The sequence below is a fragment of the Sturnira hondurensis genome, unplaced genomic scaffold (genome assembly GCF_014824575.4).
Source record: "Sturnira hondurensis isolate 20B ecotype Veracruz unplaced genomic scaffold, ASM1482457v3 Scaffold0006437, whole genome shotgun sequence".
Classification (NCBI taxonomy): Eukaryota; Metazoa; Chordata; class Mammalia; order Chiroptera; family Phyllostomidae; genus Sturnira; species Sturnira hondurensis.
Genome location: NW_028079068.1, coordinates 2198320 through 2251298, shown reverse-complemented (window position 1 = coordinate 2251298; position 52979 = coordinate 2198320). Strand labels below are relative to the sequence as shown.

Sequence of the window (52979 nt, the reverse complement as noted above, 5' to 3'; positions counted from 1 at the left end):
TTATTCAAGCAGCTACAGGGAGATTTTTGTATTTCTTTGCTTGTGCATTCCTGTTTTCATGGGACATCCGGGCATGTGTGAAAACTTCAAAGAGCTAAGTCTGGGGAGAGTGCAAAGCTGCAGTTTCTAGGGCACAATAGTATGCTATCAGGCCACAGGAGTCTGTTGAACCACCAGCCATGAAAAAGGGAAGCAAGCCCTGGCTGGGTAGCTCTGTTGGTTAACACCAAGGTGGTGAGTTTGATCCCTGGTCAGGGCACATATGAGAGTCAATCAGTGAGTGTATAAATGGGTGGAAAAACAAGTTGATGTTTCTCTTTTCCTCTTTTTTCCCTCTCTCTCCCCCTTCCTCTCTCTTTAAAATGAATAAATAAAAATATTTTTTCAAAAAATGAAGCAAAATGAGTCAGCTACGAGCTTAGTCGTAGAAATTAGAAGTATGTAAATGTCAGAGGGCTGAGTCAGATGTAATGTCTGAAGTCCACGGTAAACAGATGTTCGCCAGGAGATAAGGGAGTCTGGGAGGCAGTCATTAGCCAGACAGAGGAGGGAGGAGGGAGGGCTCAGAGGGGTTTTCCCTAGATCAGAACTGCCTAGCAGCTACGCTCCCTCAGAAGCACTGAACTGGGAAGAGAAGGAGCTATAGGAGTACTGGAGGGGTTAAATTTAGAGAGAGAAGGGTAGTTCCCCTCTGTGAGAACACATTTAGACTTTGCTTTGGTGGTGTTAAAATGAGGAACTTCAGGCTGCGAACCTTCTTCTCGAAACACTTGTCTGAAAGCAGAGGCAACAAGCAAGTCGTCTCTGCTCAAGGAGCAAGTCTCAGCTCGTCGATGAGATGGTCTAATGCAGTAGTCACCTAGCCCCCAGCGCGTCTCACCTCCTGATATTTGCGCCCCTCGTGCAGGTCCTTCCCACTCTGAGCAGGACCGACCCGCGTGCTCCACAGGACTTCATAGAAACAACAGTATGAGCCCCAAGACTAGGTCATAAAAACCACTGTGACTGTCATCTCGTTCGCTCTCTCAACACGCGCTCTGGGGAAGCCGGTTGTTATGTTGTGTGGACTTTCCAGCAGCCGGATGGAGAGGTCCACGTGGCATGTAACGAAGACCTACTGCCAACCGCAGACACTAGCCTGCCTGGTGTGTGGGGGGCGGGGAGCCATCTGCAGTGGCTGGAGCTAAAGAAGCTCCGCCCAAACTGTCTGGTGACCGCAGCCCCAGCTGACAGCGTCAGAAGGGACTTGACTCCAAGCCGGAACCACCCAGCTGAGCTGCTCCGCAGACCCTAGGAGAGATAACAATATTGATTGCTTTAAGCTATTAACTTTTGTGCTACATTGTGATGCAGCAATGAGTGATTAATACAGTCTGTTCAGACTCGCAAAGACACCAAAGTCCCCACACACAAAGCAATGTGGACTCTTGAAGACAACTGGGTGTGTAACCAGGCCCGGAGGAAGACAGAAAGAATGGATTAAGAGAAGAGAGCAGATGAGAGGGAGTGGGAATTACAACAGGTCACCAGGTTGTGTGGCTGGAGAAGGATCTCAGGAAACGGGAGATATCCGAGACCCGCACAGGGAAGGTCAAGGCAGGACTGGGCTTGGCTGGCAGTGAGAGGCTTAGCAGCTGGCTGCATCTGGGTGGCGGTGCACAGTTTGGGCGTCTTCCTTGACTACTGTACCACCGGGGATGGGATAGAATTAAGACTGTGCCCTGAACGCCGAGGCACCGGATCAGATGCTGACAAGACCACCAGGCCCTGAGCATTTACTATGTTGGATGTACTCAGGAAGAGTCTGAAGGCATTGGCATCGTGTTTTTGCTTGGTGGGACAAAGCCCAACCAACTGAGCCACCTGGCCAGGGCTAAGGTTATTTTTTTTTCTTCTTTTTTAAAATTAGTATTTTTACATTTTCATTTATTTATTTATTTAAAAATATTTGGTTTATTTATTTTTAGAGAGAGGGGAAGGGAAGGAGAAAGAGAGGGAGGGAAACATCAATGTGTGGCTGTCTCTGGAACGCCCCCTACTGGGGGCCTGGCCCACCACCCAGGCATGTGCCCGGACTGGGAATTGAAATGGTGACCCTTGGGTTCACAGGCCAGTTCTCAAACCCCTGAGCCGCGCTGGCCAGGGCCAGGCTGGTTATTTTTAAGAAACAAAAGATGCAGGCCCTGATGGGTAGCTCTGTTGGTTACAGTGTTGCCTGATATACTGATGCTTTTCTCTCTGTTTCTCTTTCTCTCTCTCTGAAATCAGTACATACATACATACATTCATACATAAAGTGACTTTTTAAAAAAGACTGATGGAGAAGCTTTGCCCTCCCCCAGACTGCCAAAAAGAAATGAGATAGAAGACCCGCCCCAGGAAGGGAGATAACTACAGATCACAGATAACTGCAGTTTAGTCTGAACGAAGCCTAACAGACAACAGACAGGGAGGAACCTTGCAAAGCCTGTTTGATCAAAGTCCTCTTTCTGGGCCCGTTGTGGAAGACAGCCCAACAGACACTTGTTTACCAAACACTCAGTTTTCCGTGTGCATGTGAACGGCCCTTCCCTCCCCTTTAAGGTTCCAACCCACAACCCCCCTTTCTCTATATGGTTCAAGACAGCAACTATGCCTCAACTGCCTGATTTGTCCTCAGGCCCAGGATTCTTCTGGAACCCCCCTATGTGCCTCATGCCAATTTGATTGTTACACCAGCCAGAAGAACTTGGGTAGAAGAAGAGTTTTTCCTCTCCTACTCAGGCATGTACCACGACTAGGTATCAAACCCTTTCATGACCAATGGACCTGGGAGGTAGGTACAATTACTGTCATCATCCGGTGAGAAAACTGAGACTCAGAGAGGTTAAGTGACTTGCCTGGGTCACACAGCTAAAGAGAGGTAGAGCCGAGAACTGAGCCCAGGCGGTCTGTCTGCAGGGGCTGCACACTAAACCACTGTTTGGTACTGCCTCTTGCTCATCGGTGAGCTCAGATGAATCGTAAGCATATCAGTCAGATGGGTTTTCTTACCTCGGGTTAGGTAACCTGCTCAAGGTCACAGAGGTAGGAAGCATGGAGAGAAACATCTCCATGCTTTCTGCCCCTGGGGGAAGTCCTGGGGGGCTGGGGGCAGGCAGGGTTCTAACCCAGGTCTTGCTGACTCTGAAGCACTCAACCCTACATCCCCTTCAGCTCTTGCTAGAGGTCGGGGGATGGGCTGAACCAGGCTTCCCCAGGATCCTTCATCTCAGCAGCTGGTTGATACAGGGAGTTCCTCCTCTCAGAGCTCATAGATTCCAATGCTTGGTATTTTTCCTGTTTACATTCTATCGTGGTAATACTGCTTTCTGATTCTCCAATGATCTTTCCACCAAAGAAATAATTACATAAGCAACCAGAAGTTGCAAATTCTTTTTCTCAGTAGACAAATTCACTTAATTTTAACTGGTATGTGTGAAAGTTACTTTTTATATTTAAATAAATATTCACCCCCATATCTTTGGCTCACTTCAGTGGAAAATTTGGCCATGAAGAAGAACTTTGGAGCCCTGGCTGGTGTAGTTCAGTGGGTTGAGCATGGGCCTGCGAACCAAGGGATCAAGGTTTGATTCCCAGTCAGGGCACATGCCTAGGTTGCAGGCCAGTTCCCAGCAGCGGACACAGGAGAGGCAACCATACATTGATATTTCTCTCCTTCCCTTCCCCTCTAAAGATAAACAAATAAAATCTTTAAAAAAAAGAACTTTGGAGGTTTTTTGTTTTGGGGGCAGGGGGTTTTAGAAAAACGGGAGGGGAGGGACAAAAACATCGATTGGTTGCCTCTCATGAGAGATAGAGACCCAACCCACAACCTAGGCACATGCCCTCACTGGGAAAGGAACCAGAGACTTTCACTTTGCGGGACGATGCCCGACCAACTGAGCCACACCAGCCAGGGCAAACTCAAGGGGTTTTTAAATAGAAGCCTTGGTTTTATCTGGGATTACGGAAAATTTTGATTCAAAAGTAAAACAAACTCACAGGTGTTCATCACCTAGCTTCGACAATTATAATCTATAGATCTCTTAGCTAGGTCTCTTAGTAGTAGTTCAGCCATGATGATATTATCCTTTAGTACAGGTTCAATCACTTTTTAAAAAGCAAATTGTTTCCCTGGCTGGTGTGCCCCAGTGGATTGAGCACTGGCCTGCGAACCAAAGGATCGCTGGTTTGATTCCCAGTCAGGGCACATGCCTGGGTTGCAGGCCAGGTCCCCAGTGGGGGGCATGCGAGAGACAACCACACATTGATGTTTCTCTTTCCCCCTCCCTTCCCCTCTCTCTAAAAACAAATAAATAAAATATTTAATAATAAAAATAAAAAGCAAAATGTTAATAGGTGTAGTTTCTTGCTCATAAACTTATAGATAATTTACATTTTATTCATTTTAATTATCAGTATCATCCAAAATTCTCATGGTGACTATGTAGTACTTTCTTAATTTAAGAATAAGTCATTTTGAAATGATGGAAAAACATATTTGTTGAAGGACTATATTTTCAAATGTTTAATCCTGAAGTCATTCTTGCTGTTTCTTAGAACTGTCAAAAACGGGGTCCTCTCCCTATGAGCCCACATAACTCACGGGGTGGCAGTGCAATAAAATTTGGTTTCTAAAATATTATTTTTTTAAGATTTCATTTATTTATGTTTAGAGAGAGAGGAAGGAAGGGACAGAAATATCAATGTGTGGTTGCCTCTCATGCGTCCCCTGCTGGGATCTGGCCCACAACCCAGGCATGTGCCCTGATAGGAACTGAACCAGCGACCCTTTGGTTCACAGGCCCGCGCACAATCCACTGAGTCGCACCAGCCAGGGCTAAAATATTCTTTTTGATGGTAAGGTAGAATATTCACGAAACTAGTGAACAAAAAAATGAAAAAACTAACAACACCTAACAGAGCTGATAAAATTACAAAAGTAAAGTTACTATGGTTCTGTCATGGAAATGCTGAAGTTCCTTCCTTTCATGAGACATTTTCCTTAAGGAGAATCCACCCTAGCAAGAAATGCCCAAACTTCTTTTTTTTTTTTGGTTTTATTATTTTTAAAAGTCATTTAATTATTTTTCAAGTACAGTTTTCTATTACTCCCATCCCATCCCACCCCCCGTGCTCCTCCCTCCCTCCCATTTCCACCCTTCTCACTTGTTGTCCATGTATCCTTTATATATGTTCCTCTAAATCCCTCCCCTATTTCCCCTGAAATTCTCTCCCTTCTGGTCACTGTCAGCCTGTTCTCTATTTCAGTGTCTTTGGTTATATTTTGCTTGCTTGTTTGTTTTGTTGTTTAGCTTCCTGTTCAAGGTGAGATCATATGGTATTTTTCCTTCAACCCCTGGCTTACTTCACTCAGTGTAATGCTTTCCAGAAATGCCCAAACTTCTTACTGTCTTTCACATTCCTTCAGCAACTCATGGCCCTGAAGAATAACAGGGACATGAGTCCATCATCACCACCTGGATTATTTTTTTACAATCACTCAGAAACTGCTCTTCTACGGCAACGGCAATAAAGCGGCTAGCTCCAACGATGCCTCTTACTTGGCTGGTGTGTGTGTGTGTTATTGTGTGTTTCATGACACCGGGTGAAGCTTAGAGCTGTAGTTGCGAGTAACTGCCTTTTTTCAAGTGCACTCAGTGGAGGCCATATTCTGCCCTTTGTAATTACAGCCACAGTTCAAACATCCTCTACACGGAAGTAGAAGCTTAAAGCTGTATCTCGAACTGCTGAAAATCAGATGTCATTTTAATAGATTTAGCAAGTTCAATAGGGTTGTTTGCAGCCTTATCAGCAATACTTCCCTGAGACCCTGGTGTCAGGGGATTCTGTTTGGGGCCCTGGGCACAGACTGCACCCTACACCAGGGGCAAAGAAGCTGTGGAGCCAAGGAGCTGTTAAATAGAATATAACTAACTTCCATGGCTGAAAGTCTTTTAAGAGAAACGATTTAGTAGGCAATAGTTAGCAAAAGAGAGAGAGAGAGAGAGAGAGAGAGAGAGAGAGAGGGAGAGACTGGTCTTTGGGCATGGAGTCTAAACCACCAACAGTATGGTTAGGTAAGAATGAAAACATGGCCATTGTCCTGGAGTTTTGCAAGCGTTTTTATACATCAAGTGGGGGCAGTAAGATATAAGCTGGTCTAAAAGGATTCACACTAGCTATAAACAAAGGGAATGGGAGAAGGTGAAGCAGGGCTAATTGCAAGGATGAACTGTCCACTTCTGTGGGTTAGCTGAGGACAGCAGATTGGAAAGTCCGTGTGCAAATAAGTGGAGTCTCCTAGGGGTCAGTGGCGCCTGGTTATTATCTCTTTGGGATAATCAGAGAAATAGCCACCTGGAAATTAATCTTAAATCCCAACAGATATATAGGGATTTGAGCACTTTTGTCAGAGCTGGCCCGTACCTATTAACAGCCTGTTTTGTTTCTTTTTCTCACACTCCAGCTGCTGTACTCTTAATTTACAATATCTCTATTTTTTTATTGCCAGGGTTCTTGCAACCCTCCTCACTATGCTATGGTACCAGACTCTGAATTTCCTGCCTCTTTCCACCCTTGAGTGGGTCTCTTCCTTAAGTCTCACCTCCTTTCCAGGGGGTGACAGCTCACAGGTGACTGGGTGACTACAACTAGCTTTTGTGGCCTGGGTGCCCACACAGCACTCATGAAGCCCCCCATCATGCAGGATGGAGCCTGGGCTGAGAAGAGAAGGGCCTGGGCTGAGGGCTGGACTTGGCTCTCCCTGCTTCGTCCATCACGAGCAGCACAGAATTCTGAGAAGTCTGAGAATTCTAAATCGGAGCCTGACCTTCATGATAAAGCAAGATGATAACCCACTTAACAGTTTGGTAGACTAAACGATTTTCAATATTTAGACACATGGGTGTGGATGTCTCTTTGTATTATTTCATTTATATGGAATGTCCAGAATAGGTAAATCCATAGAGACAGAAAATAGATTTGTGGTTGCCAGAGGCTGGGGGGAGAGGAGGGAGGAGTATAATGCTGGTGAATTTGTACATCTCTGAAGTCTTATGCCTTGCCTGTCTGTATGTGTCTGTGTATCGATGATTGTGTGTACACATAAGGGTATATCAGTGAATTAAGAAAAGTAGTTATTTACTCTCCAAGTGATTGCAGGGCAGGGGGTGGTGTCGTGGGTAGGCAGGGGCTGGCGTGCAAGGAGGATGCAAAAAAAAAGCCTAAGAAATCATATCCACCTTCCAGAAGCTTAGGGTGTAGGGCTAATTATTCAGAGTGGTATGTAACATAATTCAACTATGCCACAATTACCTATACATTTGGGAGAATTGCTTCATTTCTCCAGATGCTAGTTCCTTAGTCTGTTAATCCTGAGGGTTGAACTAGATGTCCAAGGTCCCTTCCAGCTCTAACAGTACGCAAGTCGGTGATCGTAGACTACCCTTGCAGCCCTGTTAATTGGGTTCAGGAGTAAGGTTAAGTCGTCCAATCAACACATTTATTACAGGACCTCATTATATTAGGGTGTGTCTATGGAAACAAGAAACTGTCTTTTCATGAACTTCCGCCTCAAAACGTCAGCTTTTTAGGTTCAGCAGAAAAATTTTTTTCTGATCTTCCGGCAGCTGCCCCAGATCCAGCCGCGCAGCACCTGGGGCGGGGCCGGGGGTTGCTACGGAGTCCGACGCGGTGGAAATCGGAAATGGTCCTTGAAAATCACTTTCCCAGGAAACATGTATAGGAGAAACAATACCATTCTAATTTTCTTTTTCCTAAACTCGTAAATAAAGATACAGTCCAACTCTAGCTCTCAGCACAGAAAACAACGCTCCGTAAGGAACAAAATGAATTAGCAAGCAAAATAGAGACAAGCTCATAGGTAAAGAGCAGGCTGACAGCCGTTGGGGGCGGGTGTTGGGGGACTAGGGGAGTGGAAAGTTGAGCGGAAAAAGAAAAATGAGAAAAAAAAATCATGAGCTCGGAAAAGTGTGACGATCGTCGGGGATGGGGGTGGGAGGAGAGTGGCGTAGGGGCGATAAATGATAGACGGAGACTTGACTTGGGGTAGTGAACACACAATACGGTGTACAGATGAGTGTTGTGGTATTGTGCACATGAAACCTGTTAACCAGTGTCACCCCAATCAATTCAATGAAAAAGAAAAAGAAAGAAAACGACGCTCTCCTCCAGAAACTTCCAATTCTGCAGCGGCGGAAGCGCAGCGGAACCAAGAGGCCAAACGCACTGGTTTTCCCGCGAGCGCTTATAGGGATGGACAAGCCCCAGCCCCGCCCCCGACTCCCTCGAGGTTGCCGTGGAAACAGAGAGAGCTGTGGTTGAGGAGAAGCTCGGAGGCCTGGCCTTTTGCTGTCTGCGGAGGGGACTCACAGGACAGCTGCCAATATGGTCAGTGGTTCCGAACAGTGAGGGAGAACTATGAGTATGTCTCGGGACTGGAGGTTAGAGGCCCCCAGCACACTGCTGGGTAAAGTCTAGGAGAGTCAACGGAGGATGAGCTCCCTGCCCTCCCCGTGGGAACACGGGGGACAGGGATGCAACCGTAAATGCCTCGGTGATTTCTTCCCTCCTACTTCTTTATTTCCCCGCACCCGAGCTGCGCGTGGGGTGGAAAGCAGACCAAGGGGAGGAAGGCTAAGATGACCGCAGCTGCAGAAAGCATCTCTTGCCTCACTCTAATTGGAGAAGATAAAGAAGTTGGGAGTAGCTATTTGGTTCCATTCTTTTGGTAATAATACCTGTTACCAAGAGTTTCATAAGCTTCCCTGGGGAGCTGTCCCTCTGCTTAAAACTGACCATCATAACCGGATCGTCTTTGTTGTTTCTTCCACAGATGCTATCAAGGGCCAAACCTGCTGTAGGCGGGGATCTACCTCACACTGACAAAAGGAAGAAGAAAGGCAGGAAGATGCCAAAGCTAGAGGAGCTACTTTCACAAAGAGATTTCACTGGAGCTATTACCCTGTTGGAGGTAATGTCCAAAGAAGGTTGCTCCTTAGGAGGTGAATAGCAGAAGTATGGATGGGTGCTTGGCTGAGTGCCGGTCGCAGTGCTGCTGGAGCAAGTGAGTGCATTCTGCGGCTTCCTGTCAATCTAGTCAGGCACAGAGTCCAGTTCCCAAGGTAGCTATAAATCTGATTCAAGATGAACTAATAAGATAGACGTATTTCTTTTTTAAAAGATTTTATTTTATTTTACTTTTTAGAGAGAAGGGAAGAGGAAAAAGAGAGGGAAAGAAACATCAATGTGTGGCTTCCATACACCCGCCACTGGGGACTTGGCCTGCAAGTCCCAGGCATGTGCCCTGGGTTGCTGGTTTGATTCCCAGGCATGTGCCCTGACTGGGAATCAAACCAGCAACCCTTTGGTTTGCAGGCCCTCACTCAATCCACTGAGCTACACCAGCCAAGAGACATATTTCTCTTTTTTTTAAATAAAGGTTTTATTTATTTATTTTTAGAGAGTGGGGAAGGGAGGGAGAAAGAAGGAGGGAAATATCAACATGAGAGAAACATCGATCCTTTGCCTCTTGTACAGGCTCCGACTCCAGACCAAACCTGCAACCCAGGTACATTCTCTGACCAGGAATCAAACCAGTGACCTTTCACGTGGCAGGATAATGCCCAACCAACTGAGCCACATGGATCAGGACTAAATATATTTTTGAGGGACACTTTTAATTATGTCTAGTCCCACTGATGGCAAATCCAGCCTAGAAAATATGGACGGTCATTTAATAAATACAGTGTGAGTTCACACATTGTTTATCCCAAAATAAATAGTGTCAGTTTCACACATGTGTATCCCAACCCCTGGCCATTTTATGATTTATACCTATTATATATTAAGATTTGTTTATTAAATGTATGTTTGTTTCTATGTTTCATGCTTATTGTCTAAAATACTAAATCATCTGAAAATACTTTAATCTCTACTCTTGTAGTTCTTAAATTTAATATGCGTCAGAATCACCTAGGGTGCTTATTAAAATGTATTCCTGGGCTCCTGTTGTAGGGATTCCAATTCTTTTTATTTATTTATCTATCTATCTTTAGAGAGGAAGGGAAGGAGAGAAGGAGAGAAATACCAATGTATGGTTGCCTCTCATGAGTCCCCTGCTGGGAACTGGCCTGCAACCCAGGCATGTGCCCTGACTGGGAATCGAACCGAGATTGTGTGGTTCGCAGGCCCACGTTCAATCCACTGAGCTACACCTGCCAGGGTTGGGATTCCAGTTCTTTAGAGTCAGGAACCTACATTTTAGGCAAGTATCCTGCGTGCCTCTGACAGGGATGGTCTGAGGACAGTGCACTTTGAGAAACTGCTGTGCGGGAAGCATATGCCATAGAAGGATGAAGGCAGCACCGAAGACTGTAGAGATGATGACCGACCGCAAGCCTGGTCATGCTGTCCCCCAGTCATTTCTCCACAGCATGATTCCACACTTATTGCTCATAGCCTGTCAACAGTAATTGTTTTAATTAGCTTTGTATGTCTTTCTCAGCCTTCCATGTATAGTCCTACATTGTTCCCTAGTGTTCTGGTGTTGAGCATGTTGTTTAACCTTTTTGTATCAGCCCTCTCATCTTCAAAGTGGGGGAGACGATGTAGAAGGACCGTCTAGCTCTGTACAGCAGTGGGCTGAGTGGTGGGTGTATGTCTAATTTTTGTCAGTCTCTGTTTAAAGGCACATGCCACATTTTCCTTACCATGTAATCCCACACTGCCTTTAAGTAGAAGTGCCATGCTGTATGGGAATGGGAACTTCCACAGCAAGGGTGACGAAGTGTCATGAACAGGTCTCCCTGCTGGGACATATGCAAGGAGACCTCAAATAAGAATTTCTTCAATCCTGGCTGGTATGGCTCAGTGGCTTGAGCGTGGGCCTGTGAACCAAACAGCTGCAGTTTGATCCCTAGTCGAGACACATGCCTGGGTTGCAGGCCAGTTCCCAGCGGGGGACACACGGGAGGCAACCGTACATAGATGTTTCTCTCTCCTTCCCTTCCCTTCTAAAGATAAATAAATAAAATCTTTAAAAAATAATCACATTAAAAAAAAAGAATTTCTGGCCCTGGCTGGTGTAGCTCAGTGGATTGAGCTCGGGCCTGCGAACCAGACGATCGCGGTTCGACTCCCAGTCCGGGCACATGCCTGGGTTGCCAGTTCCCGGCAGGGGCCAGTTCCCAGCAGGGGATGCACAAGAAGCAACCATACATTGATGTTTCTCTTCCTCTCTCCTTCCTTTCCCCTCTAAAGATAAATAAATAAAATATTTAAAAAAAATAATTCCCTCCTTTAAAAAAAAAAAAAGAATTTCTTCAGACCTAAGACACGGAACTTAAATTCACAACATTTGGTGAGAGGAGGACTTCCAATTTAGCTACAGGTGTAAGGTCTTAGCCCAGACAAGAAAGTCTGAGAGAATGCCTTCATCTCATTATGCCCAAGGCACCCAAAGTTCTGTAGCAATGATCTCTAAATACGTGTTTCACTATTTAACTTTTCACCCATGGTTTTTATTTATCACCCTGTAGAGGGCAAAGCTCTCGCCTTACCAAAGTAGTTCAGACCATCCCTTCAGGGTTCAGTCTTTTCCTCCAAACAGGAGTTTTCTTTTGTTCATTGAGGCATTCACCAATATTTGTTCATAATTGACATACGATGCTAGCCTTCTGAACGTCCTCAACAGGTTCCAGTAAGCCTGGTCAGGGGTCAGAGAGTGACTTAGTGGCTTGTCCTCAGTAAACAGTTATGACCTATGAGTAGATAGTCATGTATGTACGTGTATAGTGGGGCAGGTTCGGAGTGTGCCGTTGAGTGCAGTAGAGCATGGAGGGTGAGCACGCGGGAGGCAGAGCCAAACCCTATGTTCCTGCCTCCACACCTACTGGCCGTGTGGCCTGGAATTTATTGTTTCACCTCTCTGTCTTCAGGTACTTGGGACTAGAAAATATTTTACATAATTCTTATGTTTTTATGTATCACCCAGAATTATTATAAAGCTAATGCTTAAATACTTTCTGGGGTGAGGTGACAGTAAATAAAGAAACGAAATATGGAGTATTTGAAAATACAGATTTCTGTGATAATCAGAAGGCAATTGTGCTGAGTTCTGTATCTTTGTCATTACACTGGTGGGGGTATTGACTTACTGCTATTACCTGTATGTGATTTTTAAATTATTTGTCAGTAACTTAATAGAGCATTTTTTTAAATGGAGGCTTACATTTAAAACCTTTTCATGATTTTCTTTAAATGAAATTTTAACCATAAGTTCAAACGTCATGTTGGGGAACAAGAAGAGGATACTAACCTGTGGATTGGATACTGTGCTTTTCACCTGGGTGACTACAAGAGAGCTTTGGAGGTTAGTAAAAAAAGAAAGACAATTTATAACTGAAGGACTTTGAAAATGTTATTAACCTTTGTATTATAGTAATACATGCTTATGATAAAATTCAAACAATATAGAAGGGGATGACGTAAAACCAAAAAAACCACCCTGTCTGCTGTCCCTACTTCTACTTCATTGTTTTGTTTTGTTTTCTACTTAATATTTTATTTTATTTCTTTTTTTAAAGATTTTATTTATCTCTTGAGAGGAAGGGAAGGAGAGAAACATCAATGTATGGTTGCCTCTCGTGAGTCCCCTGCTGGGAACTGGCCTGCAACCCAGGCATGTGCCCTGACCGGGAATCGAACCACGATTGTGTGGTTCGCAGACCCGCACTCAATCCACTGAGCTACACCAGCCAGGGCTATATTTTATTTCTATAGATATTTTATTGATTATACTAATAAAGTTGTCCCATTTCCCCCCCTTTATTTCCCTCCACCCTGCACATCCCTCCCACCCGTATTCCCCCCCTTTAGTTCATGTCCATGGGTCATATAAATAAGTTCTTTGGTTTCTATATTTCCTACACTATTCTTAACCTCCCCTTGTCTATCTTCTACCTACCATTTATGCTACTTATTCTCTGTACCTTTTCCCCACATTCTCCTTGCTCTCCCTCCCCACTGATAACCCTCCCCGTGATTTCTGTTTCTGTGATTCTATTCCTGTTCCAATTGTTTGCTTAGTTTGTTTTTATTTTTGTTTTTTTAGGTTTGGTTGTTGATAGTTGTGAGTTTGATGTCATTTTACTATTCATATTTACTGATCTAGTTCTTAGATAAGGCCCTTTAACATTTCATATAATAAGGACTTGGTGATGATGAACTTCCTTTAACTTGACCTTGTCTGGGAAGCACTTTATCTGCCCTTCCATTCTAAATGATAGCTTTGCTGGAAAGAGGAATCTTGGATGTAGGTCCTTGTCTTTCATGACTTTGAATACTTCTTTCCAGACCCTTCTTGCCTGCAAGGTTTCTTTTGAGAATCAGCAGGTAGTCTACTAGGAACTCCTTTGTAGGTGACTGTCCCCTTTTCTCTCGCTGCTTTTAATTTTCTCTCCTTATCTACAATCTTGTCTAATGTAATTATGGTGTGCCTTGGTGTGTGCTTCCTTGGGGCCAACTTCTTTGGGACTCTCTGAGCTTCCTGGACTTCCTGGAATTCTATTTCCTTTGCCAGATTGGGGAAGTTCTCTTTGGGAGCAACTTTCCTTGCAAGTCCCCCCAGCTGCCACGGATGAGAGTAAATATGACTGAGACATGATGTGATCTGCTTAGGGAGGAGAAGTGGCCATTTTCCCAGAGGAAAAAGGCCATGAGCAGTGGCCATTTTCTCAGGGGAAAAAGGCCAGCAGCGGCCAGTTTCTCTGAGGAGAAAAGGCCTCGAGCCCCCTCCTCCAGGGCCTTTTATTGGGTTGTAATACACAGGAATACAGGGTGGCAAGGATCAAACAGTAGATAACATTTCAAAGAAATCTGAGGGCTTAGTATGAGTCAGAGTCTGTCAGGAACAGAGTTTTAGGGTTTCCTACTCGAACCCTTAACATATGAATGAAAATACTCTTAGCAGAGCAGATTTCACAAGTTTATCAGAAAATCTTTGTGATGCCAGATTTTTCCCCAGGACACACTCTAGCGAGGCAAAGAGCTGCACCTCTCCCATCAGGTATTTAGGCTTAAGGGGATTAGAGCCAGGAAGCACTTCTCCCAGAGGACGTGGGGACTCAGGCTATGTCAAAGCGGGGAGGGCAAGAGTCCATTGCTCTCTCTTTGTTGCAGCCCCCCCAGTCCTTCATTGAGTCTGGCTTAGGTTGCTCCCCGCTGTGAGGGGTCTTACCCGTCACTGACTTCCGACCAAGCTTTGGGGACAGGGAGAGGAAACTGAGGCAGCGTTTGCTACCAGAGATAAGCTTTGTCTTCTGCTGCTCGAATTCCAAACGTCATCCCTCACCCTTAGCCACGAGGGGTCGAGATACAATTCCTAGAACCAGGCAGAGCGGTCTACAACAGTTCTCCTTCATTATTAGTTCAAATAAGTTTTCAATTTCTTGTTCTTCCTCTTCTCCTTCTGGCACCCCTATGATTCAGACTCCTGGCACCCCTACCCCCACGGGTGTTTTCAATCAGAGGTTTTGAGGCTTTATTTCCCCGTTGGAACCCTGGGTTGCTCAGGCTGTCTTGCTCCCCAGTTGCTCCTCCTGGTTTATCTGCATGCAAATGTGGGACCGCCTACTCCGCCTGCTCCACCAGCTGCCGCCTTGTCTTGAGTCCCCTCTGTCTGGCTGCTTGTGTCCACCCCTCCTACCAGTCTGGATGAATGTTTCTTCTTTAACTCCTTGGTTGTCGGACTTCCATACAGTTCAGTTTTCTAGGATTTCTGGTTGTTTTTTTTTTGTTTGTTTTTAAATTTGTTGTTGTGCAAGGAGGCACAGTGTGTCTACGTATGTCTCCATCTTGGCCAGAAGTCCTCCAATTCTACTTTGTTAATGGAAGCAACCATTGGCTCTTTTTTGATGTATTGCCTCAGAAGTCTTCTTTATATGTTCAAATATGTATATATATCTTATTTACTTTTTGCTTTTAGATGTAAATGAATGAGATTGTACAATATATGAACATTAGTATTTCTTAATTCTTTAGGAGAGGAAAAATGAACCATTTTGATAGAAAAGTTTTCATGAATCTTTTCTCAAGAGAAGTTCATTTTTTTTGGTTTGGTTATTTTTATGTATTCATTTAATTTATTTTTTAAGGATTTCATTTCTTTATTTTTAGAGAGAGGGGAAGGGAGGGAGAGAAACATCGATGTGTAAGAGAAACAACACTTGGTTGTATCCCGCACGCCCTCAACTAGGTACCTGGCCTGAAACCCAGGATGTGCCCCGACTGGAATTGAACCCTCGACCTCGGTTTGGGTGATGGTGCCCAGCCAACTGAGCCAGACCAGCCAGGGCTTGTTTGGTTATTTTTAGACATAGGAAAGATTACATTATCTTTATATTTTTGCAAGTATAGTTTTGGGAGTTGTTTTTCTGGGTCATTGTAAACCCTCCCTATCTAATGAACAGTCTGTAGGACTATGGATCTCCATATGGACATAGAGAGGCCTCATGTCAAGCTATTTTCAGCTTACAAATGAAACTTCTAAAACATAAGTTTCTACATATCCCTATTCCCAAAATGTAATCTAAGGATATTTAAAGAACCTGCATAACTAAAATGACAATATCCAAGAGCATGAGGTGAGATGAAGAACAAAAGCAACAAAGCCAGTGAAGGAAAAGGGAAGATGTGAAAAGGACAGTATAGAGGCTGGTGGCATCTGTGAATGATGAGAGTAATGCAAATGTAAGAAAAAGAAACAAAGGCATCCGGTATGGACTGATAAGTAATAAGAGTGTGTGGAAAGTGTAGTTGACAAAGTGAATCTCAGAAAGGGAGCCCTGGCTGGTGGGGCTCAGTGGATTGAGTACCGACCTGTTAGCCAAAGGGTTGCTGCTTTGATTTGCAGTCAGGGCACACACCTGGGTTGTGGGCCAGGTTCCCAATGGCAGGCATGCTAGAGGCAGCCCGGCATAGAGGTTTCTCTCTCTCTCTCTCTCCTTTCCCGTTTCTCCAAAAGTGAATAAATAACATTTTTGTTAAAAATGGGACCTTGGCAGGAAAAATAATGCTTTTTAAAAACATAAAGCCAGAAACAATTAGAATGAAATGAAATTTATAGTAAGTCTATCAGATTTTAAGTTAACTGAACCTTTGTATTTGTATACATTATCTTTGTACTTTTTTAACTTAGTAAAAATAAAATATTTTAAGTTATTTTTCATTTCTGCAGTTTGTTAGCTCATATTAGTGTTAAAAGGGGGGGGGAAATCTATGGACCACAGCCCTGTGTGGCTGGAACTGAGCTTTAGCTGCAGCATTTAACCTTACAGTTGAACATGTAGTTGAGGATTCCCTGTGTGTGAAGTTGTCCAATCTCAGTAAGAAATTCCATCCCAGTGGTTTGGTCCATCTGTTATGTTACTGCTGAAATGAGATCACTGCTTAATATATATTTCAGGAATACGAAAATGCAACAAAAGAGGAAAATTGCAATCCTGAAGTCTGGGTGAATCTAGCCTGCACCTACTTTTTTCTTGGAATGTATAAACAAGCTGAAGCTGCTGGATTTAAAGGTAAAATGGGCCCCTTTGATGTCTGGTATTCATCACTAATAACAAGAGTCATTTTGGAGCTTTAAAGGACACATGGACAATAACTAAGGTGGGGGGCAGAAATGGGAGGGAGGTGGGGAGCACTGGGGCGGGGCAGGGCTGGGAATATAAGACAGAAAACTGTACTTGAACAAGAATTAAATTTAAAAAAATAAAAATAAAAAATAAAAGAAATTCCTTTTCTGTTAACAAAAAAAAAACAACCAAGAGATATTAGAAAGTTAAAACATAGCTTTCCTCTTCAAAGAATATTAGATTGGAGCAAATTTATTTAAAGAAAGATTAAGTCTTGTGTGCTGTCGCCTACTGCCCAGAAGCTACAGCTACTGGCAAAAGGATGAGAAAAGAAAAAGGGCAAGGCGTCTTTTCCAGACCCGTCTTTTCTAGACCTGTCTTTTCTAGACCCGTCTTTTCCAGACCCCGTCAGGATAGCCTGTTCACGCCCTTGGTAGGAGTTGGCATTATTGTTCAGACTCTTATGGGTGTGGATTTTATAGCTGCTTTTTCTGCTTCTGAGTGAAAAGTCTTCCCAACCTGAAGACTCCCTACTTCTTTCCTTTTGCTTTGCTTGTCCTGACAGTCATCTAAGGAGAACTAGACCCAAATTTGCACAAAAGAGTAGAGCAGAAGGAAATATGGGAGGGAAGATTAGGGATAATTAGAGTATGAATCCGATTAAATTGAAAGAAATGTAGAGAAAGTGAGCAAGGGGAAGTATTTTAAGAAATTTGTTAGGGAAGAATGTATTCCAGGTTAGAATTACTAGTGAATTAACTGTGTACACATTTAGAAAGAATTTCAGCTCAAATAAATGGAAAATGTAGAACTTGAAGCCTTTGTTGGCTTGTACCCAAATTGTGTAATATGTACCAATACGTTTTTTCCTAATTTAATTTCGAGGGCCTTCAAGATACTCGCTTTATCTGTGCCTAGAACAGTGTTAGACACACAAAAGGTGATCAAGTAGCTGTATCTCATTTTGTATATATATATTTTAAATATTTTATTTATTTATCTTTAGAGGGGAAGGGAAGGAGAGAAGGAGAGAAATATCAATGTATGGTTGCCTCTCCTGAGTCCCCTGCTGGGAACTGGCCTGCAACCCAGGCATGTGCCCTGACTGGGAATCAAACCGAGATCGTGTGGTTCGCAGGCCTGAGCTCAATCCACTGAGCTACACCAGCCAGGGCTCATTTTGTATATATTTTTTCTTTTCTGTACATTGAAGTATGCCTTTTTGCCATAAAGAAATATTGGATTGGGTGTCCAGAATCAGGAAAATTCTCCAGGAGTGCAAAGGGGATTTTGAACTTGAAAGGTGTTAACCTTTTTGCTCGGCTCCCTGTTGCTTGCGGAAGGTTCTCGTGCTAGAAGGTCTCTGGAGTGGAGCCTGGGCTAGCATTTAAGAAAATGCGGCAGTGTGACCACAGAAGAGAAGCTTTCAGGAGGAATTGACGAAGAACTCGGGGAAGAGCAGCTGAGTGAGAGGGGACTCCTACCCACAGTGAAGTGACCACAGCTTGAACCTCCGGTGTCTGGTCCAGTGAACAGCACAGTGGTGGGCTGTGCGTGCAGAGCGCTGTGCGGGGGTCCACGTAACAGGGAGAACAAGGTGGGGTGAAGAGCAGAATCCTGGGACATTTTTCTTCTGGTTCACGGTGCTGTTATAGGTGGCAACCAGAATAAAGTAATACATACCATTACGGAACAGAGATCTATCGAGAGCAGAGAGCTCAGGGCTTGGGAAGGTGTGTCTGAGTCTGATGTCACTCCTGCGTGGGACTAAGTGCCACAGGCCACTGAGACCTTTAATAAGCAGCTTGGATTTTTTTTTTCAGCTCCAAAAAGCCGACTTCAAAATCGCCTACTCTTTCATTTGGCTCACAAGGTATTCATATTCTGATTTCATACTTCTTGATTTAGAAATATTTTTTCTTGTTACCAACAATAGTAAAAAATAATTAACCAGAAATTCTTGTATGTCCATCTAGTAGTTTGAAACCAGATCATTATATAATGTCTCTCTTTATTTGTAGAAATTCTTTTTCATATAAAGTCTACTTTGTCATATTTAAGAGAGGTAAAAGAGTCTATACCAGCTCTCTTTTATTCCTGTTGGCCTATATCTCCTTACATCTTTTTACTTTCTACTTTTAAAAATTTTTTCATTTATTAATTTTTAGAGAGAGAGGAAGGACAGAGAAAGAGAGGGAGAGAAACATCAATGTGTGTATGTGAGAGAGAGAGATCAGTTGCCTCTTGCACACCCCGAGCTGGGGACCTGGCCTGCAACCCAGGCCTGTGCCCTGACTGGGAGTCAAACTAGTGACCTTTCAGTTCACAGGCCAGCACTCCATCTGCTGAGCCATACCAGCCAGGGCTACTTTTTACTTTTTTGTGTCCTTACGATCTGAATGTCTCTCTTGTAAACAGCAAATAAAAAAGGTAAAGAAAATAAGGAAAGGGAGAAGATAAAAAGAGAGAAATAGACAAGAAAGAGGGGCTCAAGTAATTAATATAGCTTTTCACTGCCAAGACTATGTCTCCAGAGGTTTTTTCCTCCTCTTTTCCTGAAGGAGAGACAAAGACAAGAACTGGAGGGAAACCGGGAGAAGGCAGAGATAAAGTAGTTGAAGGAGAGGCGGGTGTTAAAATCTCAGCAACATTAGGCGTTGATAGTCTGCACTCGAACGTGAAGCGTTACATGCCTTTTCTCTCTCACAATTTCAGTTTAACGATGAGAAGAAGTTGATGAACTTCCATCAGAATCTTCAGGATATCACGGAAGATCAGCTCAGCTTGGCCTCAATCCACTACATGCGATCTCACTATCAAGAAGCCATTGATATTTATAAGCGAATACTGCTAGATAACAGGTCTGTGTCCTTTTACGTCCAACTGAAATCTCATTTTGTTAGTTTCTCCTGTAAGTAGTTGGGAGGAGGACCCAGTGTCCTTTGGATCTTGCGTCCCCGTGTATTCAGATCTGTTAGCTAATCATCTGGAGAGAGTACGAACTCCTTATAGTCTGTATCAAGGTTTCCCCACCTCTGTGTCACCCTTCCGAGGAATCTTTTCAGGCTCTTTTTTTCCCTAGTTGCCCTCCCATGACACTTTAATGCCTCACGTATACTGTTTACCTGTTCATGTACTGTGTGTATGTCTACACTTCATACATAAAACTTCCCACCCCTTTGTAAGAACCAGGTTTTACCCTAGTGGGGTGGTGTTGCCCCTGTTGAAATGCATCCCTATCAGTGTGAGCGTTGCAGTACACTTTAGGTCGATTGCTGAAGAAGTTAGAAACAAACCTTCCGAGAAATTAGCATTGAACTCTCTCACTGAGCACTTGGCCTCTCTCCCACATCCCCCAGATAATTCCAGCCACCTCCTCTCCCTGCTCTTGACCTGCCTTTCTAGTCTCCACCCGTTCCCACTTTCAGTCATCAGGCCTGGCTGCCTGGCCTGTCGATCCTCTGCATGGTGTGTGCTTATTTACGTTAATAATGATGGTGTATGTTAGGGTTTTTTTTTTAACATGAACAGGTAGGCATTGAACTTTTCATGTTCTTCTCTAGTTGTCTTCTTTTATTCTATTTCTCAAAACACCCCAATGTTACAAAAGGAAAAACAGGGCACTGATTATATCTTGCCTTCTTTCTTCAAAAGGCAAGTTCATATCCTCTTTGCCTTGCTGGGGTTTTTTTTTTAGCCGTTAAAAGTCTTTGTAGGTTGAGCACACTTCTATGATGCAGACTAAACTGTTCACCTTTAATTCTCTTATCTAATAGGGAGTACCTTGCCCTCAATGTGTATGTGGCTTTATGTTACTACAAGTTGGATTACTATGATGTGTCTCAAGAAGTTCTGGCTGTTTACCTTCAGCAGATTCCTGACAGTACCATCGCACTCAACCTTAAGGCCTGTAATCACTTTCGCCTTTACAATGGCAAAGCAGCTGAGGTAGTGATGGGGATTTGTTTTTTACTTAATTCCCATTTCAATTGCTCTATATTTCTTGGGTTATTCTTGAAACTATTATCTATAAGTCTTGAAGAATATCCTTTGTTATTACCAGTGTGATTATATAAGAACCTAATTACATCAATATTTATATGTATCAGATATCCTAAAAAGAATGTGACTTCTAAATTCTCTGTGTCTGCCTAGTGTATTGTAGATGATCTTTACCTAGATGCCTTACAATAACTCAAATACGTGCCCTGGCTGGTGTGGTTCAGTGCATTGAGCACCCAGCCTGAGAACCAAAGGGTCTCTGGTTCGATTCCCAGTCAGGGCACATGCCTGGGGTGTGGGCCAGGTCCCCAGTAGGGGGCGCATGAGAGGCAACCACACATTGACCTTTCTCTCCCTCTCTTTCTCACTCCCTCCCTCTCTCTCTAAAAATAATTAAATAAAATCTTTTTAAAATAATTCAAGTATGTGAAAATCAAACATTTTCACTTTTTCCTCTAAAATACATTTAAGGCTCTGTGATTCGATGTCAGTAATATACAAATCACATCAAATCTTAGGCTATCCATCACTTTCTTTTTCATTCCCCATCTATCTAATCATTCACCAATCCTTACCGGTTCTGCATTCTAGATACCTCTTGTTTCCATCCTCTGTCTCCTTTGCCACTGCTCCGGTCCTCATCTCTTACTTCGGGTGTTTCCCTGCCTCTCGTCTTGTCCTCTCCAGGACAGCCACTGAGTTTGCACCCAACACCCCACTCTCCAGCAGCTGTAGCTTTGCGTGCACCGTTCTCGTTCCCGGATTGTCTTCCTTTGCTTGGTACGTGTCAGTGTCTCCTTCAAGATTACCACAAGAATCAATAGTAGTAGATGTTTTATAAAGACTTAGAACATAGCTACCTCATAAATACTGTGCAGAACCCTTTATACCCACTGTTTAGTTTCCCTGATGATCCTGTGAGTAAATTCTCTTAGAGCTCTCTTTTTATAGGAAGCAGAGGGCACAGAGGCCATGCATTATGACCCCCCTTTTATTTTACATAACATATTATACATACACGTACACACATACTTGTGCATATAGATATTAATAGATATCTAGATAGAGAGCGTGTTCTTGTATCTGTATAAAGATTTGGTTTTATATAGGGTGAGGAAACAGTAGGTTTACAGTTATGAGTATGAGAAACAGAGTTCATTCTTCATTGTTATTTATCAATTACTGTATTATTTTCCCTGTAAACAACTCTAAACCTACATTTGTATCACCCTGTACAGATTTTTTAAAGATTTTATGTATCTTTAGAAGGGAACGGAAGGAGAGAAATATCAATGTATGGTTGCCTCTCCTGCGTCCCCTGCCGGGAACTGGCCTGCAACCCAGGCATGTGCCCTGACTGGGAATCGAACCGCGATTGTGTGGTTCGCAGGCCTGCGCTCAATCCACTGAGCTACACCAGCCAGGGCCAGATATTTTTAAGTTAACCCTGAGGGGCGGCCATGTTTAGAAATTATTTTCTTGGGCATTACTTTAGTTGATGTCAGTAGCCACTAAGATTTAACTGTAAACTTTCCGCACGTGTCAACATTTAATCCTCGTCCAAAAATTCCATCCTCATCTAAACACAGTTCCAGCTGTCATCATGCCACCCAGAGGAGGAGGAGGGAAGAAAGAGACGGAACCAGCAAATTCACTATATCCAAGTAAAATTTGTGAACATGGAACGGCAAGGAGCACTGTTAACCTGCTCCATGCCGACAGGAGATTCGACTCCCTGGGGAAACAGTGCGGAGGGTTGTCAGGGGTGGAAGCAGGGTGGAGAGCTCGTGTGCTTAATTAGCATAAGCCTAGGCACACTCTTCGTGGCCCTTGTCGATAAAGGTGGTCCACTGTGGTAAGGGAAATGCCCATCAGTTACATTGCTTAGCATACAGTCAAACAGTCCATTTGTGTGTTATACAAAATGCATTCTTGGGTACACTCACCTCAACTAAAGAGTCTCTTGAGTCTACCCCATTGGCTAGTTTCCAGCATCAGCAGTTTAATAGTGACCTGGGTTTACAATCTGATCTCTTCAGAGTTTTCATCTTTGGTAAGAAGAAATAAAAAATATATATTCTTGCCTTTCTACCTTGAGTCATTCTTGGGGACTTTGCCAATCTTGGTATAGGATTCAATCTACTAAATATTTATGTTTTATCTGCACACGCCCTTTCTGTAGTCTGGTGTGAGTAGCACGGCTAGCCAATATTCTGTAGGTCTAGTTCCATCCAACCCGGGTCGCAAATTGCACTTCCTGTCCCCAGGAGGCATGCCTTTTCATTTGAAATCATGTCAGTGCAGTTTATAGTGATTCTATAATGTGTTCTGGCAGGAGAGGACTGTCAGATGTGCCGTAGAAAACTTTTTTGTTTGGTTGCAAGAGGATCTATTTTGTGTTTACTTAAGATAATTTCATTAAAACATTTACAGTCCGGCATTCCTCTAGTAACTTGTGTGATGGGTTCTGTATTGTGTGGTTCCTTCCCTGCGCAAACTCCAGTAGCATCATGCTCTTCTGTAGGAGTTACGGAATAATTTGTAATGATTGACTGAACTCTTAATGTACTTTGAATAACTTGCTTAAGGTTTTACTAGTGGCAGATTCAGGTCTCAAGCCCTAGGCTGCCTGGCGCTAAAGCCTTCTATCCTGTCGATCCTGTTGTCTAAACCTGCTCACAATACCATACTCCCTCAATTATGACGACTTTACAATGAATTTTCACAGGACTCAGTTAGCTGATATTCCACTTAAAATTTTTGCATCAGTACTCATTAATTTGATTAGTCTGGAATTTTATTTTCTGTCGGAACAGGTCATGTCAGGTTTTGGTACAGGGATTATACTCGCTTCATTAAATTAATGGAGAGGGTGTCATATGCTACTGTTTCTTAGAAAAGTTTACACAGACAGAACTTGGAGATATTGTGGGTTCGGTTCCAGACCACCACAATAGAGCATATATCACAACAAAGCGAGTCATACATTTTTGGTTTCCCAGTGCAAATCAAAGTTTTGTTTACACCTTACTGGAGTTTATTAAGTATACAATGGCAATGTGTCTAAAAGAACAATGCACAAACCTTCCTTAAAAATATTATTTCTAAAAAATGCTAACCATCCTCCGAGCCATCAGCAAGTTGTAATCTCTGCTGCCGGAGGGTCTTGCCTTGATGCTGATGGCTGGTGGCTGCTCAGGGTGATGGCTGCCAAAGGCTGGGGTCACTGTGGCAATTTCTTGGCCAACTGATGCAAGAGGCCTACCTTTCCCTATCTTGACTTCAACATGCCTTCCTTACTGGGCGTAATCATTTCTAGCTTTTGATTTAAAATGAGAGACATATAAACTCTTTCTTTCACTTGAGCACTTAGAGGCCTTTGTAGGGTTATTAATTTGTCTTATTCCAGTGTTTTTGTGTTTCAGGAAATAGGGAGGCCTGAGGAGAGGGAGCGAGACAGGAGAATGGCTAGTCAGTTAGAACATACACATTAAGTTTGCTATCTTGTATGGGCACGGTTCACGGCACCCCAAAACAATGGAAAGAGTAGCATCAAAGATCATTGATCACAGATCACCATACAAATATAATAATAATGAAAAAGTGTGACATATTGCTAGAATTTGTAAATGTGACACAAAGACATGAAGTGAGTGAACGCTGTTGGAAAAATGGTGCCAATAGACTTGCTCCACGCAGGATTGCTGCAAACCTTTAATTTTTTAAAACAGCACAATACCTGCCCTGGCTGGTGTGGGTCAGTGGATTGAGTGCGGGCCTGCGAACCAGGCGATCATGGTTCGATTCCCAGTCAGGGCACATGCCTGAGTTTCAAGCCAGATCCCCAGTAGAGGGCGCACGGGAGGCAACTACACATTGATGTATCTCTCCCTCTTTCTGAAAGTAAATAAATAAAATCTTTAAAAAAAAAAACCCAACCAGCTGAATCCCTGCAAAGGACAATAAAACAGAGCAATTAAGGTATGCCTATACAAGATTGTCATGATTTTTTCCTTAAATGTTTGCTAGAACTTTGTGATGATGCCATCTCTAGATTTGGGAGGTTTTAAATCACTAACTCAATTACTTTGATGGTTGTAGGACTATTCATGTTTTCTATTTCTTGTGGATTTTTAAAAGATTTTTATTTATTTATCTTTAGAGGGGAAGGGAAGGAGAGAGGGAGAGAAATATCAATGTATGGTTGCCTCTTGTGCATCCCCTGCTGGGAACTGGCCTGCAACCCAGGCATGTGCCCTGACTGGGAATCGAACCGCGATACTCTGGTTTGCAGGCCTGCGCTCAATCCACTGAGCTACACCAGCCAGGGCCTTGTGTTATTTTTGATAGGTTGTATTTTTCTACAAGTTTGACCATTTCATTTACATTTTCAGTTTTTTTTAGTTTTTCAAAAACAACAACTTTTGGTTTTATTCATCTTCTCTAATATGTCATTGTTTTATACTTTATTAATTTCTGTGCTTTCGTCATTTCCTCCCTATTGTTTTCTTTCCATGGGTTTAAAACATTATTGAAATGGATGTTTAGCTTATTAATTTTCAGGCTTCTTTTCTAAAATATTCAGTTGAGGTGATAAATTTGTAAGTATTGTTTTAGCTGCATTCCAAGTTTGAATATCAATATGACTTCTGATTTTAGTATGAGTTATTTCAGATTAATTAGAACAATTCTTCGTTTCCCAATACATGGCAAATTTCTAGTTATAATTTTATTAAGATTACTAGTAAAATTATGTTGTAGTCTGAGAATGTGTTCTGTATGATTTGAATCTCTTGGCATTTATTTCTTGAAACTTGTTTCATGGCTCCAATATGTGGCTAGTGTTTCTGAGCTTTCCACGTGTGCTTAAATACAGTGTGTACTCTGAGGTGTTAGGTGCAAGATTCCATACATGTCCATTAAGTCCAATTAGTTTTTTTTAAATTTATTTTTAGAGATAGGGAATGGGAAGGAGAAAGAGTGGGAGAGAAACACCAATGTGTGGCTGCCTCTCGTGTACCCCCACTGGGGACTGGGCCTGCAACCCAGGCATGTGCCCTGACTGGGAATCGAACCAGTCACCTTTTGCTTCACAGGCCCATGCTCAATCCACTGAGCTACACCAGCCAGGGCAAGTCCAATTATTTTTTTATGTTTTTATCAAAGCTTCTGTCACTTTACTAATTTTATCATTTGCTTACTCTTGATTACAGAGAGAGCTGTGTTAAACGTTCTCGCTGTCATGGTGAATTTGTCTCTTCTGATTCTTTTCATTTTCGCTTTATATATTTTGAGATCATTTTTTAAGGAATGTACAAAGTTTAAATGATTACATCTTTCTGGTGAATTGAAGCTTTTATCAGTATAAAGTGACTCCCTTCCTTCTAATTATGCTTTTTGCCTTAAAGACCATTTTGTGCGCTACTATTAGTGTAGTTTTTCTTTTGGTTTATATTCCTTTTTTTTTAAGATTTTATTTATTTATCTTAGAGGGGAAGGAAAGGAGGGAGAGAGAGAGAGAGAGAGAGAGAAAGAAATATCAATGTATTGTTGCCTCTCTTGAGTCCCCTGCTGGGAACTGGCCTGCAACCCAGGCATGTGCCCTGACCGGGAATCGAACCTCGATCGTGTGGTTCGCAGGCCTGTGCTCAATCCACCGAGCCACACCGGCGAGGGCTGGTTTATATTCTTATGGCATATTTTTTACCACCCTTTTCCTATTAATTTTTAAAACCTCACCTGAGGATATGTTTGTTGATTTTAGAGAGCGAAAAAGGGGTAGACTTGGGCAGACAGAGAGAGAGAGAAACATCAGTGTGAGAGAGAAAACAGCAATCGGTTTTGCCTCGTATACGCTCCCCAACTGGGGATCAAACCCAAAACCCAGGTATGTGCCCTGACCTGGGATGGAAGCCACAATCTTTCTGGTGTATGCAATGATGCTCCAACCAAGTGAGCCACCTAGCCAGGGTTCCTTTTAACTTTTTTATAACTTCATATTTTAAGTATGTCTCTTGTAAAAATATAGTTGGATTTTGTTTATCTTGTCTAAGATTTTATCTTTTAATTGGAGTATTTCATCCAATTAGATTTAATTAGTGTTTATTATAATACTAATTATTATAAATACTAATACTGATACTAATTAGGTATAAATCTACCATCTTGTTTTGTGTTTCTGTTTGTCTCACCTCTTCTATTTCTCTCTCTCTCCTTTCTGGGTTATTTTTTTTATGGTTTTGATTGGCTGTATTTTATCTTCATTTTTTTACTGTGCTAGTTTCAGAAGTTATCCACTCAGTTTTCATACTTTAGTGGTTACCATAAAAATTACCACAGGCATCCTTCATATAATCAATGTTTTTTAAAGATTTTATTTATTTACTTTTAGAGAGAGGGGAAGAGGGGGAGAGAAACATCTATATGAGACAGAAATGTGATCAGTTGCCTCTTGTACATGCCATGACCAGGACCAAACCCACAACCCAGGCAAGTGCCCGGAGCAGGAGGGTGCCCAACCCACTAAGCCACAGCGGGTCAGGGCATGGAACCAAGTTTAATGTTAATCTTTACTCTCCTCCTCAGCAATACGAAGGCCTGACGATATTTTCACTTCATTTGCCACCTTCCTAACTCACATGCTATTGTTGTCTTGTCCTTTCCTATTATATTTTTTTAATTATTGCTGCTAAATCTAATAATTTATTTAGTGTTACAACATTTAAAAAATTGTATTCTTTCCTCTTTATTCGTAATTGCAACTGAAACCTTCCATCTGGGACCCTTTTCCTATTGATTGACGTCAAGTTTATGCTTCAGAATCTCTTTAGTGAGATTCTGATGGCAAACTGTTTTTGTTTGTCTGAAAATGTCCTTATTTTGCCTTATGTATATTTAGGGTATCTTCATTAAGCATTTGACACCTTATCGGCACATTGAAGATATTTTCCATTATCTTCTAGGTCCATTTTTATGTTGAGAAGCCAGGCATCAAACTAACTGTATTTGAAAGTAATCTATCATTTTTTAAAAGATTTTATTTATTTTTAAAGAAAGGGGAGGAAAGGAGAGAGGGAGAGAAACATCAGTGTGTTGCTGCCTTTCATGTGGCCCCCAATGTGGAGGTGGCCTGCAACCCAGGCCTGTGCCCTGACTGGGAATCGAACCCGCGACCCTTTGGTTCTCAGCCCGTGCTCAATCCAGGGAGCTACACCAGCCAGGGCAATCTATCATTTTTATTTTTTTTATTTTTTTTTTAATATTTTATTCATTTACCTTTAGAGGGGAAGGGAAGGAGAGAAGAAGAGAAACATCAATGTATGGTTGCTTCTTGTGCATCCCCTGCTGGGAACTGGTCCCTGCCGGGAACTGGCCTGCAACCCAGGAATGTGCCCTGACTGGGAATCGAACCGTGATTGCCTGGTTCACAGGCCCGTGCTCAATCCACTGAGCTACACCAGCCAGGGCAATCTATCATTTTTAATAAGAAATTGTATTTAAATTTTTCTTCAGTTGCATTATGATTTAACTAGATGTAAACATTTAAAAAAATGTTGCCTTCATGGGACTTATTAAATCGGTGGATCGATGATTCTAATCTAACTGAAAAATCCTCAGCCATTTTCTTTCCGGTTTTTCTACCACCCATTGTGGCTCAAATTTACCTTGGGAACTTCGATCTAGTTAGACCCTTCTCTGTACGATCCCGTCCCACCCTTTCTTCCCCTTTTTCCTTCTTTTGCGTCTTCACACCGTACGTGCTCCCCGCCCCCTCCGCCCGTTTCTCCGCCCCCTCCGCCTGATCACGAGTTCATTTTTAGGGTGCGTCTAGCCAGCTGCGAAAACCAGTGTAGGGGCTCCAGGGACCGCAGGGCTGATGCAGGAAACAGATATGACCATGAGGTGACAGCAGCACCCACAGACTTTATTCGGGTGACTCTTTGAAAGGTTTTTGCCGGGGCGGGGCGGGGAAGTTCCTCCTAGAATGTGACCGTCCAGCGATGGCACAGGGACCTTCCCGAAGGGGAGGAGGCGTGCGGAGAGGGGCTCGGTGTAGATGACGTCCCTCAGCGGCGGAGGGAGTCAATGTCCACGTCAGAGGCCACTGGAGGTCTGACAGGCGACAGCAGCGCGGGTTCTTTGTAGCCCTGGGGCGTGTCTCATCTGCGGCTGGCAGGTGTTCAGCAAGTTTCGGGTGTGAAAAACAGGCACAGTCTCTAGGGTGTTTATCTGGGCTGCCCTGAAACCGACTGGACCTGCCCCGACTGGACCTGCCCCGGCCGCAGAGCGCAGTGGGTCAGAGCGCCCCCCCCTTCCCTGGCAGGGCACACCCCAGAAATGAGCATAAGTGAGTGGAGCAACAAATCAATGTTTCTGTCTCAAATCAATCAATAAAAATGTTTAGTTAAAAATAAATACGTAAAAACAACTGGATGTGTAAACTTGAAGTTTGGTGCCAAAAATCTTTTGAGCTAACGGGTCTCCGCCTGCTGTGAATGTAAACGAGCTGGGAGCCAATACACACAGTGGCCATTTTCGGCTCTCTTATGTGATACCTGTCCATGTAGTTACGAATTTTGTTTACAATATTTTATGTTTCCAGAAGTTCTTTCTTTCTTAAAAATCTTCACTTCTTGCTGTTTCTAATTTTATACTTCCAAGTTTATCTTTTATTTCCATAAACGTTGTCAGCATACTTGTTTTGTGATCTAAGTTTGACTATTTGAATTTCTGAAATTTTTGTGGTTTTCATTCTGGTTTTTTCTCATTTCTCCTGGTTCTCCCTGGAGGAGTCTAGTTTCTTTGAATGGCAGCTTATCTTTGTGTGCTCGGCACAGTATTTGAAAAATTACTTACAGGAGTAACTTCAAGCCTACAGTAAAGGCACTTTTCTCCCTAAGCAACATGCATTTACTCTGCGGGATATCCAGGAGAAATGCCCATTCAAGACCCCCTTGTACCAAATTCAAGGCTTGAGATCACCTTCACGGCCCACAGAACCCTAGCTAGGCGCCTCTGCGCTGGAGATGGTCAAGTTCTGTTCACCCTTCTTTTGCCAGCGGGGCTCTGGGGAGTCCTGGCGGATGGTGGGGAACGGTCTCCTGCTAGAGTCTCTGTGCAGGCCCAGGGCTTTGTTCTTTCTTTCTTGTTGCCTGGCAAGACTGTCAACCAAAAGCTTTAATTTTGTAGAATCAGTATAGCCTTCAGAGCAAAAAATAAGTTTCTGTGCTTGTCTATTTCTCTCGGTTTCATTTTCCCCTGCTCTTTTGGTCTGGTAGCTCCTTACTCTCGCTCCTTACTCTCTTTGGTATTTTTTTTATAGTAATTACTTTGTGGTTTTTTTAAAGATTTTATTTATTTATTTATCTTTAGAGGGGAAGGAGAGAGGGAGAGAAACATCGATGTATGGTTGCCTTTCGTGGGTTCCCTGGTGGAAGTTGGCCTGCAGGGAACTGGCCTGCAACCCAGGCATGTGCCCTGACTGGGAATCGAACCACGATCCTCTGGTTCACAGGCCTGTGCTCAATCCACTGAGCTATGCCAGCCGGGACTCTCTTTGGTATTCTTAAGAAAATGTTTTAAAATATCTGGGTTTTTTGTTGTTGTTTACAACAGGAACATTGAATCTATCCCCGTGGCTCTCTGATTGTGATCTGGGACTCCATTTCTTGGGGTCTGTGAGGCAGAGCCTGGACTTGTGTGACACAGGCAGTTACCTAGGCGGGAGGAGGAAAGTTCAGCAACTGCCCACTGCACAAATGTGAGGGTGCTGCTTTGCACCTGCGCACTGGGCACTTTGCTTGCCTGACCCTTAGTTCTGACTGGCCCTGCCTGAGATTAAAACTATCCTCAGAATAAAAAAGATTGTGTCTTTTCACTTTTATTCTCTCAGGTGTTCAGTGAGGATTTCCAGAGACATGAGATTTCAAAACAGTTCAAATACAGTTATAGAAACGCTGGTGTAACTGTCCTCCATTAAGCCAGGGATTTGCAAAACTGTAGAACAGTACCACTCTGCTTGCAAAATTTTTGTCTTGGAAAATGTATTTTTTCTAAGTAAAAAATATTATTTAGGTTAATGTATAGTAGGTTTATACATCTTCATTAATTGAATCCTTAAAGTTTTTGTCTTAATTTCTAATGCAATAAATATCAACTAATATAACCCACATAAATAAAAGCTCTTTGGGATCCTTAATAGTATTTAAGATTACAGAAGGGATCTGAAGATTTGAAAGCTTGAAAACTGCTGACCCAGCCTAATATTACCCCACACTTGGCAACTACTGCTCTGATCAAGAGATTAATAAAAGGATTGCTGAGTAGACGAGCACTTTTATCAGTGATCAGGTAGAACAAGCTTCCCATGGTTAGTGAGAACAATCAAGAACTTAACAATTTTAAGAAAAGATTTCATTTATTTATTTTGGGGGAAGAAAGGGGAAGGGAGGGAGAAAGAGAAGAAGAGAAACATCAACATATGGTTGCTTCTCTCGCTCCCCACACTGGGAACCGGGCCCACAACCCAGACATGTGCCCTGACTGGGAATTGAACCAAAGACCCTTTGGTTCTCAGGCCGGCACTCAATCCACTGAGCCACACCAGCCAGGACAGAATTTAATAATTTTATCCAGAAAGCTAAGCTACCTACTGATGTAAGTAGGAAAAGAAGGAAGGAAGGATTACTCGAAATTATAGATTGGCAAGGTAGGAATAGCAGCAAGCTAAGGAAGGGATAATTATAGTATCCTAGTGAAGACACTGTTAATGGTTGACCATTTCTTTGAAGGGTGTTAAGGGGGCAAGAGAATACAGAAGAGATCTGACAGGTCTCATAAGTGATAAAATAGAGGGAAGAATTGCAGGAAGGAGGTATAGGTGAAATTGCAATGGAGGGTATAGGTGAAGAAGTCAGATTGAAGAATCAGCCTCAGTTGCTGAAGGTTTATGTCCTTTATTACCTTTGACCCTGAAAGAAAAGGCTACCTCTAGGAGTCTTCAGACTTGGTTCTGCTGATTTCAAACTTGCTGCTTTAGTGTAAGGTTCAAGTCACTTAACTTTTATAAGCCTCAATGTCTTCCACTGTAAAATGAGAATAACAGTAATTACTTTAATTTCTGAGCGCCCCAAGGAACCAATGAAATAGCATGTTACGTTTTTTGACACTATAAAACAGGGTTGGAATACGTGGTGTTAGAACTGCACACTTGTCATTTTCACAAGTCTTTCCTTTTTCAATTTCAGACAGAACTCAAAAGCTTGATGGACAACGCTTCTTCTTCCTTTGAATTTGCTAAGGAACTCATCAGGCACAATCTGGTGAATAATGGTTTCCCCTCCCTCCTGACTGGAGTCCCACCCATTTAGCACGTCTCAGCAGTTAGCCAGATGAATGCAGAGAGAGACCTCAGCAAATATTCTTCTGCTCCAAGTGAACTCCTTGCTGTCCAGGAGAGAAAATGTGTTTAGAATATCGGGGCTTCTCATCAGGGAAATCCTTCTTGAGAAGGTAGAGATATACAAGGTGGACAAACGTAGGTTTACGTTGTAATACAAATAACACAGTAATTAATAATAATACAAAAATAAACTGTTTCATGTACTCACAACTGTAAACCTTATTTTGCCCACTCTATATATAGAGGAGGAAAAGTAATTTTTATTTTACTCTTAAAAGTTCTTATGACTGGTCTAATAATCAGACTGACATGAGACAGATTAACATGTGAAATAACCAAATGTATTATGTGTGTACATGTAAAGGTTTCGTAAGAACATGGTCCTGAGGACAAATCAGGCAGTTGAGGCTTCTAAGCTCTCTTGAGCTAAGGAGAGACTGGGTAGTAGTTTGGATTCCAAAAGGAAGGTAAGCAATTCAGAAGCAAATGCTCAGAAGCAAACATTTGGCAAACAAATTGTTGTCCGGCTACCCAGAAACCAGGGGACTCAGGGAAGACTCACACACACAGGCCCTGTGGGTTCCTCCCTGTCTGCCACACTCAGGCCATGTGAAAATGCAGCCTTCTGTGATAGCTCCCTTCCCGGTGCAGGTTGTTCTACCTAAAGTCCTTTATGCAGGTAAGAGGGAGGTACAGGGCTCCTCTCGAGTCTTTTGTTTCTTAAAGATAAGCAGCTTAAAGCAATCAGCACCCTTAAAAGGCACGTTTTGGAGTGGCAGACTGCTCCCCCACAGATACATGCAAGGCAGTGTCGCTCCACGTGGTTGGTCTGTTGGCAGACAGAGGAGCCTGTCTTGGAAGGGCAGAGTGCACGGGCAAGGTTTTCCATGATGGCTGAGATGCGGAACGAGGATGACACAGGCCAGAGGCCGTGAGCAGACTGAGCTCGCTAGAGCAGAAAGTTTGCGGTGGGCAGTGGTGGAAAGTCAAGTTGTACTTAGCAGGAAAGTAAAGGGGCGAGTAGGGTGAGGGCTGGGTTACAAGGGCTGTTGCTGAAAGTTCAGGCGGATGAAGTCTGATTCCGCTGCCATGTGATACTGTGGGTGCAGAGCAGCTGCCTTCTACTCAGACATCTGGGAGCACTGAGCACATTATTTGATATTGCTTAGTTTGCCTGTTTAATATTGCCTTTTCCTTCTGATTTCTCTCTTTCCCGAGCACCAATTTTCCCAGCATACGTGCTGAAAACCATAGCTGTTTTAGACTCTCTTTGCCCTTGATTTCTGGTTTCCACTCAGTTGTTATTTGTATCAGTCCTTTCCTGACAATGTCTTATATTTATTATGTTATTTCTATAAGTAAGGCCTGCATCACAAATGCAGTCTCTGTTGAATGATTTCTACTATGAGCTTCTGCCGCTGATCTTTTCACTCCTTTTTTTTAAAGACTTTATTTATTTTATCTTTAGAGGGGAAGAGAAGGAGAGAGGGAGAGAAATATCAATGTATGGTTGCCTCTTGTGAGTCCCCTGCTGGGAACTGGCCTGCAACCCAGGCATGTGCCCTGACTGGGAATCGAACTGCGATCGTGTGGTTCGTAGGCCCGCTGATCTTTTCACTTCTAAACTAGTTTATAAATAAAGCCAGATCAATTTTTTGTGGACAGTGGTCTGTTAGAGATACTAATCTGGATATTAAGCTTGGAGCAAGATCGAGACTGGAGAACAGGGTTAGGAGTTTTCATGAGGGGAGTGATTGCCGAAGTCCTGACAGCTAAATGTGGGACACCCGGTTAAAAACAGAGAAAACTATGGTTCCAGGAGAGCATCTGTGTTTAAGGGACTGGAGGAAGGAGCGTAAGCAAATAGGACAAGACAAGGCAGGCAAGAACGAGCACCTAGATCATGTCATGTACAACTCCACCTTTTAATCATGTGGGAGGTTTTAAAAAATTAGGATGCATGGGCCGCACCCCCCCCCGCCAGAGATTCTTATTTAATGGTTGGGCTGGGGCCCTCCTACCAGTATTTTTCTTAGAAGCTTCCCAGATGGATATATAGACCCTGGAGCAGAACACCACCACATGTATGTTAGAAAACCCCACCGTATGTGTGGGAGGAGCACACCAGCTAGTAAATACATAGGGATTATTCTTGGAAAGTGAGATTAAAGAAAGAAGTGACAATATGGAAAATTTCCTTTTTGTTCTTTCACAAAGTTTTCTTTTCCCCAATGAACACATATTACTTTTAAAGTTGAAAACAAAACTTGAACAGTACTGAACAATATAAAGGGTTGTTATGAGCCCCGACTTTAGCAATCAGACTGCGGTCAAAACGGAGCCATGTACTAGTTTTGTAAGAGCTTTTACCTCTCCCTCACCTGCCTGAAGAGACTCCGATAGAACAATCTGCTTCAGGAAGAGAACTTTAGCATATTCACCTTCGCACAGCACATGAGAATTAAGTGCGGCAGATGGGGGATCCCAGCAAGAATCTGTTCCCTGGATTTCCCTTTGTCTCTGGGTGGCCCTGCAGACATTTGTTAATGGCATGTTTGCTCTTTCTCAACTACCTGTGAACAGCCTACCTCCCCTTTCTTTGTTCAAAATGACCTCTTTGTCCAAAATGACCGTATCTACATCATTGTGCCTCGCTGTCTTTAGCATGCTTATGTGAATTCCCCATACACACACGTTACATTGGATTTTTCTCCTTTTAATCTGCTGGATGCCAGTTGCATTATTTGACCAGCCAGAAGAACTAAGAGATGAGGGGAAACGTGGCCTGGCTGAAAAGAGGTCCTCTAACTTCTGGTGGTAAGCATTCAGCAAAGACACCTGTCAGGGTCAAAACTGCGGCATGGAAGGAAAGGAGAAAACTAGGGTGCCATTGAGAGGAGACGGTAGCACCCAGTGCAGCATTTTATATAAAAACCCTGTACATGTTGAAAGTTGAGAAGTAGGACCATGGCCGATGAGGACAGAATGGTTAATTATCGGAGAAACAAAGTCCAGATGGAGTTAGAAGTCATGAGATCAAGAAGACAGGAAGAAATTAATCCTGGTAAAAGAAGGAACAACTTGGCTAAGAAGGAACCAGAAAAGATGACTACGTAGATACTTTTGAGGTGATGGCCTTGGTTTCTGCATGCGCACTTGGGAGACAACTCGTTACATGCCGGACACTGTGCTGGCCCCGTGAACACGGCAGTGAGCACAACTGTCCTTTCCCCAGGGGTGGTTTTGTTTTCGCTGTTGTCTGTGACCTTTATTATCACGTGACAGCGCGCTCACGTGGTTGCCTTGGGACGGTCACTCCTCACTTGAGTATAGCCTGTGCTGTGTGTGACAGGGGAGTGACGTGTTCCCGAGGTAACCCTTGCGCTTATCGCAGTACCAGGCCCACAGTAGGGGCCGGTGGGTACTCACTGATGAATGGAATGTTGCTCCGCGCATCTGGGGAGCCCGATTTAACTCGTTGAGTCTCTGTGACGACCCTGAACGGCGCACACCGCTAATACGGGGCACATGTGGACATGAGGAAACAGGCTCAGAAAAGGTCCTACGTATTCCTTCCTGGAATATTTGATATAGAGTATCTGCCTAGAAAAGAAGTTTCATTAATTATTGGGTACTTGAAGGGTTTTCTGAGGTTCTTATGGAGAGAAAAGGAAATGTATGTAATTCATTTATTCTGTTTTTTAGACTTAGCCTAATTCAGATAGTGGTGTTTTTTCAGTGAGGCCGATCGTGTGTATGTAGAGAACATGTACTCATCTTCCCGAAGAATAACGGAGTCCTGACTACCCTAGTGACAGTTCTGGGGACCGGGAGTACCCAGTGAATGCCCTGTCATGTGGCGCTTATACGCCGGAGGGTGTGACAGAAAGACAGATGAAAAAGATGTGAAACGAAGATAGAAAGGACAATAAGGGTATAAAGACTGCTAGTGGAGATAGATTTTAGATAGGGTAAAAAAATGAAATATTTAAACACAAGGATCAAAATTAGAGGGGAGGGGAAAGAACAGAGGTGGTTAGAAGCACAGGGGATAATACATTCACTGAATGATAAAGCTTCTGAAGACGTTAGCTGACACCCAGAGCTGTTTTGGTTGGCTGTCACGTGCCCAGTTGTAAGTGGCAGCACCGGAAACATTTCCATCAATGAATGTGTTTGTACTTGTTGCGATGATAACACAACTTCTCCGTCTCTAGGTGGTTTTCCGAGGAGGTGAAGGGGCTTTGCAGGTTTTGCCTCCCCTGGTCGATGTCATTCCTGAAGCGAGGCTCAACTTAGTGATTTACTACCTTCGCCAAGGTGAGAAAAATTTGTCTTGGTCTAGCTTACACAGATATGGTTTCAGACATTTGCTTTCCAATCAAAGGATCGCTTAACTTTTAAGATCCATAGCACTTCCAAAACTGAATTCGCAGCAGCTTCCCAGGGCGGGGCGGATTGCGTGGCTCCTGTTGGCTGTGCCTTTGCTCCTCAGCCCCTCTGCCCTCTGCGGTGGCTTCCGACCTTCTCCCTCATTCCTTGTTCTATTTTCCTCTTATTTTCTCTCCTTCATCCTTCACATGTTCTATTTTAGTTTTCCCATCGTTTTTGTTCCGCCCCCCACCCCCGGCAGTTCTTTCTGTTTTTTACCGTTCCCCTATATTTCATGTACATCCACACCCTCTTGAGTCTTTTAAAATCATTAACTGGTTTTTTTATTTGCTCTAATTGTCTGCCTTTCTCTTTCTTCGTACCCCTGGTTTCTTACGAGAAATACTATGATTTACAGAGAACGTGATTCTTTTATCACCCCTAAGGAAGTTAAGGTTGAAATTGCTAGACACGTGCCTGCCGAAAGCACTCTTTGACCCTAATACATCGTTACAAGCACAGGGCGGCAGCGGCCACACCTGGCGGTGGCCTCGTGTCACCAACCTCACGCCCACTAGCGGTGTGGGCCTTTTGGGGGCGTGGCACGAACCAGTCCGACGGTGTGCTCCTCCCCGAGGAGAATGTGTGCGTCAAGAGCAACACATGAGCTTGCAGACACCTCTCTCTGTGATATATGAGCACAAAGAAATACACTTTTGGACAAGAACAAAAGAAACATCTTATGTGTTTTATGAATTAAGTTGTATTATACAAGTTTTCAAACATAACTAGAATGGACACCCAAATATTCATCCCAGACTCAGCAGCTTTCAAGGAACCGACGCCATCTGTTCATCTGTCCCCCACCTCCCTTTGCCTGTGGCCGCCGTGTTAGAGTGCGAATCCCAGGCTGTGGGCTGTTTCGCTGCTGCGCTCAGCCCGGGGCAGACATCAGTGTGCAGCTGCGAGTGCGCAAGACAGTTTATTCTTGTGTTACTTATTTGCTGGTCACTGTGTTATTTATTTGTATTATTGGTCTTCTTACTGTTGTTACTTTATATCCTTACCTATTACTTATCTTTTAGGTAATGATGGCAGGTAATTTCCTCTACTTTTGCCCACCCCTGTTTCTATCTCTTACTTGTTGTTGTTGTTGTTGGAAAAAAATTTTTAATGGTTACTCTTCTTAGATAATTATTATGCCGTTGGTGTGTAATACTCCGTCCATATTTTTAGCTTGAATATTTTTAGGTGTTTCATAGCTTAATATGGTTTTCCTAAGGATATTTGGTTGTCTTTTATGTATTTATTTATTTTTAGAGACAGGGAAAGGGAGTGAGGAAGAAAGGAAAAAAATAATTGATGTGAGGGCCCTGGCCGGGTAGCTCAGTTGGTTAGAGTGTCGAACCAAGATGCCAAAGTTGCAGGTTTGATCCCCAGTCAGGGCACATACAAGAATTAACCAATAAATGAATAAATAAGCAGGCCCTGGCTGGTGTGGCTCAGTGGATTAAGCATGGGCCTGCGAACCAGAGGACTGCGGTTCGACTCCCAGTCGGGGCGCATGCCTGGGTTGCAGGCCAGTTCCCAGTGGGGGAAGCACGGGAGGCAACCATACATTGATGTTTCTCTCCCTCTCTCCTTCCCTTCCCCTCTAAAGATAAATAAAAGTAAAATCTAAAAATAAATAAATAAGCAGAACAAAATCATTGTTTCTCCAAATAAATAAATGGCACTTTGGGTTTACAAAAACGTTAAAAAAAAATAATTGATGTGAGAAGGAAACAGCAATAAGGTGCCTCTTGTACTCGCCCCAACCAGGGACCAACGTAAGCCCTGAACGGGAATCAAACTGGTGACTTTTTGCTTTGCTGGACGGTGCTCAGCCAGCTGAGCCGCACCGGGCAGGGTGATATTTGGTTATCTTTAGGATAAGTACTCAACATCGAACTTGACAGAGAGTCAGAGGACAGATGAAATAGACCGTGTTTCTCACAGGTGTTTGAGCACTACAAGGTCTCACTTTCTGGGACTGTTTCCGAAGAGGTTGCTGAAACAGAGGCGAGTGTAGCTGCTTATTTTTTTGTATTTCAGATGATGTACAAGAAGCTTACAACTTAATTAAGGACCTGGAACCTACGACTCCTCAGGTAATTGAGAATGTGTCATGTTTGTACTAACCAAGTTCCATTTAAAGGAACTTTGGAACAGTAGCTGGAAGGTGTATTAAAGAAGACCCTGCTTATAAAACCCCAGAAAAGTCCAGGTATATTGATCTAGAAATGTCTTGTGAGGCTTTTGATGTAAGAGTGAATGTTCTGGGGTTTTTGGTGTTTCTAAACTCCCTTATATGTGATCATTTCCTCAAAAGGGTTGAGGTTTGAAAATACTGAAACCTAGAATTCTGATTAAAGCAGTGACTTAAATCACTAGTATGATGGTCTGGAACTTGCCCTTCTTCCCCACGTGATTATCACAACAGCCCCTTGCAGTCAGGGTTGTGTCTATATTGTATGTCCAACACTGTGAGAGTAAGCACACGGCAGTCATTCTACTTACTGAATAAAAGACTGATTGAAAAATGTTTCCAGACCCCATGCAGTCTAAACAGGTATATTTCTCAAATGCATGAAAAACTTCAGCATCTTCTCTCTGAATCTTTTGATGAAACTTCTTAAATAAAAAGAATACCTACATAAAAATTGATAAAACTGCGAAGAAGGGCTTATGTTGAAGAATAGAAAAGAGTCTGAAAGGGAAATAGGTGAGGCCCCAGGGCCCCAAAGACTAGCATACAACTAGAGACACCTTTGTTTTAAAGAAAGGGTCACTAGCAAAGGAAGATTGTGATGTCATTGGAGAGGGGAAAATATGAGCCTGCCACAGAGAATGGCAGGCTGACAAGGTGATAAAAATTATTATGTAAACATTTCATTGTTAATTTGTTTCCACTGCATGGAAGGGAAACAAAACTTAACTCCTGAAGTTTCCCTTGAGTTATTTCTGCTGGAGATGGAGAATTTACAAGTATGGTGAGTTCTGTTACATGGACACTTGCCTGCTGGAAACCAAAATGAAAGGCTTGTAATGGCTTCATTAAGACTAGGGATAGAACAGATAAAAGTGATTCTGGGTAACTTTTGATAATCTATATAAAGGATTGAGTTGATACAGATAATTAACTTGAAAGATATCTCCACTCCACATTCCTCTGCAGTCAGTCAGTATTATTCCCTGTTTCCAGGAGTATATCCTCAAAGGAGTGGTCAATGCAGCCCTTGGCCAGGAAATGGGCTCGGTGAGTACAAAATCGCTACTCCTCTATAGTTTGTGGTCATGCAGTGCGTGGGAAACGATCCAAACAAGTGTCGGAATTCAACCAAGCAGCAGGCTCTCCAGTAGGCTCTTCTGCACTTGCTCCGTTTGTCCACATCCCCCAGTCTGAGTCCACTGTAAAAAGATTCTGTGTTAAAGACAAAAAAGGGGGCTTTAATGCTAAGAATTGGTGCTTTGTTTAAAAATAGCCTAATTTTTATTTTTTAAAAGGTTTTATTTATTTATTTTTAGAGAGAAGGGAAGGGAGGGTGAAAAAGAAGGAGGAAACATCAATATGCAAGAGATACATTGATTGGTTGCCTCTGCTTCTCGCACGCCCCCAGCCAGTGTGACCTGGACCACAACCCAGACTTGTGCCCTGACTGGGAATCGAACCTGCCACCTTTCAGTTTGCAGGCTGGCCCTCAGTCCACTGAGCCACACCAGCCAGGGCAAGAGCCTAATTTTTATAAACAGTATATATATTTAATAACAAATCATTGCACAGCTTCATTCTTATTTTCAGTGACTTTGAAAAAAGACATTGCATACCTCTGGGCTATAATTTTGGCACCTGTAAAATGGAAATAATTGTTTTTATGGGAGAGCTTTTATAAGCATGAAAACTTTGTTTAAAATTAAGCTCTTATTTGTCTGTTATTCATCTAGTAGTCTAAAAATAATAATAATTCTTTTATTCTTTAACATTCTAGTATTCTAAATAAGAATAGTAAGTTCTTTTTGGAACAAAGTGGGATATAAATAAATCTTGTCTTCAGCTCACTTCACAGTGCCTCCTTTAACAATTAGGCAGTAAGTAGTTATTGAATAAATGAATGCATTCATTTGATAAATACTCCTTGTTATAACAACAGTCCTACTACGAGTTCTGATATATGGCAGAAAAGCAATAGATATGCGTTGAATACATGAGTAAATGAATGACTTCACTTAATGAAGTCACTTTGAGGGTAGAACTTGAGGATGGATTGTTTTCTTTTCTATATGACCCAGAGGTGGTTTGAACTCACTTTGAGGTTATCATCTTCTAATTGCTTATGCTCCTAAGAATTAGTTTTGTTTGGGGGAGAATTTAAAACAAGGGTATGTGTTAAATCCTGACAAATATGTTAAAGCCATAAAGTATGATGCACCTAACATTTTTTCAGCTTATTCCTCTGTGTCGGCTCTGCTTTGCTTTTCAGAGGGATCATATGAAAATCGCCCAGCAGTTCTTTCAGTTGGTGGGAGGCTCAGCGAGTGAATGCGGTACGTCTGACACCTGTCTTACGGGCATGAGTCATCCAGGGAGCCGGTCAGTCCTGTGCTGACAGGCAAGCTTGGGTTCTCTGCCCAGGGGTACGTCTGCCAGGTTTGCCATTACACAGTGGGAAGGCAGACGCAGCAAAGAAGACTGGAATTAGCCCTTCTCGGCCTCTCAGCTGACATGGGATGAGAGGGTGTAGAACTAGAGGAGAATAAGTGTATTCTTTGGTTCATGAACGGTTGAAATTTTGCTTCTGTTTTTTTATTTGAAACATGGACGTGTATTGATTTTTCAAGAGCGCTTTATGTATTAAACTTTCGTCATGCTGTAGGTATTTTTCCTAGGGGTTCATTTGATGTTAAACTTTGCCTATCATATCTTTCCTTATATAAAAATATTTAAATCTTACCTAATTAAGTTTATCTTTCTTTTTTTAATATATTTTATTGATTATACCATTACAGTTGTTCTATTCCCCCCCTTCATTCCCCTCCACCAGCACACTCCCTCCCCCACCATTCTCCCCCCCTTAGTTTATAACCACATGTCTCAAGTTCTTTAGATTCTATATTTCCCCCACTATTCTCGCCCTCCCCCTATCTATTTTCTACCTACCGTCTATGCTATAAGTTTATCTTTCCCATGAAGATTTCTTCATGGGTTTCAAGCTTTGACAGTGCTTCCTTACCCCTCAGTTATTTCGCACAAGTAGTTGTGTGGCTCTGTTTCTATTATGAAAATACTAATTCCACCAGTCAAGATTCAGTGTCAGGTTTGAGAAAGAGCTGTAAGAAGGGCTGAGAGCCCTGACTGGTGTGGATCGGTGGGTTGAAGGTCGTCCCACAAATGAAAAGTCACTGGTTTGGTCCCCAGTTGCAGGCTAGGTCCCTGGTTGGGGAGTGAAAGAGGTAACCAATTAATGTTTCTCTCCCTCTCTTTCTTCCTCCCTTCCCCTCGCTCTAAAAAATAAATAAATCTCTTAAAAAATAAAATAAGTGAAAAAAGGGCTGACAGCCAGTGTAAGTCCATATGGCTGTCTGTACCAGTCATCTATGGCCAGCATGCATTCTGATGACATGTTTGTGCTAAATCGGTTGTTAAATATTTTTTCACCCCTGGATATTTTTTCCAGATATTTTACCAAAACCATTTATTGAATAATATTTCCTTTCCCCATTTCATTCATTCATACAACAAAAATGTATTGAGGTGTTGGGGATATAAGCTGTAAACAAAACTAAGAAGTCCCCTTGCCTTGCGGAGCATACAGTCTAGTGGAACAGACTATAAACATAAACAAGTGAATAGGTTGTATAACATATATGACTGTGATGAGTTTCTATAGGGAAAAAAACTGAGCAGAAAGGGAATGAGGAGGATTGAAAGTGCCAGTGGGGGGTGTGAGGCTTATACTACCCATCTGTGGCCTCAGATAGGAACAGGACATCAGGCAAAAAGTGGGTCAGGGTCTGGATCAGATGGCAAATTATTTCTCCTTGTGAGACTGAAAGTGCTGGGTTGTCTTAGGTAATGATGGAGACTGGGCCACAGGAGTGGCATGGGCTGGAAAAGGCCCAGAAAAGATCTGGAAACTTCTGAAGCCCACAGGGCACATGTCCGTTCTGGACTCACACCGAGAGAGATTATTGGTCACTCTCAAGTACTGTGATCTCCGTTACCCTGAAGTTTCGTCTGCTGAACAGAATCTGTAATTTCAGAGTCTGGAAAGCTGTCTTGGAATACATTCCTTTGTCCAAATTATAAAATAACTGAAATTTAAGCTAAAGCTACCTTTTAGTTTCATGAATACACATGGTATCTTTCTCACTCCATTTCAGATACAATACCGGGCAGGCAGTGCATGGCTTCCTGTTTCTTCCTGCTTAAGCAGTTTGATGATGTCTTGATTTACCTCAACTCATTTAAGGTCAGTATAGAATCTCCTAGATGACTTCGTACACAAGATACTTTTTATAATGTGTCAGAGACAAGATACTCTTAGAGGTGGCCCTTTTACTATTGTGGCATTAGTGGCATCAGTCTGTTCCTCAAGCTTATTTTTGTGTTTACCTGGTGTCACTGATGATTTTGTATGTTAAGGCTCAATGTGACCTGTTCTTGGGCTGTTTTTCAGAGTTACTTCTATAATGACGACACCTTTAACTTTAATTATGCTCAGGCCAAAGCCGCAACCGGCAACACCAGCGAGGGCGAAGAGGTGGGTACCTGCTCGGAAGGCGTTTGAATGATGCTGTGTATCTTTTTCTCACTAAAATAAAATGTTTGAGGGTAAAAGAGGTTGAAAGTTTCTCTGTTCTTAGGTTACATTAAAAAGTACAATGTGAATAGACACACGCATTTTATAACCACGTTAATGGTTTCCGTTTTCTTGATAAATTTATAAAAGCATAATGTACATGGAGAAAAGTAGACAAATCAAAGTATATAGCTTGATGGATTTTTAAGATGAACAGACCCAAATAATCAGAATCCAAATCATGAAACAGAATATTATCATAATCCTAGAAGCCCCCTCAACCCCTTTTTGAGTCTATCTCTTTCCTCCAAGGTTAACCATGATCTTGACTTCTAACTTCATAGAGCGATTTGTCTAAATTATCCAGTTGAATTATTCAATTGAATTTTGTTATTCAACAAATTATTGAACTGATGTCCGTTAGGGTTTCTTTTTTGACTATGAGCTCTTTTAAAAAGTGTTTCATGATTTTCAAACATGTACTATCCCTTTAAAGTTACTTTATTTCGATTTCTAACTTAATTGTATTGGGGTCAACAGTGTTGTCTCTGTAACCCCAGTCCTTTAAAATTGCCCAGTAACGTGGTCACGTGTCCTTGAAAATAGTGCGTATCGAACAGATGTCAGTCATCCGGTTCAAGTCTTCTGTATCCTTGCCCACCTTTTGCGGCTTGTGAAATCAGTAACCGAGACAAGCCCGCAGAGTCCCCACAGTTTTGTCCTGCGCTTCCTCAGCAGCCCGTGTAGAGTTCGGTCGTCAGTGCGGCTGTGTTAATCATTAGTGTAGGATCAGCTGATATGGATGTTTTAACTGCAAAACCATCTTCATGTTTGTTCCCTTTCTTTCCTCTTCTTGCAGGTTTTCCTCTTAATCCAAAATGAGAAGTTGAAAAATGATTACATTTACCTCAGTTGGTTAGCTCGGTGCTGTGAGTCTCTCTCTCTCTTTTTCTTTTACTATAAATATTTTTTTTATTTTTCAATTGCAGTCAACATCCAGTATAATATTAATTTCACATACTAATGCACACAGGCGTACAACTCAGTGATTAGAAATTGTGTGACTTACTGAGTTATCACTGTGATAAATCCAGTACCCACCTGGCCGTGCACAGTTATTACAATATTATTGACTGTGTTCCCTAGGCTGTACTGAACATCCCTGTGACTGTTTTGTGAGTCTTCTTTCAAATGTTAGAGAGGAATCCTTTGTTCGTCTCTGCTGTATAATCTTCTGGATGGAAACTATACTGAGCATTTTCTAATTTTGTTTTGTGTTTTGCTCTATGGCATAAGTGAACACTGTTATTAATGTTAGTCAGTTAGGGTGGCCGTGTACATACCTGTTTACCCTGTGATTAGTTCTACCACAGAGTCTTGACCTAGTACCTGCAGTCCTGAGGGATGCCAGGTCCTACCCATTGAAGTGCCCAGAGCCTCATTTTACTCTGTGTGTGTGTGTGTGTGTGTGTGTGTGTGAGAAATGATATTGTCCTGCTAATTTTACCTTTTCACTGTGATGCAGGCCTTAAAAGGGGAAAATGTCAAAACCCATAATTTTTAAAATATTATATTGCTTATAATCTATAATCTATCTTTCTCTCTCCTTTCCCTAACTTTTATTGCACCTTGGGTTTTAAAACGTTCCCTGAGTTTTAAAGTTGCAGGAACACTTTAGCAATCAGAAGTCCTAGGTGGGGCTGAAAGTATATGAGTAGAACTGAGTGAAGGAGAGATGTCCACTTTAAAGCAGATGACCTAAGTGGGAACCGCCGGAAATCAGCCCAATCTAAAAAGACGTAATTGTCTGAATCCTAGTTAAATAAAAATGTTCAGGGCGGTACGATTCAGACGAGGACCAGCTTAATGCCAACACTGCTAGCTTTCCATGCAGGAGCTCTGTACCCCCATACTTTGTATATTTGAAATCTAGGACCAAGTCCATAGAACAGCAAGATGCAGAAATGTGTTTCTTGCACATTTAAAAAGCATAAATATTTGCCATGGCTGATGTGGTTCAGTGGATTGAGCGCTGGCTTCTGAACTAGAAGGTTATGGGTTCAATTCCTGGTCAGGGCACACGCCTGGGTTGCAGGCCAGGTCCCCATTTGGGGTTGTGTAGGAGGCAGCTGATAAGTGTTTCTCTCTCTCTTTCTCCCTCCCTTCCCTTTTCTCTAAAAATAAATAAATGACATTTTAAAAAAACAGCATAAATGTTCGTTCCTTTTTGCAGATATAATGAATAAGAAACCAAGACTAGCCTGGGAACTTTACCTCAAGATGAGACCTCTGCCGAATCCTTTAGCCTCTTACAGCTCATCGCTAATGACTGCTACAAGGTGAGTCTCACTGAGGGTAAAGGGAAATTGAAGGTCAGTATCACAAGGCCGTATGGGCCAAATATTAGGGGAAAGTGTCCTGGAGACTGAATGGCTGTTGGTGAGAGAACTCACATAGTGATATGAGAAACGTCATCTCTGTGATCCATGGACTGAGCTCCAACAGCGTTTGGGGTTTTTATGTGTATATGAATCATTGGTCTAAAAACAGTGGTTTAGAGGGGAGGTTTTAGGTTGCCAAAGGCTGTGAATCCTTAGATAGCACCCAGTGCAGATATTCATCTGTAGTCGGAAATTTGGTTCCGAAGCCCAAGAAAGATGTCCGCTAACATCCAGTGACGTAGGCTTGGACAAATCACCAACACTCCAGTCGCAATTGAAATCCTGAGAAACAGTGAGGTTATCCGGGGAAAAACAGCAGACGGCCGCAGATCCGACCATGGGGAACACTTGTAAGAAAACAGCAGACAGAAAAGACAGAGGGACCAGAAAACGAAATGAAAAAGCAGTCATCTAGTAAAGGTCTGGCTCAGTGTGTGGAGGGAGTTGGAAAGGCATGAAGAAGCTCTTTAAAAAGTGAAAGCTCTGTCCTGGCTGATGTAGCTCAGTGGATTGAGTGCGGGCCTGTGAACCACATGATCGCAGTTCGATTCCCAGTCAGGGCACATGCCTGTGTTGCAGGTCAGTTCCTGGCAGGGGGTGCACGAGAGGCAACCATACATTGATGTTTCTCTCTCTCCTTCCCTTCCCCTTTAAGATAAAGAAATAAAATCTTTTTAAAAAAGTGAAAGCTCTTTAAAAAACTAGCCTCAAATTCCAGAAACTTCTATTTTGGGAATATTTCTTCCTATCCAAAAGACAAGAAAATGTCTGGAAAAGGTAAAGAGAGTCTAGTGTAAATCAATAAAATCTCATTACAAAGTGAATCTCTACCAACAGAAAGTGAGTTACTATCAGTGGAAAAGTTTTTAAAACAGGAAACTTGAAATTCTCTAGCATGATTTAGTGGACGGCATTGATATTAAGGGAATTACGGGAGACAGAGGGAAAGAAACCATCAAAAGACAGGATTGTAGTTCAGTTTTAGATGCAATAACTGTGAAGTGTTTGGGGGGCTCCCAGGCAGAGACATTACGTGTGGGAGGTTATCAGGATGAGCCTGGAGTTCAGGCAGGAGGTCAAGGTTAGAGATCTGGGTCCGGAAGCTCACGGCAGTCACAGGAGCAGCGGCAGGGTATGGCAGAGAAGGATGCACCAGGGCGTCCGGGAGGCACCGTGTGCTCACGGGACAGAAACAGAGGAGTCAGTGAGAGAGACGGGATGGAGATGAACAGAAAGGAAAGAAAACAGCCAGGAGAGAGGAAAAGTGCTTTGCATTATTTATTTTTTCTAATGCCGTTTTATCAAAAGCCAAGGAAGGAGAATGTCAAATCTGCATGCGGGTGGAGGTACGTGAGGCCTGAGAAAACAGTAACAGGTAGTGAAGAGAATCAGATCAGACAGCAGGTGCAGTGAGTGTACTGTCGACCGGTCTTTAAAAAATTGATGCTGAGGCCCTGGCTGATGTAGCTCAGTAGATTGAGTGCGGGCCTGCGAACTAAAGGATCGTGGTTTGATTCCCAGTCAAGGCACATGCGTGGGTTGCAGGCCAGTTTCCAGCAAGGGACACACAAGAAGCAACCATACATTCATATTTCTCTCCCTCTCTCCTTCCCCCTCTAAAAATAAATAAAAAAATATTTTTAAAAAATAAAATAAAAATAAAAAATTAATGCTGAGGATAAGAGAAAAATCTGATTCTGACTGAAAAGGGGAAACAAGGTTAAGGATTTTGGGGGAGAGATTAATATTTGCTGGTGGATAGAGAGTTACTTTTTGTTTTAGAGTAAGGAGTAAGAGTATATCCTAGGTAAAGGAGCCATTGAATGGGAAGATTAAGAATTCAAGGGGGGGCATTTTTTTTAACTTAAAAAAAACTTTTAAATTTATTTTAGAGAGAGAAAGGGGGAGAGAGAAACACGAATTCGTTGTTCCACTTATTTATGCTTTCATTGGTTGATTCTTGTGTGTGCCCTGACCAGGGATTAAACCCACAATCTTGGTACATAGGGATGATGCTCTAACCCACTGAGCTACCCAGTCAGGGCCAAGAGTGGGAGCATTTTTGATGGAATAAGAAAGATGAAAGGGGGATAGGGTTAAGATCAAAGGAAGATAATAACTTTGAAAAACAATTTGGGTCCTGACTGGGGTGGCTCAGTGGGTTCGGTGTTGTTCTGCCAACCGAAAGGTTGATGGTTGGATTCCAGGTCAGGCATGTGCCTCAGTTGCAGGCCGGGTCCCCCTTTGGGGGCATGTAACGGGCAGCTGATCAATGTTTCTTTCCCTCTCTCCCTCCCTTTCCCTCTCTCTGAAAATAAATAATTAAAATCTACTTTTTAAAAGATTTTATTTATTTATTTTTAGACAGAGGGGAGGGGAAGGAGAAAGGGAGAGAAACATCAATGTGTGGTTGCCTCTCCTGTGTCCCCTACTGCGGACCTGGCCTGCAACCCAGGCATGTGCCCTGACGGGGAATCGAACCAGCGACCCTTTGCTTCACAGGCCCGTGCTCAATCCACTGAGCTACACCAGCCAGGGCAGGCAGTGTTTTTTTAACCCCAGGGAATGAAAACCATCATTCAGTAAATGCCTGTTCGCAAACGCCTGCTCTCCCAGGCCGTCGTGGACCTGCCTGTCAGGCCTGCCAGACTGTCCTCAGAGGCCTCAGTGGCATGAGCAGAACACCTTCCGTCCACTTCTGGTGTGATGTGGCATCATCACGCTCGACATCCACACCAGACTGGGCGTGGAGACCCCTCCTGCTTTTGCACGTTATATAGTAGGGACAAACTAGTGACACGTGCCGTCTCTTGGAACAACAAGGACATCATGCTGGATGAAAAAAGCCAATCGCAAAGGGCCCCACACTGCTGTTTTATATATATAATATTCTTGAAGATTATAGAAATACAGAAATTAGTGATGGCCAGGGGTGAGGATGGGAAGCAGGGAGGGGAATGCGTGTGACTACCAGGGGTAGCACAAGGGAGATGTTTGTGGTGATGGAACAGTTGTGTGTATGAATCTACGCGTTGGGGAGACTGACAGAATTGTAGCAATGTGCGTCTCCTGGGTTTGAGATTGTGAGGTTGTACCGTTATTATGTAAGCTGCATGGGGGGGGGGGGTGAAACGAAAGGTACATGAGACCTCCCTGTACTGTCTTTGTAACTTCCTGTAAAACTATAATTCAAAGTTAAAGGGCTTTTCTTTTAAAAAAAGATTTTATTTATTTACTTCTTAGAGAAGAGGGGAAGGGAGGGAGAAAGAGAGGGGAAGATCAACATGTGAGAGACACATTGGTTGGTTGCCTCTTGAACTCTCTGGACTGGGGAACCTGGCCCGCAACCCAGGCATGTGCCCCAGCTGGGAATGAACTAGAGACCTTTTGTCTCCAGTTGAGCTCCCTGTAGTTCACTGAGCTACACCAGCCAGGGCCAAAGCTAAAAGTTTTTAAAAATTAAACCAACTAGAGCTATATCCAGCAATATAGGTGACTTTTATAAACAAATATAAGACCCAAAAGAATATTCACGATATTATTTCATATAGATAAAATTCAGAGAAGCAAAACTCAAATTATCCAAAGCTATATATACATAGGGGATTATAAAGCGAGTCTGAGAACTGATGGCCGTAGGAGTTGGAATAGCAGTTATTTCTGGAGGGCAGTGGGGGGTTGTGGCCTGGAAGTGCACGGAGCTTCTGTTCTGCTGTGAGTGTCTCCCGTCCTGACCTGGGTGGTGGTTGCGCTTGTATTCTCCTTAGAACCAGACATTAAACCTTGCATTTGCGTTGCATGCACCATTCTCTGTATGTGTTGTTCCCCCCCCCCCCCACCGCCAAATGCTGCAGAGAACATAGGACAATGGATTAACCTGGAAAAGGAGTGAGAACGCTGCTACTTGTGCGATGGGCCAATAAGGGGGAAGGGTGAATGAAGGTCGAATTTGGGCGGAAGGGAGGACAGTTGTGTTTTCCCTGTGAAATAGAGAAACAAAGGTGTGCAGATAAGGCAGTGGTGATCTCAAGGAAATTCTTAAATGCGTGTGACAGCCATTTACGGGATCGGAGGAGTAACTAAACCGAAGCGAGTGGGGGTTGCTCAGCAATTTGAAGTCTTGAGTGAATAACACTGTACACTGGTGATTGCCAGTCAGGAAAACTCAGCTGAGCAATGTGCAGTGGTGCTCAGCATGTTCTAAAGGCCAAGGAAGTCTGTAGTGTTATCTCTCAAAATACATTAAATGTTTCCAAGATGTTACACATGGTGAGCATACATGTAGGCATGTGAGAGTTTGGACAAGGTTCGAGAAAGATCATTCTCTTGGACTGAATACGATCACATTAGCATGAAGTGAATGGTAGTCATCCTCTACAGACTGTACTGAGAAGATGAAAAATACTCGGCTCAAATCACAGTCACCAGAGTTTGTACTCAAGATTAGACTGTAATTAGAGAAATGACATCTGTATGTATTGATTATAGAATAACTTGATTGTATGTAGAAAAAATGTTACAATGTTGAACACTGAATGAAGGTGAGCTGATTTAAACTGAACCCAAGTACCGAGACTGTGATACCTTTTTCTTGTTTTGATAAGAAATTTATCTAATTGGCTGACTGAAAACACCATCATTACCTGTGTAATCGTTTTACGCAGTTCTGTTGCATGGTTTCCGTATGTTTAGTGTCGCCTGGGTGATCTCATGACCATGAGCACGGCTACCGTTCTTTGTTTTATCCAGATGGGCCAGTTCTACTACTCGGCCAAAGCCTTTGATGTCCTCGAGAGGCTGGATCCTAACCCGGAGTATTGGGAAGGCAAGAGAGGTGCCTGCGTGGGCATCTTCCAGATGATCTTGGCTGGGAGAGAACCCAAGTAAGTGCCTGCGGGGGACCCTGCTCTGCTCATTGGCTGGTTCGGCAGGAAACAGAAGGGTTTTCCTGGGTGACATCCTCTTCTGAAAACTCAAAATTATGAGATGTTTTCGAATGAAGAATCAAATGATAGGATTTTATATATTTCTATTTGACCCTTTTCCTCCAGAAATGTTTTATTTTATAGAATCAGATCATTCTAAATCCTCTATACCGGGAGCACAGAGTATACTGCAGCTCTCAAATAGGAGAGTTCCAAATGAACTGTCTTTTCAGAAACAAAGCTTTTTTTTTTCCACGCTCATCTACTTTTGCCTTTGCCTTCAGCTTTTTCTTTTGTCTTTTACTTTAGGCCTCAAAGAATGAGGAATGGAGTAGATGTGGTTGATAATTCTCATTCCTGAGACATTAGATTCCATAAAATTAAGTGGCTTGTAGCTCCATGGCAACAAAAGTTGAAATGCTTAAAACTAAATTCGGTGTGCTGGGTATTTGTTAATAAGGTATGGATAGGGGATGTGATTATTTTATAAGCAAATAATCTATCCAAAATTACCTCCTTGGATTTACTTCTAGCCCTAAATAAAAGTTTAAAAGAATTTGGTTAAGTAAAAGAGGTTGCTTGATGGGAAAAATGTTGGAAATATGAGAGACCTCCTGTGGAAAAGGATTAATACGCAGTTACCTGTAGGTTTGATAAGGTAATAGGGCAGTTTTAGTATGCATTACTTAAAATGTAGATTTTAATTGTAACTAAATTTAGGTTACTAAAACATACCGGGCATTTGCCAAATTTTGGTCCTTAACTTTCCTCTTTTCCATATTTATTAATGTTATTTTTCTTGGAGAAATCTCCCATTCCTCTAGCTTTGTAAAGTTTCACAAATATGGTAGTGATACCCAGTTTATTTCTCCTTAAACGAAGGAAACTGGGACTCAGACAAGTGAAGTGACTTGTTAGTTCCGAGTTAGAATTTGAACCCAAGTCTGACCCCCCGTAACGAGGGCTGACATAACCCTCTTTCTACTCTGTCAGGCAGAGTAAGCACAGCATTGGAAATACTTATGTCCGTTACGACAAAGTGATTAACCACGTGTGTGTAGGTAGTATAAGTGAACGAGGAAAGCTTGGGTTGGCGAGAAGGCTGTCACAGCATTTTCATTTTACCATGCCACATGGATGAAGAGCTGGGAAGTTTGCAGCTGGTTTCTGCGTGCACAGGAAAAGAGTCTGTTACCAAAACGCCCTGCTAGAAGTGTGGGGAGCACAGTTAGGAGTTCATTTTACCCGTTAATTTTCATTCTCTATTGAAGCACTTTGTCCTTCCAAATCTTTTCCTCAGAGAGACCCTTCGAGAAGTGCTCCACCTGCTGAGAAGCACGGGCAACACCCAGGTGGAGTACATCATTCGCATCATGAAGAAGTGGGCCAAGGAAAACAGGGTGCCGGTCTGAGACCGCCTGGATGCGGGGCCAGCCACTGCTTCGACATCGGACGGGGCACCACTGGCCCCCAGTTCCATGCGAGATGCAGGCCTCTGTTAGTGACGTTGCCCCTCCTTGCTCTTCCAGCTACAAGCCCAGTGAGGGCTGACACCTCGCCTCTTGGCGGGGCTGTGCCATTGTTCTCTGCCATGGCCCCTGTGGGGTCTGACCAGCCACGAGACTTGGGACTTCTCTGGTGCCTTTCTTCCAAAAAGACTCAGTACTGTGATGTCATTTACTGACTTTAAGGAGAACAGCATAACTTTTTTTTTAGAGTAACATTCCATGGCATTTTCTCCAAGCTGCAATAACAAATGCCATTAATGCTGAAGAGTCACCATCACTCTGGCAACTTATTGTTAGCCGTCTCTGCACACTGTCCCTTTGTCCTGAGGGGTCGCTTAAAGAGTTTTGTAATGCGCCTCTGAATCCTGGGAGAACAGAAGTTATAAATAGCTGTATGATCCTAAGAATGGCAGTAAGAGCCTTTATCAAACTGTCTGGTCACTAATAGATAATAGGTTTAGGGGTTAAACCTTCAGTAATTGAATTCTTGATGACAATAACACGTTACAGTGAAGTAACAGGAGTACTGCGGGGTTTTTTTTTAAGGTGAGAACTATGAAAAAAATCTGTGTGGCACATTTAAGATTTTTTAGGAAACAAAGTATACAAATCTCATTTGTCATTTCTCCATTATATTTTAGGTAACAAAATGGGTTAGGTGTTTTTCTTTGTGTATCTTGCTGAATAAACATCAATTTTGAAAGCAGGGCTACGAAGGCTCTATGTAGGCATTACGGCCATTTACTGATGTAATGATACAGAACATGGATCGTGGGGAGCCCTTGGAGGGATTTCCTAATGGCTGGGCTCCAACCT

At 42.8% G+C, this 52979-nt stretch overlaps 1 protein-coding gene across 1 annotated transcript; it reads left to right on the top strand.

The window, feature by feature from the left end:
• Window positions 1-8286: 8286 nt before the first annotated feature.
• IFT56 (intraflagellar transport 56) lies at window positions 8287-52428 on the top strand. Its single transcript, XM_037049102.1, is given in 19 exon segments — window positions 8287-8433; window positions 8879-9016; window positions 12323-12415; window positions 16508-16622; window positions 18500-18549; window positions 19392-19537; window positions 20453-20624; window positions 31925-31999; window positions 36297-36399; window positions 38545-38600; window positions 39695-39748; window positions 40971-41034; window positions 42871-42959; window positions 43167-43250; window positions 44149-44218; window positions 45523-45567; window positions 45570-45628; window positions 50480-50613; window positions 51956-52428. Coding segments are annotated over 19 exon segments (1662 nt in total). The 5' UTR covers window positions 8287-8430; the 3' UTR covers window positions 52068-52428.
• Window positions 52429-52979: the final 551 nt, after the last annotated feature.